General features: G+C 41.5%; 2 protein-coding genes across 2 annotated transcripts; both read right to left on the bottom strand.

Annotated features, from left to right (window-relative positions):
* Positions 1 to 50,838: 50,838 nt before the first annotated feature.
* LOC115732175 (probable purple acid phosphatase 20) lies at positions 50,839 to 52,525 on the bottom strand. The gene is given in 4 exon segments (XM_030662841.2): positions 50,839 to 51,067; positions 51,307 to 51,395; positions 51,484 to 52,058; positions 52,237 to 52,525. Coding segments are annotated over 4 exon segments (1,110 nt in total). The 5' UTR covers positions 52,499 to 52,525; the 3' UTR covers positions 50,839 to 50,883.
* Positions 52,526 to 58,680: 6,155 nt separating this feature from the next.
* On the bottom strand, positions 58,681 to 65,015 carry LOC115728268 (ABC transporter C family member 3-like). The gene is made up of 10 exons (XM_030658614.2): positions 62,622 to 65,015; positions 62,436 to 62,522; positions 61,718 to 62,347; positions 61,374 to 61,538; positions 60,805 to 61,099; positions 60,501 to 60,715; positions 60,091 to 60,396; positions 59,911 to 59,974; positions 58,901 to 59,140; positions 58,681 to 58,802 (listed from the first exon to the last, which is right to left on the bottom strand). Exons 1-10 carry the CDS (start codon positions 65,013 to 65,015, stop codon positions 58,681 to 58,683), a joined length of 4,518 nt encoding a protein of 1,505 aa, XP_030514474.2.
* Positions 65,016 to 72,089: the final 7,074 nt, after the last annotated feature.

Genomic DNA, 72,089 nt, shown 5'->3' with positions numbered 1-72,089 from the left:
GAATGAGAGGATTTTAAAAAAAATTGAAAATTAAAAGGTATATTATGGAAATTTTTATTTATCTTTGTTCAGATTTTTAATTACTTTTGAATGTTTTCTTTTATTGCTGAAAATACCAAAAAAATCATCCTCTGGGCGCATAATATATGGTTTCCATATCACATTTTTCCAATTAATCAAAATCGTTCAATTTACATCGATCAATCATAAAAGGCTTTTTCATGAAATTGGTACCGAAAGGGCGTTAACTTTTCAATTAGCGTAACCAAGTCTCCGGACTCATTTTCTCTGGTTTGTAGAGATAAAATAGTTCTCTCGCTATTTTATATAGGTTTCTAATCAACATACCGTAAATGATTAGTGGCGGTTTCGATTAAATATTTTCTCATTAATAAACATAAGTTGTGATTCGGTAGGACTTGAGAGGGTCCAAATTAGGTTGTTGATTTAACTAACTTGATAATCCGTTAGCCGAATTTTTAGATCGCGAGAGCCTGGCGACTACATTGGGGACTTAATTTTAATTTTTGGAAAATTAAAAGGGGTCAACCTAAATTTTAATTAATTTTCGAAAATTAAAATTGAATTTTAGAAATTAAAATTAATTTTTAGATTTTAAGGTTGATTTTCGGAATTTCCACTCAATTCCCCTTTATTTTCAAAAAAATCAAAATTTTTGTGAACTTAAGCCGTTGATTTTCATGATCCGTGCCTTGATTGCTTGATTATAGTTGTTGATTGTTCGATTTTTTGTCTTCGACTGTTTGGAGCTTGATTGATTTTGATGGCATTTTATTTGAATGATCATGCTCCTATATGCTTGATTCTTCTAATCATTTTCATGCGGTTTTACTTAATTTTTGGCATTTAATTTAATTGCTCTATTTTATCACAAAATGCCATGATTGAGTGAATTAACATGTCTTGCATGATTCATCACATTGCATTGGACCCTAAAATGCTAGTTGAACCTAAGATGGTGTCCGGGTAAGGATCTCGCTGGACTCGGGATGGAGGAATGGATGACCTTGCCCTCGACCCCGATCATGTTGAGAATTCCCCGCTCCGGCTCGAATCCACGGGCATGAGAGGATTTCTTGATATCCCTCAAGCTCAAGAGGCGCTGGATACAACTTAGGTCGTTGAGTCCGATTCACCTTCAAGAGCTCTTAAAAAAAAAAAAACTTGGCTAATAAAGCATGCATATATTATTCCGCTTGTCGTTGAATCCATGAGCGTCATGTTCACATATGTGTTTTTTTTTAGTTGATCCATGGCTATTAGGTGCGTCGTCGTTTTGATCTATTACTTCATGGGGCACGGCAACATTTGCATTGTAGAGATCACTAAGGATGATATGATTGACTGGCTTCCCCAACCGAACGAGGTCATCGATCACTATGTGGAGATCAAACTGCGGAAGCTCATCTTATTGCTGGATATTGAGATCCGTATCGGGATGATTCAGGCTCTTGCTCCCCGCTGGGTTACTCGGATTGCCACATTTCTACTTGGTAAGCACGAGCTCATCCCTACCTTGGAAGAGTATAGCATGCTCATTGGTAAGTCCCTTGACTTTGAGCTCGTCAATCCATATTTGAAGGAGGATGCCTCTAGGGTTTTAGTCGATTTCTCGAAAGTCGAATTGCCGATTGTTTAAAGGGTTCCGAAAGGAAACTACGGGCATTGTTCTTTTACTTTTCTCATCGACTATTTTAACAAAGCCCGATCCTTACAAAAGGGCAAAATCCTTTTATTGGCATTTTTTGGATTGATCATTTTTCCTCATCACAAGAATTCTGTCAATCCTCACATGGCTCATTTTGTTCAACAAGTTTGTTAGGGAAGAAATTTTGTAAATGCTATTTTGGCTGAAACTATTATTTCCTTGAACAAGTATCGACGGGGCAAGGATAAGGTCTTACGAGCCTGCTGAGCTTTTGCAAGTATGGTTTTTGTCTCATATCAAAGAATGTCAAAACCTTGTGTCTACTGACACACTAATAAATTTTACCCTGTCATTGGTCATCTTCAAAGAAAAACAAAGTAAATGCCTAGCTTATCACTTTTCTGAATGGCTAAAACACATGAGGAATCCCTTCGCCAAGTCCCTCTAATGGCATGCTAGCTGGTTCCAATGTAAGGAGGCTCGTCTCACCTTTGGTCGATCTGGACCGGTCTCTCTCTTGGGTTTTACAGGAGCGCTTGATTATCATCCGTCCCGAGTCATCCGATAGTTCGGCTGCGTTGAGAAGATGCCTCCACCTCTACCATCCGACTAGATCCAGTTGAACTTTAAGAATCTCATCCAGGATCACGAAGAAACGGTCGTTCTTGCTCACTACCTATGAGCCGCTTCTCAACCGACCAAACTCTCTTTCCTAAGGAAACCATTGGAGCCTGCTAAGGAGGCTTATTAATCCACCAAGGAGTATCGATCGAAGCATTCCATCCCCGAGGAATGGCGTTCGAAGCTCCCAAATATTACTCCATCCCGATTTGTCAACAACAAGCTTGGGCGGATGCTGGCTGAAGCTGATGAGGAGATTGCCACAAATAAGAAGATCATCAAACAATTGAAGACCCAACCCGACCCCCAATCTAAGAGATCGAAGAATGGAGCTGGGCCCTCGAAGTGATAGGCTAAAGTCCTTTTGAGTCGTGTCATTATTTACTTTTGCTTTCTTAAGGCTCTTGTTAGGGAATTTTCGTCAAATATTAGGCTTGTTATCTTTGATTGCACTTGCAGTTAGTGATCCAATTCTGTTCCCATTCTGACCTTGTTGGTTTTCTCAAATTTTTACACCTCATTCAAGTCGGATTCTATTTCAGCACTTCAAATCAAAAACGTCCACGAGATCCTCATCTAGCATGTCAAAAATTCTTGTAGCAATCCGATACATTTTATATTTAATATGGAATTAATGGCTGGAGTCGGGCAAGCCGGAATTTGACACGTTTTCAAACTCCAAAACCATTTTGCAAATTAATGCTAGTTAACATGCCTTCTTGCAGAATTGTCAAACACAAAAGCTATAGATCTGTGTTTCAAATAATAGCCTGAAACATTTCAGAATTAAATTCACAATTTAAGAGGGCCCTTCCTTCTTTCAACAATAGGCGGACATAACAGTTTTCTGATCATGGTTTTTTCGAAAAACACATGAAACTGATTTTATCCGCTCATTTCTAGTCTGATCACCCAACGTAAAAGTTGTTCATCAGCCTCTTGGATACAAGCTTGTAAAGTTTCACATTATTCTGGCAATTGGGTGATTTTTTACAATTTTTTCTCTAAAATCTGACAAAAAATGAAATCCCTCGCATCAAGGTCATGAGTCTAGTCATGTGACGTTCATGAGTCTAGTCATGCCATGGATCGACTCAACGTCTCTCGGGTGTTACACTCACCATGTCATCTCCTTATGCAGGTAATTTATCATGGATCCTTCATATATTACTCGATCAGTCACTAGAAAAATGGCGGAGAGAACTAAAATTAGTGCTGCTATCCGAGAGGCTCTGAAAGAGCAACTCGATGCTCTGACCGAGCAATTTGAAGGAATGATGTCCCAAAGGATGGAAGAGATGATGGCTAACTTCGTAGCCAAGCTTCAGCCATCCAGCTCAAGCTCTCTTCCAGCTATGCCCTCTCTAGTTCCCTTGACAGGCAATTCTAGCAAGGCCTTGGAAGGTGTTCCCTTGCAATCTATGCCGTGGGAGGACGTGATCATTACGGGAATAGGCTCGAGCACACCACCCCCTGTTGCGACTCCTCAAGTAAGCCCTCTGGCTATAGGACTAAATGATGAGGCAACCAAGATGTTGGCCCGGATGGAACAGAGGATACGTGAGGTGGAAGGGACGTACAACATACATCAAGTTGATTTCTCCGCCTTCCGGAAGGTTAGTGTGCCAGAGAAATTCAAGATGCCCGATATAGAGAAGTATGATGGCACGTCCAATCTAGTACAACATATCTAAATGTACCAAGCTAGAATGAACAAGTATGTGGCTAATGGCCCTCCGATGATTCAAACTTTTCAGGCCGATCTAAAAGACACGGCCATGAGATGGTGCACAGATTATAAGATCTACAGTATGGATGATTGGGAGAAAGCAACCAAGGAGTTTGTCCGGCATTTTAGTTTTATTTGTACATCGTTACCACCGAAGAAGACCTGGAGCAAGTAAAAATGAAAAAGGGTGAAACAATCAAGCAATACGCCACCAAGTGGAGGAATATTGTATCTAAGCTTAAACCAGTTCCACCCGAGCATGAACTCATGAGGTTGTTTGTCTCCACCCCCCCCGGACAATGCGATCACGAATCCTCAAGACAGCTGCAACATCATTCAATCACCTCATTGCAATGGCTCAAGAGGTGGAAAGCGGCTTGAAGAAAGGGTGGTATGGAGATAGTAGTACTAGTGCCAAACGGTTTACAACAAGGAAAGATAAAGAATCTGCTCTACAAGTGAATGTCACTTACACTTAAAAGCCTCGGGTCCAAACACCCAAGGCTCAAGTCCCAAATCGCTAGTAGGAAAATTTCAGTACTCAAGAACAGAGAGGATACTGTTGACACCTAAATTTTGATATTTCTAAAAATCATTCATTTCGAGCATAAAATGAGAACTAGTCATAGTTCTCACCAAAAATAAATTTCTCATGCATTGCATATTTACTTTTTGTCGGGCGTACGTATCATTGTATTCAAGCCAGAGAAAGTAATTGAGCTTAAATTGACAAGCAGACGGATTAGGCATTACATGGAAAATTCAGCTAAGCATGGGGAGATTACCGAAAAATTCTAGGAGGGCTGGAACTTATTTTCATATTTAATTCAGCCCATTTATGCTCATTTAAATGTTAAAGGCTCTTAATTAATTATTCATTTAATTAATTAAAACCCAATTTGAGCCCGAGAGTGTGGATCAAGCCCACAAGAGGATGAAATTTGAATAGCACATAATAGTCCAGTTTGTGAGGAATTTTAATGGGATCGGACTCTTGAAGATCAAAAATTTAATCCTACGGTCATTAACAAGTCACATTAGTGTATAAATACATCGTTATGGCTTAGGGTTGAGGGGGCCAATTCAATATTCACGCACGGCATTATTCGGGAGGCTACTTTATCGAATACACGGCCATATTGTGGAGAGCAATTGATGTGAGAGAGGGAGAGTCTTCTTCTTCTTCTCCCCGCAGATCGAGGGGGCCATTCAATTGTTATACACGGCCACAAGAAGTTTGAAGGGAGGCTCGTTGATGTATGCAAAGAGTGAACATACGATCTCTTCTTGGAAAAGATCTTGATGACACATGTGAAGAGGGAGAGCAACTGAGGAGTCAAGATTAATTGAAGGAGTCCATGGGCAGAGACTTCCTTCTCATGAAGTTCATGCCTTCACACGTTCAACATCATGATCACACGAAACACTTCAGATTCATACTTCCATTTTGAGTGTTTCAATTGTTTTCTCTAGATTATTCACTAACATAAAAAAAAAAAAAAAAACAATTTGCAGTGGCCACATTGGAGATACGACAAAGAAAGGAGGAGGCTTTGGGGAGCGGTGATTTTTGTCTTTGGTGGTCCATGCCAAAAGGAAAAGAGAGAATTTAGGGGTTTCTTTGCGCATGTTTTGAAGGTCCGCAAAAGGAGGACACAAAAAGGGTCGCGCATGACCAAGGATTGTTCTGGTTGTTGTTCCAAGAATTTTTGCTACAAGTTGAGGGATCGGTTCGCTGCTGTTGGGAGTCCAATTTACTGCTGTTCGTGACAAAAAACAACACTGTTTTTGGACAATTTCACTAACTATTCAGTGCAGATTTTGCCCGATGTCCATGATCAATATTACTACTATTTACGAATGGTTTCTTGACTGTTTTGTGCAGATTTTTAGGTGGATTCGTGGTCAAAATTATTGCTTCAAGTCGAGATGCACCTTCACCGAAACCTTTGATTCGTGCACAAATCTCCTTAGCCAATCGGTTCAGTTTTCAAGCTTGAATCACGAGATTGGTTCGGAATTCGAATTCGGAAAGTTATCCACGAATTAGGTAACGATCCTAATCTAAATATATTTTAGATATATTATTGCCTATTTCGAGTTTTTCTTATATAATCATATCTTGAGCACGTTGTTATTTCTAATATATCTTGCAGAGATTGTTACGCGTATTTGGAAAGTGCAGTTTTATAGAAAAGACAATATTGTGTTAGAGATGGCGCAATATTTCCTTATAGATAAATTGCCACAATATCGAATAACTCTCGGAAAAAGTATACTAGAAGTGCCATAACTTTTGTACGGCGTTCACTTAAGTGCCATAACTTTCAAAACGTTCACTTAAGTGCCATAACTTTTAAAAATCGTTCACTTGGGTGCCATGTTGACGTGGCAGCCGGAAAAGCCGACGTGGCAACCGGAAAAGTTACTGCGGACGTCGGAAAAGTTACTGTAGCATGCCGGAAAAGTTACTGTAGATGCCGGAAAGGCGACGTGGCACGCCGGAAAGTTGACGTGGCACACCGGATAAGTTACTGTAGCACTCAAGTGAACGATTTTACTACGATGTAGCACTCAAGTGAACGATTTTTGAAAGTTATGGCACTTAAGTGAACGTTTTGAAAGTTATGGCACTCAAGTGAACGCCGTACACAAGTTATGGCACTTCTAGTGTACTTTTCCCAATAACTCCCTATCTGGTTGATTTCTTTTACTTTTTATCTCATGTTTATTTTATGGTCATCTTTATGATTGTTATTTAAGGTTTGAACATTATTAAATAATCTTGCCCATAATATATGCTCCCCTATGTACCTAGACCCGTCGGAAAATTAAATCACACACCGTGCCCATGATCTTATGGGATGAGATGGTGATTTAAATATAGAAATTCGTATTCTACCCTTTGGCGAAAAGGGACGTTGTATTTTTATATATTTATCCGCGTACTTGCTCGAATCCTTAAGGATGTAGCGAATAAAATCTCGCTCTAGCCCGCATCTTTGGGAATGAGAGGATTTTCGGAAAAATCAAAAATTAAAGGTATATTATGGGTATTTTTGTTTAATTTTATTCAGATTTTTTATTGCTTTTGAATGTTTTCTTTTATTAATGAAAATACCAAAAATCATCCTTTGGGCGCATAATATATGGTCTCATATTGCATTTTTTTCATAAAAATCAAAATTATTCGAATCACATCGATCAATCAAAAAAGGATTTTTTCATGAAATTGGTACTCAAAGAGCATTAATTTTTCCAATTAATGTAACCAAGTCCCCGAACCCATTTTTCTTTGGTGCGTAGAAATAAAATAGTTCTCCCTCTATTTTATTAAGGTTTCTAATCAATCTTCCATAAATGATTAGTGGTGGCTCCAATTGAATATTTTTTTTTCTTGAATAAACCTAAGTTGCGATTCGGTAGGACTTGGGAAGGTCCGAATTAGGTTAGTTGATTTAATTGACCCGATAATCCGTTAGCCTAAATTTAGGTCGCGATAGCTTAACGACTACGCTGGGGACTAAATTTTTAATTTCTCGAAAAAACAAAAAGTTGAACTGAATTTTCATGAATTTTTCGGAAATTAACATTAATTTTCGAAAAATTTTTAAGTCACCTATAATTTTCGAAAAATTAAAAAATTGGTGGACTTAAGCCGTTAATTTTCATGATTTATGCCTTGATTGTTTGGTTGTGATTTGTTTTGATTGATTGTGAATGTGACTACTTTTTGGACCGGCTGTTTGGAGTTGGATTGCTTTTCATCCAATTATATCTCGATCATGCTCCATTATTCTTGATTTTTCTAATCATTTTCATGTTGGTTTGCTTAATTTTTGGCATTTAATTTAATTATTTCATTTTATTATAAAATGCCATGATTGAGTGAATTATACATGTCGTGCATGATTCATGACACTGCATTGGACCCTAAAATGCTAGTTGAACCTAGGATGACGTCTGGGTAAGGATCTTCCCGGCATCGGGATGGAGGAATGGATGACCTTGCCCTCGACCCCGATCACGTTGAGAATTCCCAGCTCTGGCCTGAATCTGCGGGCATGAGAGGATTTCTTGACATCCCCCAAGTTCAAGAGGTGCTGGATACGACTTAGATCGTTAAGTCAGATTCGCCCTCGAAAGCTCTAAAACACTCGGCTAATAAAGCATGCATATGTCATTCCGCTTGTCTCTGAACTCTTGATCGTCATTTTAGCACATGTATTTTCTCCCTTCATTTCCTAAGTCGATACATGGCAAATTAGGTTTGTCTTTATAGTCTTGTCGAGTCCCGTCGAGTCCCGTCTTTTTACTTGTATCTTTACATTCCTAGGTCTCTTGTTTAGAATTTTTTTTTTCGGATTTTATGGTGGTCATACTTTGATTACACTTTCAATTAATAAACCAGTTCTGTTTTCATTCTGACCCTGCAGCATTGTCTGAATTTTTACGTCCCTTTTGAGCTGGAATCAATTTCCATACTTGAAATGAAAAACATCCGCGAGATCTTTAACTATCATGTGAAAAATTTATGCTAAAATCTGATGCGTTTTATATTTAATGTGGAATTGATGGTCGGAATGGAGCGGGCTGGAATTTCGTGTATTTTCAGACTCCAGAACCATTTTGCGGATTATCCTTAGTAAATGACTTCCTGTGATAAATCACAGAACATGAAAGTTGTAGGTTTATGTTTCAACTGATAGCCTACAAAATTTCAGATTTTAATTCACATTTTAAGGGGTCCTTCGTTCATTTAACAAAAGGCGGACGAGACAGTTTTCTGGACGTGATTTTTCGAGAAAATGCACTAAACTGAGCCAATCCGTTCATTTTCAGATAAACCACAAAACATGAAAGTTGTTCCTCATCCTCTCAACTACGAGCTCATAAATTTTCACACCATTTTGACCCTTCAGTGATTTTTCACGAATTGTTTTCCAAAATCTAACAAAGTAGGAATTTCCTACTCAGTGTCACGGATCAAGTTTGAGTGGTATTCATGAGTCTAGTCTTAGCCATGGATCGACTCAACGTTTCTCACATGCTATACTTACCATATGATCATCTCTTGCAGGTAGTTTATCACGGATTCCCCACGAGTTACCCGCTCTCTAGCTAAGAAAATGGCCGACAGAACCAAAATCAATGCCGCTGTCCGTGAGGCTTTGAAAGAACAGCTTGATGATATAAGCAAGCGATTCGAAGGGATGATGTCGCAAAAAAATGGAGCAGATGATGGCCAGCATCACGGCCAAGCAATGACCGTCTAGCTCGAACCCTCTGCCGATCATTCCTACTCCATTTCCTCCGCAAACAAGTCGCGACCCTCCGGAAATTTCTTTCCGGGGTGGAATAGGGCTAACGAGCCGATCCCCCCTTTTATAGACATATTTATGGGGGATCGCGAGTCTCTCCCAAGACCCATTACTCGAATCGCGATGTCGGGTAAAATTTATCAAATATCGAAATTGACCTTGTGTGGTCGGGTGGCATGTACGAGGTGTACATGCAATTCGGAGTCGCCACCGATCGATTTATTGGAAGGTACGATCGGAAAACCTTACCGAGCGGTCGGGAGAAACCGTTCGGTTCCGCGAAAACCGAGATTTTGGGTCCGGGGACTTGGTTACGCCATGTTTCAAATTTGACGCCCTTTCGGTTACCGATGTTGATTGTTTTTCTAACCTAAGATTTCATGCGAGATACGATATCGGATGAGGTAGGTCCTAAAAAAAAAAATGAGTATTCATGCGGATGGGAATTTTCTATCCTAATCAATCACAATCGAGAAAAATAATGCGCAATCAAAATCATTACAAGCAATCAAATCAATCAATCAAGGTTTAATATGTCTAAAATGGCCCTATCGGCCCACACAAAAATCAATTTTGGGTATCGGGGTGATTTGGTAAAAATTCGGGCGAAGGCCCGAAGGGTAGAATGGTCATTTTTGGGGTTCGGGACCCGAAAATCACAAAATTGGGGTCGGGCCAGTTGAATGTGGCCATTTCCCATTTTTTGTGATTTTATGGAATTTTTCTAATTTTTTCTATTTTTTTGGAATTTTCATTTATTTTTTAAAAATATTGGAAATTTTCCGGATCGAAATTAATCGACCCTCGAAGTCTCAAAAATTTTCGATCCAGACTTTATGAGTCCCGAATCGATCTACAAATTTTTAGAAATTTTTTATGAAAATCGTGGAATTTTTATGAATTTTCTAAGTATTTTTACAAATTTTTTTTTGGATTTTTGGAAATTTCTTTTTATTTTTTATTATTTTTTATTACTAAACCGGACCGGGTCAACCCGGTCAACGACCGGTCAACCCGGTCCGACCGCCTCGGACTCGCCCGCAATACCTAAAACGACACCGTACGTATATACCTATTTATTTGATTTTTTCATGAATTTCTAAACCTAATTTCTAATATTCTGAATATAAAAGAAAATAACGGACGGTTGAGATCAACTTCGAAGATTAATCTCGACCGTCCGTGAGTCTCAAAGCAAAACGACGCCGTATTTCAATTTCAAATGAACGGCCAAGATTAAGTCTTTGGATTCCATCTCGCCCATCAACTCGCTTAGGCTAAAACGACAGCCGTATTGAACATTTAACGTACGGCCACGATCGATCCCCGAACTAATCCTTGCCGTCGCCTCGTCTAGCTATAAAACGACGACACTTTATTTAAAAACCTTGAACGGTCACGATTGGCTCTAGATCTCGATCTCGAGCCGTTCGTCCGCCTACGACTCAAAAACGACGTCGCATCCTTTAATATCGCGAACGGTCACGATTAAACTTGGACTCGATCCCCACCGTTCATCACGTCCCGTAACCAAAACGACGCCGCCTGGACTCTAATCAAACGGCACCGTTTCATTTATTTTCTATTTTCTTCCTAATATACCAATATCTAGAAAATATAAAAATTAGATCTAACGGTCCGAAATTAAACCTACCTAATTTTCACCACCGTTAGATCAAAGCCGATCGGGATTGTTCGCGCCAACGACCAAGCCACCTCAGCATGAACCGGACCTATCACCGAATGACACCTAGGACGCCGACTCGTTGACCATGACATGTCGCCTTCTTCTTCAACCTAGCGACGACACGTAATGGACGGCCGAGAACGCTCCGGCGAGATCTAACGGCGAGATCTCGCCGGAATGACGCGAGACCAACACCGGACGACTCGCTCGCGACTTCCGCATCAACATATCCAAAGATTAAGTGATTGTATCCACGGAATCAACATATATCAAGCTCACACAAGATCGAGATCGCATGGTTCAATCAAGCAAAAAAGAGCATTACAGTTCAATTCCTTCACACGAAGCTCGAAGATGAGTTGAGGAAACTTACCTCGAGTCCCGATCGGACTCGCGAAGGCCGGAGAGGTCCGGCCGCGTTCGGCCGCACCGCGATGATTGGAGGTTTCGACTCGGGATGTTCGAGCAAGATTGATGCAAAAACTAGATACGAGCATGGTCGGTGAGGCTCGTGCATCAAAAGGCACACAACAATTTCACGAATCATGCTTAGGATGTGAGGATGCCATGATTACACAAAGAGCGAGATAGGAAGATTAACTCACCGATTCTCGGAGCTCGCAACTTGACCGAGCTGTCGCGATCGAATCCTCGGAGCCTAAACGAAGCTTCCGGACGTGATTTCAAGTCTTGATTCGCTCCGGATTGGCCTCACCAAGAGCTCACGGTCGAGCTCGAGTTCTCAACCGAGCGAGCGGGAGAACGAGCTCTCTCTCGTTTTCTCTCTCTTCTTCTAGCTCTATCAACAACTTGCGAACGTAATGAGCCCCCCGCTCGCTTCGCGAATGTTCTTGGCCTTTTATACTGGATTTTCGAAATTTGGCGCGTCTCGGGTGTGAGCCGGGCAGGGACGTATTCACGTGCGAATCGCACGAATTTTGGTCACCTCGAGGTCGGACGGCGACGGGCACAAGAATGCACTCCGTTTGGCTCTCCGTTAGTCGCGAATCGAGCTCCAATTTGGCGCGGATTGTGAAATGTTGACTTTTTGGCCTCCGAGCCTTTGACCGGCTGCTCCGCCGTGCTCCGGCGACGATTGGTCACGGCGTTGGTGGCGATGGACACGTCTCACCCCGAGGAGCAAAACCCCCACGAATTGGACCAATTAGGATCGAATTGCCCTTCAATTTGTTGATCAAAATCCACCTTCAAATCTGCGGAATGGGACAATCGCGCGAGGAAGAAGAAGTATCGTTCTAGACCGGTTCGACCGGTCCGACCGGTGGTCGACCGGGTCCGAACCTGCGGTTCGGACAGGTTGCACTTTCAAAATTTTCAAAATTAAACGAAATTGGTTGGGAATTTTTGCAATTAAACCTCAAAATTGGACTTAGGACCCTGAATATCATCTAAAAAAGTGGTTTTGCCCAAAATTTCCCATCAATTTATACAAAACCCCCAAATTTTTCAAAATTCCCAATTTGGGGAAAAACTAAATTGAACGTCTAATTGATAAAATTGGACTATGAGACCCATGCCAATCGATTCAGAATGTGTCTAAACACTAGGGATGGTCCAATTGTGCAATGATAGTCCCTCAATTAAAAGTAATTTCAAAAATTGACCAATTGAGGGACTAAATTGAAAATATTTTGGGGATTTTGCCTAATTCGTGCAATTCGCGCAATTGTGGGTGCAATTGATCAAATTGAAGTTCAAAGGGACTGCGATTGAATGTCTAGACACAAAATGTGCAAAAATTGCAAATAAAAAGATTCAATTGGTATTTTTTATGAAAATTCAACTCTAGGTGTTGTGAAGTAACTCCTAAAATTGAACTCAATTTTTGATTTTTCTTGAGGTCAATATGAAAAGGGAATTAAAAAAAAAAATATTGGACATTTTTCTGTATTTTTGCGACCTCGAAAAGTATTTTTTATGAATTTTTCAAATATTTTCCTATTTTCCGAAAATAATAAAAAATGCGAAAGATATGAAAAAATATTTTTTGTTCCAAATTGGTTCCTTAAGCTTGGCCAAGGCTTCCAATGTTGATTTTATAATTTTTTAATTTTTTGTGAATTTTTAATGAATTTTGGAAAATAAAACTAAAGGAAAACCGACTAAAAATTCAGGTGTCAACAACTGCCCCTCTTTGAAAGTAATCTCGGTCGAGGTTGCTTTCAAAGACAAGGTGACACCTGGATCCTTAATCGACTCTCTGGGAAAAATCTAAAGAAAACTAGTCTTGACATTCGATTGCTTTACCTTTGCCGTTAAAGCTCTAACTCTGTGGGGAATTATTTCCAATTTATGCTCATTTCATGTGAAATAGAGATGAGAAGAGAGAGAGACTTACCCGTAGCTCACCTGTCTATGGTTTGAGATTTGTCGATCCGAGGTTGAAAAATTCAGTGTATGAAATTACCTGTGGACGGTTTGGCGCGATTTTGCAATGGTCGTCCCGTATGATGTCGAGTGGTGGTTTGAAGATTTGTGGGGAAGGTTCACCCTTGTAACAAAGGGGTTTCACCTATTTAAAATGGGTTCGATTATCCACTAGGGATTCATCATTTAAAAAAGGGGCAGATCGGCTTTCGTCTATGCAGCTTACTCACCGTCTCGAAAGGGGAGGTTCACCCTTGTAACAAAGGGGTTTCACCTATTTAAAAGAGATTGGCTATCCTCCATGCGGGGACTCACCATCTAAAAAGCGAGATCGGCTTTCGTCTCTCCAACTACTCACCGTCTCGAGGGGGGAGGTTCACCCTTGTAACAAAGGGGTTTCACCTATTTAAAAGAGATTGGCTATCCTCCATGCGGGGACTCACCATCTAAAAAGCGGATCGGTTTTCGTCTCTCCAACTACTAACCGTCCGGAGGGGGAGGTTCACCCTTGTAACAAAGGGGTTTCACCTATTTAAAAGAGATTGGCTATCCTCCATGCGGAGACTCACCATCTAAAAAAAGCGGATCGGTTTTCGTCTCTCCAACTACTAACCGTTCGAGGGGGGAGGTTCACCCTTGTAACAAAGGGGTTTCACCTATTTAAAAGAGATTGGCTATCCTCCATGCGGGGACTCACCATCTAAAAAGGCAGATCGGTTTTCGTCTCTCCAACTACTAACCGTCCGAGAGGGTGCCATCCGAGGACCTAGGTTGACTAGTGTACCTACAGAGCTCAAACCCTATTTCAAATTTTCAAAAAGGCAGATCGGTTTTCGTCTCTCCAACTACTAACCGTCTGAGAGGGGAGGTTCACCCTTGTAACAAAGGGGTTTCACCTATTTAAAAGAGATTGGCTATCCTCCATGCAGGGACTCACCATCTAAAAAAAAGCGGATCGGTTTTCGTCTCTCCAGCTACTAACCGTCCGAGGGGGAGGTTCACCCTTGTAACAAAGGGGTTTCATCTATTTAAAAGAGATTGGCTATCCTCCATGCGGGGACTCACCATCTAAAAAGGCAGATCGGTTTTCGTCTCTCCAACTACTAACCGTCCGAGAGGGTGCCATCCGAGGACCTAGGTTGACTAGTGTACCTACAGAGCTCAAACCCTATTTCAAATTTTCAAAAAGGCAGATCGGTTTTCGTCTCTCCAGCTACTAACCGTCCGAGAGGGTGCCATCCGAGGACCTAGGTTGACTAGTGTACCTACAGAGCTCAAACCCTATTTCAAATTTTCTAAAAGTGGGGGATCCGAGGACCTGGGGACTCCAGAAGACCCGCAGAAAATCCAAGTTAATCAAATCTTTAAAATGCAACTTTTCCGAGGATTTGGGGTCACCAGGGAACCCGCAGAAAGTTCAATCAAACATCATTAGTATGACAACTTTAAGTTCTTGGGAGAAATTTAAGAATTCTAGACAAATTTTCAAAGTGTATTTGTGAGGGAAATGTGTCCAATCACAATTTCAAATCTCCATCGAGGATGGATTTTGAATGACACATCCCGAGTGTTCTTCAAAAAGGTTGTTTTAAAAAATTTTCAAAAGGATTTTCCTTCATCCAAGAGGGCTTCTCACCGTTTTGGAAAGGCTTTTTCTTAAAATTCAAATCCGCTCATAGAAACCTAACCTTGAGGTTTCGGGATCATTCGAGATGCATACAATCCGACTAATCGAGAAGGCATTTTAAAAGGGACCGTAATTCAGGCCAGTCAAAGGCTTATCAATGGATATTCAATTTAAGGTTTAGAAATGAATCTTGATCAAAAATAGCTTCTTCGGGTCTACAAGTCAAGAACCCCGAAGACATGATAAGACAGGATTGTACTTACCTCTTTAAGCGGTAGCTTCCTGTGTGATCTCTTGCATCAACCCGAAACACCTCTTAGATCGAAAAGTTTTGGTGACAGGTTGTATTTTGGCTTAAGGTGGGCCCTTTAAGGACGGCTATATTTTCAAAGAGGGGTGAACTTTGGTGATCACCTTGACATTTTTCCAGCTTTCATTTGCTTTTGCAGTAGATTCATGATCATTTTTTGCTCAATTGACTTTGAGGATTTTCCTCTTTTCATCTTAATGATTTTTCTTTAAGATTTATCTCTTTCCAGGGTGCTCTTTTCATGGGCTTTGGCCTTGCTTTTACCAGGCACTTTGCTTTTTCTAACCCTTTCATCAATCTTTGCATTGACTGGCTCTTTGGAGACCGGTATCAAAATTCAAAGTTCTTCCGATCATGCTTTTTGATTCATTGCTGGTTATTCCTTTATTTGCCCCAAAGTGTAGGGAGGTGATCACCAACAAGGGTTTAGAAATGAGAATTCAATGGCTCAAATTGGCTCTTCAAAGGATAAGTGTTTAGGGATATAGAAGTGAAATGCTTTTCTTCACTTTGAGATGTTCCAAATCTCTCGCCAGGAATCACCCGAAGCTATCACAAAAAGATTGATGCAAGTCAGTACAATAAAGTCTTACTCGACCTTTTCTCCAAGAAATCATCCAATGAACCTCCAAATATGCCCCAAAGGTGGGGTGGTTCTTGGACAGGGTTATATTCACAAAATTCTCCCTTTTGGCTCGATTGGTTATTAAGGGATATAAATGTGTATGGATAATTTTGAAATGGAAATGCCTTTTCATCATTTCAATCCATGTAATCAACGCGAATGACCCCTACGTCCCAAGGTTAAGCTCTTTCACTCTATCACTCTCACTCATCGTTCAAGTGAATCGGGACGTGTTTAAGGATAAAGTTTGCCTCTTTTCATCTGAAGGATCAGTCTTTTGAAAAGCTTTCAAAACATGCCCTTTTATAGAAACTCGGGGCATTTCATCAAAAATTCATCATTCGCAAAAATCTTCATTGAGAGGGTATTCGAAAGACGTTTCGAAATTTGAAAGGAATGTTTCTTTGAAAGAGCTCGTTGCTTTGCAAATCCAAATTTTCTTAATTTCAAGCACGACGGTGTATGAAAATACTTTGTAAAGGAGGAAAACCTCAAACTCCGTCTTCTTCAAATATTGACTTGTTCCCCGTAAAAACAAAAGGAAACAATCGGTTCAAAACATTTAAAATTTTAAGTTCCGAAGCGGTTTTTTCTTGTCTCCTTCGGACGTTGACTCCCGTTTCCTCCTTCGAATGTTGACTCCCGTTTCCTCCTTCGGATGTTGACTCCCGTTTCCCGTAAAAACAAAAGGAATCAATTAGTCAAAGATATACAAAATTTCAAATCCCGAAGCGACTTCCTCCTGTCTTCTTTGGATGTGTTGACTCCCGTTTCCCGTAAAAACAAAAGGAATCAATCAGTTCAAAGATATTCAAAGTTTTAAGTTCCGAGGCGATTTCTTCTCATTTCCTCCGGATGTTGACTCTCGTTTCCTCGTAAAAACAAAAGGGATCAATTAATTCAAAGATGTTCAAAATTTCCGATCACATTCCAAATTTCAAATCCCGAGCGACTTCCTCCCTGTCTCCTTCGGATGTTGATTCTTGTTCCTCTCGCAAGGTTCTTCGTGATTCCCGTTTACCGCAAAATACAAACGTATGCAAATGCATGTATGCAGATGTCATGCGAATGCAAAATTCTATGTGACTCGAGATCTGCTCATTAATCGCTCTGAAGCTCAATTTATTTCAAGGAAAATATCTCTTCATGGCATCCGAATTCACCGGACTTGCCAACTCTTCTCCATCCATGTTTACAAGTATAAGAGCTCCCCCGGATAAGACTTTCTCGAATCACGTAGGGGCCTTCATAATTTGGCGTAAATTTGCCTCCCCGGGTGTTGTGCATTTGGGAGCATTTTCTTCACAACTAGCATCCCCGTTTCAAAATTTCCGGGCTTGACCTTCTTGTTAAAAGCTCTGGCTACTTTCTTCTGATAATTTTGACCATGACGGATAGCCCTTAATCGCCTTTCATCAATCAAATTCAATTGTTCGTGTCTCCGCCGGTCCCACTTATCCTCCGTGAGTTCTATTTGAGACAGGATCCTTAAAGAGGGGATTTCCACCTCTACCGGTAGGACTGCTTCCATACCGTATACCAAAGAATAGGGAGTTGCCCCGGTCGAAGTACGAATGGAAGTTCGGTAGGCCATAAGAGCATATGGCAATCTTTCGTGCCAATCTCCATACTTCTCAGCAGCCTTGGCCAATATCTTCTTGATGTTCTTGTTAGCCGCTTCCGCAGCTCCATTCATTTGTGGGCGGTAAGGTGAAGAATTTAGGTGTCGTACCTTAAATTGTTCCAACAATTGATCGACTACCTTGTTGTTCAAATTTGAGCCATTGTCTGTAATGATGGCTCTTGGCACTCCATATCTTGAGATGATATCTCGCTTGATGAACTTGGCCACACTATTCGCAGTGACATTGGCATATGAGCTAGCTTCAATCCATTTGGTGAAATAATCAATAGCAACTAGAATGAAACGATGTCCGTTGGAGGCCTTTGGGTTGATAGGGCCGATCATATCAATTCCCCACATGCGAACGGCCAGGGGCTCGACATTTGATGTAGCTCGCTTGGTGGCGCATTTATCCTGTCGCCGTATACCCGACATTGATGACAGGATCTAACATGCTGGTTGCAATCCGACTCGATAGTCATCCAAGAATATCCGAGTCTCATAATCTTCTTGGCGAGGAGGTGACCATTCATATGCGGCCCGCACTCTCCTTCATGAATCTCTTTCATAATGAGATTTGCTTCTTTGGAATTCACGCACCTCGCCAGGATCGAGTCAAAGGATCTCTTGTATAGGATCCGTCCGCTGAGGAAAAATTTAGATGCCATCTTGCTTATGTACTTTTTATCTTCCGGTTGGACGTTCAAGGGAATTCGCCCTTCGTAGGTAATTCTTGATGTCATGATACCACGGTTCCTCATCGGGTTCTTCTTCAATGACCATGCAAGATGCGGGTTGCTCAAGGATGTCAATCCTTAACGGTTCTATCTCAAGACCATTTTGCACTTGTAACATGGCTGATAATGTGGCCAAAGCATCAGCAAAATGGTTCTGAGTTCTCGGCAGATATTCAAAAGTGATCTCCTCAAAATGTTGGATCGCCTCCTCGAGGTACTTATGATAAGGAATAAGCTTGGGATCCTTTGTCTTCCACTCCCTTGAGTTTGTAAAATGATTAGCATGGAATCTCCATATACCAAGAGCTTCTTCACCTTTAATGAGATGGCCAATTGTAATCCTAGTATGCAAGCTTCATATTTAGAAATGTTGTTGGTGCAGGGGAATACCAACTTGGCTGAAACTGGATAATGTTGATCTTCGGGGGATATCAAAACGCGCCCGATGCACTCGATCCAAGTGAGGTTCACCTGCGCCGTCGAAGTACATTGTCCATTTGTCTTCAGATATATTCAGGATTTGACCTCCCTTGTTTTGCTCAAACGTCCTTAGGAGGGTTCTCGCCTAGCATATCAGCAATCGCTCTTCCCTTGACAGATTTTTGGGGAGAGGTTTTGATATCGAACTACGAAAGCAAAGATTTGCCATTTAGCCATCTTTCCCAACAACGTTGGTTTCTCCAAAAGGTATTTGATGGGGTCATTCTCGGTGACCAATTCTATATGATAATGCAGCGTATATTGCCTCAATCGTGGAGGACCCAGCACCAATGCTACGCAAGTCCTTTCCACTCGCTGGATACTTGACTTCGATGTTGTAAACTTTTTGCTCAAATAATATATGGCCCGCTCTTTACGATCCTTGGGGTTAGTTTGGGCAAGTAAAGCTCCCAGGGATTCATCATTAACCGTCGATATAGAGTTAGAGGAATGTTAGGGATAGGAGGTACCAATACTTGGAGGTTGTACCGGATATTCCTTGATCTTCTCAAATGCTTGTTGGCATTCCGCATCCCATTTCACCTTTGCACCTTTCTTTAGCAACTTGAAGAAGGGTTTCGCCGTTTCCGATAGTTGGGATATGAATCGATATATAATTCAATCTTCCTAGTAAACCCCTTACTTCTTTAACAAGAACGGGAGTTCCTATTTCCCATATGGCTTTAATCTTGGAAGGGTCAATTTCAATACCACGGCTGCTCACCACAAATCCTAGCAAACTTTCCGGATCTTGCGCCAAATACGCATTTCGCAGGATTCAACTTGAGCTTATATTTTCTCAATCGATCAAATAACTTCTTCAGCACTTTAACATGGTCTTCTCCAGGCTTGGACTTGGCAATCATATCATCCACATAGACCTCGATCTCCTTATGTATCATATCATGAAAAAGGGTCACCATAGCCCTCGATATGTTGCACCTGCATTTTTCAACCCAAATGGCATCACCTTGTAACAAAAAGTTCCCCATTGTGTAGTGAATGAGGTCTTGATCTTATCTTCTTCCTTCAAAGATGATCCGATTATATCCTCGAGAATCCATCCATAAAGGAGAACAATTCAAAACCCGCAAGATCGTCGACGAGCACATCAATGTGCGGTAGGGGAAAATCATCCTTGGGACTAGCTTTGTTCAAGTCCCGATAATCCACGCATATTCTAATTCTCCCATCCTTCTTCTTAACTCGGGTACGATATTGGCGACCCAATCAAGATATGGGACAGCCTCGATAAATCCAACTTTAAGGAGCTTCATCACCTCTTCCTTGATTTTATCCGCCAGCTTCAGGGGATTCATTCTTCCGGGTGATTGATTTACTGGTGTGCAAGAAGGATCTCGTGGGCAAAGCATGCTCCACAATCTCACGATCTAGACCCGGCATGTCAGCATACGACCGGGCGAAGATATCTTGATATTCCTTGAGTAACACCGTCATTCTTAAAATATCTCGCTGCAGACGGTGTCCTCCTATTTTCACTTCCTTGACGCAATCGAGAATCTCCCAAATTAATAGTGATAGGTTCTTCGTAAATAGGAGGCTTAGATTCTTCGAAACAATCCCATTCTTTCTTGATATCGCTCACATCAACCTTGTCTATATCAACTTCGCATGCATAGTCATCGAGCTGATCCGAGTCACATATTAACCTCGTTATGTATGGGTGGGATGACATGCCCGAAATGCACCATGAAAGGTTAGTATTTAAAGATGATAAAATTGAAGGATGCATGATTTTTATCATGAAAACATTTTTCAAATTCCAATTTTTTAGACAAAGAAAGGAGAACTAGTCCACGATCTTCCGACATCCTGGTTCTCAAAAGCTATTTAAAATCCAAGATCATATGGCGGATCGGGCCTCAAGTTTCATGGCGAATCAATTGTCATCATCGGACCAATCCGTTACTCCACATGTCCGTAATCAAGTTTGTGATGATTTTCATTAATAGATGCAACTAAGAACAATACAAGATCGCACTTCCCCGGATCACAAGATGTGACCCAAAGGGTGCTAAAACATTCAAAAAGTTTTAAAGCAAGTGCAGTAATCAAAATGCATTAAAAGATAAAGTTCGAAAGAGCCTTTTACTCGGGGTGGGGAAATCATCGTTCAGCCACTCAATTATCACGTTCACCCGATTATCCAGGAACGGGTTGAATAAGTCCGGCTCTGCATTCTCGAAATGTCCTCATCTTCCAGCCATTTGCCTCCCTTAGAGAATACCTCAAATAAAGGGTTTAGGAGCATTTTTCCTCTAGCTTTCCATACATCGGTGCCTATGAAACGGCCACCTTGGCGTCCACGGCGTCCACGGTCTCCATAACAATTGTTTTGACCTCGGCCTCGACCGGTGTTATTTTTCGCTATTCCATTATAACCCGGACCAACCTTGTGGTCATTTGAGTCCAAATTCAAAGGGTTACGGATTCCCCGACCATGTTTCCCTAATCCAAGACCCGGAATAAATCCATTCGAGAGTAGCACTTTTCCCGCCATAGTCGCAGGTTTCGAAAGCTCTGGTATAGCCACCTTTGCATCCGGTGACACATGCATGACAGATACAATGTCAAAGGTGTGATAACTCAGCTCCTCCTCTTTTGAGGGTTCAATGTATGGGACCATCCCTTTTAAAGCGGCTCGATGCCCCTGTCTCGCCATGGACGGTGATCAATTGACCCTTGACCACAAATTTTAACTTTTGATGCGAGAGAGGAAGGTACCGCTCCGCACACATGAATCCACGGTCTTCCCAGGAGCAAGGTGAAGGCGCTTGGAATATCCAATACTTGGAACGGTATAGAAAATGTTACCGGTCCAATGACAATGTCCAATTCGATCTCTCCTACAACATTCTTGGAGACTCCATCAAATGATCGGATGGTGGCCTTGGATGTCTTCACAAAATCTTCATTGATCCCCAAGCTTCTCAAAGTGCTTAGTGGACACAAAGGGTTGAAAGCGGAACCATTATCAATCAAGACGTGAGGCACCTCTTTTCCGTGACACCTCACAACTATGTAAAGGGCTTTGTTGTGGACCCGCCCTTCTTTCGGGAAGTCTTCGTCCGAGAAGGATATCCGGTCCTTCAGAAGGATAGCACCCACAAAGTCTCCCAATTGCACTTCGTTAATTGTCTCTCGAACATGCACCTCATCCAAAGCACCTTCAAAAGGGCGTCTTTGTGCTTTTCAGAATTTTTGAAGAGATCCAAGAAGGAAATCCGTGCGGGCATCTTCCGCAGTTGGTCAACGACATCATATTCACCGGTCCTCACGACCGATTGCAACTTCTCAACCTCTTCCGCAGCTTGGGATTCTCTTTTCAGAATCCACTTCTCTCGGGGGATAACATCTTCCCGATCTCATTATGGCATCAATCTCGCCGGGTTCCATAATCCCAATGAACCGCCCTTGAGTTGTACTCTTCCACAAAGGTAATTTAATCCTCACCGGTATGATCTTTTCTCGGTAGTGATTCGATGTTGATGGTTTTTCCGAACTAGAAGCTTCCTACTCCCAACTATCAACTTTGTTCAAATCAATCACAAAACGAATTGGGGCATCTACCATCCCAATCATTTCATCCTCATGAACGTCATCGTGGTTATGTTCGGACCTGGCCTTACCAATGTGGCATTTTCTTCATCGAAATCCCTCGCGCCTTTCTCTTCCGACTCTCAGGGATAATCCCTTCAATCCTCATGCCAATCTCCACCGGATGTTGGAACGATGAGTACGTGTATGCATACATGCGATCAAAGTATTCCGCCGGAAGTGACTTTAGTACAAACTCCAGCATTTCTCTCTCCGACAGCGGCGGTTGCACCATCACAGCGTGTTTCTTCCACCTTCTTGCAAAGAGCTCAAAACTCTCATCTTCACCTTTCCGGATGTTCAACAAATTAGCCTTAGTGAAATAACCCCTAATCCCAATTCAAAGTGACGTAAGAAGTGCTCCGATAAATCCTCCCATTTCGGGACCCGGTCCTAGGTCAATTAACTCGAAACCATGCTAATGCGGGGCCCGTTAAACTATGTCCGAAATTCCGGATCAATGTTTCATCATCTTCATGGTGGCCAATCATTTGGCGGAGATAATATGAGATATGCGCCAGAGGACACCTGGGCGCCATTATACTTCGTGCGGAAGGTCACTCTCGGGTTCGCACCTTGAGGCGGGACGTTTCTTGCTTGAGTAAGTGGCGTAATCAGCTCCTTCAACTCATCCATTTTCCTCGACACGTCATCTCCTTGCTCTTGCAGTAGAACGATCTTTCGATTCTGTGTCTCCATGGTCCGCCGTATCTCCAGAATCTGCACGCTTTCTTCTATCGCCATAGTATTCCTTTTGGTCGTCAATTGCGATAAATCTGCTACCATAGTTGTTAAATGACGCATGTGCGTCTCCGTATTAGAAAGTCGCATATCGACCTCTCGATTCTCCTGTTCATTCCGAGGAGCCGCTTGGTCCTTAACTTCATCGATCATTCCCACAAATTCATCGCTTGCGGGGTCATCCATTCCACCCCACCCATCGGGGACTACATCTCCAGAGTCAACAAAGAAACTCGGGGGCGCCGAATATAGCACTTTAAAGTTGTACCCACCACTATCTTCCCCCGGTTATCAACTATTTCGCCCCTCTCTAGGGCTTTCGCAAAAATCTTCTATCGCCTCGGCGGGCCTTATCCAGACGGACTTCATATTCGTCTATCTCTTCAATTTCTTGACCATCTTTGATGCTCATCAAATATCCCGAGGGTATTTTCAAAAGAGCTCCCCTCGTAGGTTTCATTGCGAACTCCTCGGACAAAGATGTCTACCGCCACGTAGGTCCCCTTGAAAGCGACATTTTCCATTCTTCCTATGACGCCCAAGCTAATTAATTTTTCCAAGCAAGCCTCTTTTTGCTCTCGGAAATACTCTCTCCTTCCGGGTATTGCGAGGCCAATGTCAAGATATCCCGCATTTTACTCATGTCCACTATGAATTCCAGAACCTCATCCTCTTCACCTCCAAAATCGCGTTTACCTCTCGATGCTCGGGTAGCGGGTTCTGCTGCACATTTGGTTCAGCTTTATCAAACTCTAGAACTTTTCCGTCGATCAATGCTTGCACCTTGAACTTCAAAGCGAGACAGTTGTCCGCGTTATGCCCCCTTTCTCCCATATGGTATACGCACGTCCGGGTCTCATCATACCCGGAAATCTTGGCGGGTGAGCTCTAGGTGGCTCTTTTGCAACTAAGCGATTTTCCAATAGCATGGGTAACAATTTGGATAAGGGTCGGGGTAGTGGGGTAAAAACAACTGGGTTCTTTTTCCGAATTCCGGTGGTTTGGAAGTAGTCCAGGAGGACGTTCCTTGGGTAGGAATTGAAGGCGAGAAATTTCCGGGCTTTGGCGGGTTAGGGACAAAGGCTACTTCTCCGCTTTGCTCCCTAATATCCCTTCTCAAAGGGTATTGGCGTTTGAAAGGCGCCCCGGGTATCTTCTTCTCTCTTAATGCCCACTCGTGGCGTTCGCCACCTTGATTAGGTGCGCAAATGTCCGACACCCGTAGGTGTTCGGTTTGTCGAAAAATTCAAATGGAAGGGCCTTGAGAAACAGATCTATTAGTTCTTCTTCCGGGACGGGTGGCTTTACCGCACAACCGGTGCTCTCCATCTCTCGGGCGTAGGCGCGAACGGCCTCGCTCTTTCCTTTTACGGTCCTTAAAAGGTCCTCTCTAGTTAGGGCGGTCAAAGTGTTAAATTTGTATTGCCGAAGGAACTCGTCTCGCGCTTTATCCCAATCGGCGAGCCTCTCCCGCTCCAATTCAATGAACCACGCCAGGGCTGCCCCGAATAGGCTTTCCCGGAAAGTGTTAACCAAGAGTGGAATGTTGTCGGAGAACTCGCGACATTCGGCGTAAGTAATACTTCAAGTGCGCCTTGGGACACCCGGTCCCATTATATCTTCTTACAAAGTCCGGTTCCTTGTAATCGGCCAGGAACCTCTATCTTTTCGAACGGTGCAACCTTGTCGAATCTCGAGAGCTCATAACCTTGACTCGCTAAACACTCTTCGATCTTAGCGAGCCTCTTAATTTCCTCTTCCATTTTGAGGACTTGCTTCTCCTTTTTCTCCAGGTCAATCACAATGGGAGGATCCTTAGGCGGTCTTTCCGGATTCGTAGTTGGATTGGCGGCGGGCGCCGGATTAGCGTTTGCTCCATCGGATGGCCCCCGCAGGAGCTTGAGAATTAGGGTCAACGGGGTATCTCCCCCGGCTTGCAATCATCATTGCCTTCATCTCCGCCATCATTGTGGCGATCACATTCATTTGATTCTCCGGATTACCCACACGAGGTGCGAGCTCTTCTTGTTCCATCCTTAACTTGCGCGTTTTGCTACGAGTCCTCGTATTTATCGCTCACCTGTTTTCGTGGATATCAAATCAAGATGGGAAATATTAAAGGATTGGAGACATTGATCCGTGGTAATTGACTTTTCTATATGTATGCATGAAATGCTCATAAAAGAAATAGTATGTATTTATTACAAACCAAATTGTTCAAAAGTATCTAAAAGATAACAAATATGTAAAATCTAAATGGGGGAATGGATCTATCCAAGTCGGGGACGCTTCCACTCTTCTTGCTCTTCGATCCATCGGAATCCCACAAGTATGGGTCTTCTCCTTCTTCCGACATCCACCTGCTCCGGATCCTCGGGAATGTATGGTTCTACTCCCGGTACATATGGTACTATGTACTCCGGCTCATATGACTCCACTTCTTCAATCCGAGGAGATACGCACTCGGGTACATATGGCTCTACCATTGATTGGCGATACTCCTTAAACTTCTTGATATACTCCTTGGAAGCTCTATGAATGTTCATCTCATTATCCAAATAATCCGGCCACTCAACTTGTTGCAGCGGGGAGTTCTTCAAAGCATGAAGGATAAGCTTGATCCGAGCCCGATACAACTCCTTTGTTTCCTTAGTGAGCTTTCCTCGTGTCATATCAAATGAGAAAATTCCGGGACAAACATCCGGTGGTATCTCTTGTAGAACTCCAAATTGCCTCACCACTCGAATGGGGTAATACGCCACAGCGCCGGTACATCCCAATAAGGGAATAGGGTTATCTTCAATACCCGAAACGCGAGCTTCTACGATCTTGGGCCAAGTCAAACGCCATCTAATATGCTCGGGTTTCAAATTGTCCAATAGCTCAACCCACTTTTTGAATGAGTATTTGGGTAGAAGGGATTGACACTTAAGGAAGGATCTAAGGGGGTGAACGTGCTCATTGATCTCATAACACCCCACCCGGAGTTGGAAAGTCTTTATATGAGAGGTGAACCACAAGTGGAGTAATCCGCTAGACGCTTGGAAAACGGCCTTTTTGAAGACTTGGAACGATTCAGGGAGAGAAAAGTCTCAGCTAAGATCATGTACGAATAATCCCAGCGACAACACGCTTGTCCGGCTATATGGGTTATGGAGGGGTCAAAAGTAGTTCTAGAAGTCGGGAATAGAACGAATGCAAAGAAAGCCAAGATAAACACCTTTCCCGATTTATGACCGGTTTCGGTGGGTAGAGAGGAATAGTTATCGAAAAGGAACGAGAATGTGAATTTGTTGGAATTGGACTTGTAAACTTTTTCAATTTCAGAAGTTTTAAGGCGAAGGAAACTCGATAACGAACGAGTGGAGTCCATGTCCAAAGGGGGTTGAGCTATACGTTCTTCAAATTTGGCCCCGATAATAGCGGTATACTCCTCAAGCGTAGGGGTCAATTCCAATCCTCGAAAGTTGAATGTCATTGTTCGCGCGTCCCATGCCTTGGCTAGTGCTTGAATGAGCGCCGGTTGGTATTCCACTTTGATCAAATCTACAAGTCGTCCCAAACGTCCTTCCACATAGGCTTTGTTGACGATGTCGAGGCGATCCCACCATATAGCGAGTTCCTTGCGCGGTATTGGGATGATTTTGATGTCTCCATTCCCCATGATCTAAAAATGCAAAAAATGATGATCCTAAAGTCAATTACCACAGTTTAATATGCATATGTATGTAATGTGATGCAAATGCGCTAACCAAATTCCATGTCATCTTTTGGTAACATGAGGGTCAACTACTCCCACTTGACCCAAATAAGCCAAATAGGGTAATTATGGACCAAATCTCACCCAAAGATGGCATGTAATTTGATTAGGATCGTTTAAGCGTAATCGGGGTAAAAAGTCGTTCACAAATTGACAACTCATGAAATTTACAAGTCTAATACAATAAAGTCAAAAAAGATAGAACATGATAATATCTAGAGATGTTCGGACAATAAATGTCGATGAAAGTACATAATAGACTCAAAATATAATGAAACCTAGAAAATGCCCCAAAGTCGTACTAATCTAGACAAGGGGAATGGTATCCTCATCCGATGAAATCTCTACTATCTCGGGAAGTTTGATATCTTCTTCATCATCGGAGGATATGGTGATGATTTCCTTCTTCTTAATCGGGGAGTGTTTTGGGGCCGTCTTGGTTGCACGTGGTTTTCTTGCCAACTTCATGTATAACTCCCAGATTCTTTCTTTCTCGCGCTCGAGTTCCAAATATCGTCCACATCGGGTATAATCGCAACTCTCGCTACGGATGCGGTTTCGTCCGTTGAGCTCTCGTCCGTGAACAAATCCGAAAATTCGGAATGAAGCGGGTACTCGGTCCTCGCGTCGAATGGTCCTCCGCTCCCATGTGAATACATCGGGTATAACAACACGACTTTGGGGCGCCATCTATCCTAAAAAGGAAAATTTGACTTTCAACCCCGATCACTTAAACGATCTTACAAATTGTGATGATATGTAATGAAAATGCATGATATGCAAAATTTAAATTTACAAGTTCAAAATAAAAAGGGTAGAAAGCCTTACCAACCGATGTTACTCTCTTTTTTGGTTTTTGGTTTTAGGTATACCAACCATCCATTTCACATGCGCATGAGACATGTGAGGTTTAACTCTAAAGAAATCAAAAAGGCTCGGGTATGGACCTAAAAAGGCTCCCGCTATACAAATCGAGGGGCCGCCCACAAGCGCAATCAAACAACAAGTGGGTAGGACCATCAATCTTACATAGCGAGCGGAATCAAATATGGTCAACCCAAGTGCAATCACACACAAGAGCTTCGCATACCGATCCCTATCTATGGCGACCTAAGAGGTGATTTCGCGGCTCGGGTTTAGGCGCTTGTGTGTGCAGTGTCGTGATCCTCCAAATATACAAGACATGCACCACAATTTATATTCAAAACACCGCTTCAAAATTTGCATAAATAAACAAACAATCCAAAACTCCATATCTGCATCAAAAATGGTTAGCACGGACGCCACCCCTTATAACTCCCATCTGCATCAACATTTAACACTTTTTGTTAGTGGACGTACCTCATCTTCAAGAGCATCTGCAGGAATCAAGGTTAGAAAACAATCAACATTTTTATCGGCTTAAATCCTCTTGAAGTAATTCCCAATCGGAGTCGCCAATCTGTCGCGACCCTCCGGAAATTTCTTTCCGGGGTGGAATAGGGCTAACGAGCCGATCCCCCCTTTTATAGACATATTTATGGGGGATCGCGAGTCTCTCCCAAGACCCATTACTCGAATCGCGATGTCGGGTAAAATTTATCAAATATCGAAATTGACCTTGTGTGGTCAGGTGGCATGTGCGAGGTGTACATGCAATTCGGAGTCGCCACCGATCGATTTATTGGAAGGTACGATCGGAAAACCTTACCGAGCGGTCGGGAGAAACCGTTCGGTTCCGCGAAAACCAGAGATTTTGGGTCCGGGGACTTGGTTACGCCATGTTTCAAATTTGACGCCCTTTCGGTTACCGATGTTGATTGTTTTTCTAACCTAAGATTTCATGCAGATACGATATCGGATGAGGTAGGTCCTAAAAAAAAAAATGAGTATTCATGCAGATGGGAATTTTCTATCCTAATCAATCACAATCGGAGAAAAAATAATGCGCAATCAAAATCATTACAAGCAATCAAATCAATCAATCAAGGTTTAATATGTCTAAAATGGCCCTATCGGCCCACACAAAAAATCAATTTTGGGTATCGGGGTGATTTGGTAAAAATTCGGGCCAGAAGGCCCGGAAGGGTAGAATGGTCATTTTTGGGGGGTTCGGGACCCGAAAATCACAAAATTGGGGTCGGGCCAGTTGAATGTGGCCATTTCCCATTTTTTGTGATTTTATGGAATTTTTCTAATTTTTTCTATTTTTTTTGGAATTTTCATTTATTTTTTAAAAATATTGGAAATTTTCCGGATCGAAATTAATCGACCCTCGAAGTCTCAAAAATTTTCGATCCAGACTTTATGAGTCCCGAATCGATCTACAAATTTTTAGAAATTTTTTATGAAAATCAGGGAATTTTTATGAATTTTCTAAGTATTTTTACAAATTTTTTTTTGGATTTTTGGAAATTTCTTTTTATTTTTTATTATTTTTTATTACTAAACCGGACCGGGTCAACCCGGTCAACGACCGGTCAACCCGGTCCGACCGCCTCGGACTCGCCCGCAATACCTAAAACGACACCGTACGTATATACCTATTTATTTGATTTTTTCATGAATTTCTAAACCTAATTTCTAATATTCTGAATATAAAAGAAAATAACGGACGGTTGAGATCAACTTCGAAGATTAATCTCGACCGTCCGTGAGTCTCAAAGCAAAACGACGCCGTATTTCAATTTCAAATGAACGGCCAAGATTAAGTCTTTGGATTCCATCTCGCCCATCAACTCGCTTAGGCTAAAACGACAGCGTATTGAACATTTAACAGACGGCCACGATCGATCCCCGAACTAATCCTTGCCGTCGCCTCGTCTAGCTATAAAACGACGACACTTTATTTAAAAACCTTGAACGGTCACGATTGGCTCTAGATCCGATCCGAGCCGTTCGTCCGCCTACGACTCAAAAACGACGTCGCATCCTTTAATATCGCGAACGGTCACGATTAAACTTGGACTCGATCCCCACCGTTCATCACGTCCGCGGAACCAAAACGACGCCGCCTGAGACTCTAATCAAACGGCACCGTTTCATTTATTTTCTATTTTCTTCCTAATATACCAATATCTAGAAAATATAAAAATTAGATCTAACGGTCCGAAATTAAACCTACCTAATTTTCACCACCGTTAGATCAAAGCCGATCGGGATTGTTCGCGCCAACGACCAAGCCACCTCGGCATGAACCGGACCTATCACCGAATGACACCTAGGACGCTGACTCGTTGACCATGACATGTCGGCTTCTTCTTCAACCTAGCGACGACACGTAATGGACGGCCGAGAACGCTCCGGCGAGATCTAACGGCGAGATCTCGCCGGAATGACGCGAGACCAACACCGGACGACTCGCTCGGACTTCCGCATCAACATATCCAAAGATTAAGTGATTGTATCCACAGAATCAACATATATCAAGCTCACACAGATCGAGATCGCATGGTTCAATCAAGCAAAAAAGAGCATTACGGTTCAATTCCTTCACACGAAGCTCGAAGATGAGTTGAGGAAACTTACCTCGAGTCCCGATCGGACTCGCGAAGGCCGGAGAGGTCCGCCGCCGTTCGGCCGCACCGCGATGATTGGAGGTTTCGACTCGGGATGTTCGAGCAAGATTGATGCAAAAAACTAGATACGAGCATGGTCGAGTGAGGCTCGTGCATCAAAAGGCACACAACAATTTCACGAATCATGCTTAGGATGTGAGGATGCCATGATTACACAAAGAGCGAGATAGGAAGATTAACTCACCGATTCCGGAGCTCGCAACTTGACCGAGCTGTCGCGATCGAATCCTCGGAGCCTAAACGAAGCTTCGGACGTGATTTCAAGTCTTGATTCGCTCCGGATTGGCCTCACCAAGAGCTCACGGTCGAGCTCGAGTTCTCAACCGAGCGAGCGGGAGAACGAGCTCTCTCTCGTTTTCTCTCTCTCTCTAGCTCTATCAACAACTTGCGAACAGAATGAGCCCCCGCTCGCTTCGCGAATGTTCTTGGCCTTTTATACTGGATTTTCGAAATTTGGCGCGTCTCGGGTGTGAGCTGGCAGGGACGTATTCACGTGCGAATCGCACGAATTTTGGTCACCCGAGGTCGGACGGCGACGGGCACAAGAATGCACTCCGTTTGGCTCTCCGTTAGTCGCGAATCGAGCTCCAATTTGGCGCGGATTGTGAAATGTTGACTTTTTGGCCTCCGAGCCTTTGACCGGCTGCTCCGCCGTGCTCCGGCGACGATTGGTCACGGCGTTGGTGGCGATGGACACGTCTCAGCTCGAGGAGCAAAACCCCCACGATAATTGGACCAATTAGGATCGAATTGCCCTTCAATTTGTTGATCAAAATCCACCTTCAAATCTGCAGAATGGGACAATCGCGCGAGGAAGAAGAAGTATCGTTCTAGACCGGTTCGACCGGTCCGACCGGTGGTCGACCGGTCCGAACCTGGTTCGCATAGTTGCACTTTCAAAATTTTCAAAATTAAACGAAATTGGTTGGGAATTTTTGCAATTAAACCTCAAAATTGGACTTAGGACCCTGAATATCATCTAAAAAAGTGGTTTTGCCCAAAATTTCCCATCAATTTATACAAAACCCCCAAATTTTTCAAAATTCCCAATTTGGGGAAAAACTAAATTGAACGTCTAATTGATAAAATTGGACTATGAGACCCATGCCAATCGATTCAGAATGTGTCTAAACACTAGGGATGGTCCAATTGTGCAATGATAGTCCCTCAATTAAAAGTAATTTCAAAAATTGACCAATTGAGGGACTAAATTGAAAATATTTTGGGGATTTTGCCTAATTCGTGCAATTGTGGGTGCAATTGATCAAATTGAAGTTCAAAGGGACTGCGATTGAATGTCTAGACACAAAATGTGCAAAAATTGCAAATAAAAAGATTCAATTGGTATTTTTTATGAAAATTCAACTCTAGGTGTTGTGAAGTAACTCCTAAAATTGAACTCAATTTTTGATTTTTCTTGAGGTCAATATGAAAAGGGAATTAAAAAAAAAATATTGGACATTTTTCTGTATTTTTGCGACCTCGAAAAGTATTTTTTATGAATTTTTCAAATATTTTCCTATTTTCCGAAAATAATAAAAAAATGCGAAAGATATGAAAAAATATTTTTTGTTCCAAATTGGTTCCTTAAGCTTGGCCAAGGCTTCCAATGTTGATTTTATAATTTTTTAATTTTTTGTGAATTTTTAATGAATTTTGGAAAATAAAACTAAAGGAAAACTGACTAAAAATTCAGGGGTCAACACAAACAACTCCGGCAAAGCCCCAAAGGGTGTTCCCTTCTAAACTATGCCACTGAAGGACGTGATCATTACAAGCACGAGCTCGAACACACCACTCTTGATTCCGGTTCCCCAAGCCGGCCATGTAGCTACGGGATTAAATGATGACACAGCCTAAGTCGTTGGCTCGATGGAACAGAGGATACAAGAGGTGGAAGGGACGTACAACATACCCCAGATTGACCTATCCGTCTTCTCGAAGGTCGAAGTGCCGTAGAAATTTAAGATGCCTAACTTTGAGAAGTACGATGGCACTTCCAATCCGATTCAACATATCCAGAAGTATCAAGCTAGGATGAATAAGTATGTAGCTAATGGCCCTCTGATCCAAACTTTTCAAGCTAGTCCGAAAGATGCAGCCATGAGATGGTACACGGATTATGAGGTTTATTGGATGGAAGACTGGAGGGAAAAGCATACTAGAAATGCCATAACTTTTGTACGGCGTTCACTTGAGTGCCATAACTTTCAAAACGTTCACTTAAGTGCCATAACTTTTAAAAATCGTTCACTTGAGTGCCATGTTGACGTGGCAGCCGGAAAAGTTACCGTACACGCCGGAAAAGTTACTGTAGCACGCCGAAAAAGTTACCGTAGATGCCGGAAAGCTAACGTGGCACACCGAAAAGTTGACGTGACACGCGCAGAAAAGTTATTGTAGCACTCAAATGAATAATTTTGCTCCGACGTAGCACTCAAGTGAACGATTTTTAAAAGTTGTGGCACTTAAGTGAACGTTTTGAAAGTTATGGCACTCAAGTAAACACCGTAGACAAGTTATGGCACTTTTAGTGTACTTTTCCCAAAGACCGGGAGAAGGCGGCCAATGCATTTGTCAAGCATTTCAATGTGAATCTGGACATTCTCACTTCTAGGGAAGACCTGGAACAAGCGAAAATGAAGAAGGGCGAAACAATTAAGCAGTATGCCACCAGATGGAAGAGTATCACATCACGGCTAAAACCAAGGCCGCTTAAGGAGGAACTCATGAGATTGTTCGTCTCTACCCTTCCTCAAGCTATGCGGTCTCGTATCCTTGGAACCACGACCACTTTGTTGAGTCATCTCATTTTGATGGGTGAAGAAGTAGAGATTGGATTGAGGAAAGGATGGTATGACGAACCTAGTTCTTCCGGAAAGCGAATTGCTAGCAAGAGAGATAAGGAGCCATCCGTTGAGATCAATATGGCTTACACACAGCATGCTCCGGTTCAAACCCCCAACATACAGATTGCCGCTCTGCAACTAGCTAGCCATGGTCGCCCGCAGAGTCAACATCGCTCGAACCAGCACACTAAGCGGCATTTTACACGTCTCCCTGGACCTCCATCCCAAGTGTTGGTTATTTTACGGAAGAAATGCCTACTCTCCACTTAGCCGAAGCGGCCCAATCCCGAGTTTCTCCGCAACTACGATCCATCCAAGAAATGCGATTACCACATGGGTGAGATTGGACACTCGACTGAATTAATTTAGGGGCAAGGGGCAGATTCTCGATCGTGACCACGCATCGGCCCGATCAATCCTTAGATAGTCCCGCAGATGGTAATCAAGCAATTGAAGCAGGCTAGAAGTCCTTAGCTGATACCGCATATTATACTTCGCCCTTAATCATCTCCCATACCAATTGATGGAGCGACCGGTCAATCTAAATTTGGTTCGCATTGGTCCAGTCAAGCTAAAGTTTGAGAATCACACCAATCGAGAGCTAACTTTGTCTCCAAACCGGCGTTGGTGCTCATAATAGTCCCGTGATCAATGTTTCACCGTTGGTCGACCAATTTGATAAAAAAACGATCCCTTAGGATCCTTACATCCAATTTCGACACTCACCGTCGGCGATCCCTATATTGATCGATGCTTCCTTTGGCTGTCTTTTGATTAGCCTAATAATGATCCTTGGGGCAATCCTTAGCCAATTGCTTGATCAATTCATTACTGCATCACATTATTCGACGAAATATGGAGTCGGTCGACTACATCCAAGAGTTCATGCACAAATGGCCTAGGCCAATAGAGGACCATTTATAGAGTCTCCATTTCCCTAGAGGATTCAAGACCGGAGTTCACCTAAGCATGAGACAAGGGGCATTCTTGGCCATCGAAGCCTGATCGGGGTATGTCCAACTATATGCATCGGCCAACACGTACGCCAGCCGAAGCAAATCCATGCTTCGCTCTCGACCATTCCTTTGATCATGCTCTGTCAGCCTACAAAAGACAGGACGAACCAAGGTTGCCCGTTCTCCAAGGGAGTATGTCTTACCTTGCTCGATCACTTTTGAAATGATCTTCTATTTCCCTTCTTGCAAGTGTCAAGTTAGGAGACACATCTTTGATGGCTACCACTAAAGTAGATCGATAATTGGAGCTTCTCAAATTCTCACCTCGTCTTTTTTTTAGATCCTATTCATGCACATTTTTTTTATGCAAGATCAAATGTGAGAAAAGTTGTTTGCCAAGGTTTGAAACCGAGTTCCTAACACTGGCCATGTCCGGGGCAATCTCATATTTTGGCAAAGCTATACCCCTCTTGATTGAAAATGGGACAAATCAATAGCGAACCATGACTTAGAAAAGGGATTATATTTCTCCGACTTATACGATTTTCAAGACGACATTTTCCTTCTTGCAGGAGCATATGACCAACCCGATGGTCACCGTTATGGCATAAAGCGGATCATTGAAGTCTTCAATGGGCTCATTCATTCATGCATGTATTTCTTGCTCTGAGGCAACTCAGATTACCTCATTCCTAGGAATTTTCTTACATCCTTCCATAGTTCATTTTTTAACCAAATGCGCGCATTTTTCATGAAACATGACTGATGCTGAAAATTGCTACATCTTGCACATTGCATATTTTATGCCCGATTATCAACTCTGAATAGGGAGTAAAACCGCATGTGTTGCATCGAATGAACAAGAATGGGGCATGACAGGATGATGAAAGGTAAGTCATTTCCATACACATCCAGCATTTTGATCCCCAGTGAGTTGAGCGGTAGCTAGGTTCCGCATTTCACAAGGTAAAAGGTTTTCTCGCAAAAGGTATGATAGCCGAAGTGACAGAGGCATTTAGTTCTCTATCCCAAATACTATAGGTTACCATTGCAAACCCCCTTTGAACGGCAGTTTTATTTCTTTGCCCCTGTCAAGAACTACCCCATATAGGGACTAAACAAGGTAATTCTAGCAGCAACACAAGGTAAATGGTTAGAAATTCTCTTGCTCGGACTAACATCAATCTTCAAGTGTTCCTTTGCATTATACTAAAACTTTAATTCAAGTGCCTTAGGATGATGAAGAGCATTTATTTCTCTATCCTACACACTATGTCCTTTGCATAGCCCACTTGAGCCTGCAAATTCCTTTCTTAAACCTCTGTTGGTGATTAGTTGCTCACTTCAAAACGAAGATAACATTTTCCCAAGGAGCGTAACCGGAGATGATCAAGTCAACGTACAATTCCCCTGTGAACTCATCTTGTATTTTAGATTTTTCATAACTTTTGTTTGTAAAGTTTATTCTTGTTGTAATTCCCAATTCAAAATCATGGGATTATAAAAAGAAAATGTAGCCTCAAAAAAGGGCTCGCTCCAAAGAAAAAAAGAAAAGAAGGAAATCTCTTCGAAGAAGACAAGCACTCCCTCAAAAAAAAAAAAAAGAAGAAGAAGGAGAAAAAAATGGGAGTCCGGAGTAAGAAAAGCGAAGGTTGATCTCACGGAAAATTCCTATCAAAAGCAAGGCCATTGCCCATTGAAGTTCTTCTCAATTTCAATGTACATTGTTGTATTTTAACTTGTAAATTCCATGTATATGTTTGCATGATGTTTTTCTTGTAAATCCCTAATCGAGCCTGGTTGTAAAGAAGACTCCCTAAGAAATCGCTTCACAGAGTATAATTCTCGCCAGAAGTTCATACCATCTCTCAAGCAAAGATGATGTTTTTTGAATGATATTTCCAGAAGGCCAAGTTTGCAGTGATCACCAACATCGAGCCTTTCTCATACATCTTCCGAGCCAAAACGAGCCTTTTTGTTCCTCAGTCCCCAATCCTAGCCTACGTTATAACCCTCCTAAGTCTCTTCCGATTAGGGCACTTTAGTTAACATAGAGTTTAATGATTTTAAGCATCACTCGAAGAAGTTCAAGCAAGATTATTTCTCTCTCATTTTTGTAGGGTTCTTGACTTGTAAACCTGGCCCGGATGACGAAGAAATTTATTTCAAGAGCCTTGACTCAACTAAAGTCTCCTTTGTAAGCCTTTGACTTAGCCCTCATTACGGTCTTAATCAAGACCTCCAAATCGGTTCGATCGTATCAATTGCGAGATTACTCGGATCCTTGTCGAATGCGATGATAGTAAGATCGAGTGATTTCTCTTGAATCCCACAATCGAGATGAAAAGCTTTTCTCAAGAGGGAGAGAAAGCCCTTTTAGACTGAAATCCCCCTTTCAACTTACATTTGAGGCATTCATGATGAGATAACCTCCTTGAATAGAATTGGTGATCCAAAGTTGATAGAATAGTTATGCATGAACTGCATTATGAGTTGTTATTTCATTTGCAAACTCGGTAGGATAGTTTGGCATGAAACTATTGAACATACTTCAACGTGTATGCTTGCACATGTTACCTCCGACGCCGTTTGACGTACAACACACTCCCGATGTTCGAGTTACTTTTCAAGTCTCGAAGTTCATCCAATGATTATTCAATGAAAAAACCCCTACCGGCGAGTACCCACCAGGTAATCCTTCAAATCCTCAAGTAACTATATCCTTAACCTAAATCTTTCAGGAGAATGAGTGCGGACGATTATCAAGGCATTCAAACTCATTGCAGTGACCATATCATTCAGCTATTAACCTTCTTCAGTGAAGCGATGGTTTTGTCCATGCTCATGTTATTTTAAACCTCATCTCGGGTACATGACTGGTATAATGCGCTTAGCCTAGCTATTTTTTATCATTCAAAGAATTCAGGTAAGTTTTCCGAACCGTTTTCAAGTTGATGCCTTTAATCATTTTAGTTGTCATTTTGACCTTTTGTATTTGTATTGACTTAGTTTAGGCAACACATTTCCTTATATTGACACCGATTTAGTTCGGGTAATGCACTTCTTATACCTTTTGGCTCACAATGGATTTGCTCTCATGTTCTCAATCTCTTTTATTCAGTTCATGATCGATTTGCTCTTGTGATCCGAATATTTACCCAACTCATGATCGACTCGCTCTCATGAGTTAATTTATCAAGCCAGGATGGATTTGCTCTCGTGGTTTTGATAAATTTTATCAAGTTCATTGATGGATTTGCTCTCGTGGTCTTGATAAATCTTTATCAAGTTCATTGATGGATTTGCTCTCGTGTTCCCGATCTCTTTTGTTAAAGTCATAATCTCGATTTGCTCTTTTGGCTTTAATAATTTTCGGATCATAATCTCGATTTACTCTTGTGCTCCCAATATTTTTCAGTCCATAATCTTGATTTGCTCTTGTGGTCTGGATTCAACTCACGATTAACTTCATGAGATAATTTTATCGAACCAGGATGGATTTGCTCTCGTGGTCTCGATAAATTTTTGTTAAAGTCATAATCTAGATTTGCTCTTGTGGCTTTAATATTTATCCAGTTCATAATCTTGATTTGTTCTTGTGATCTAAATAGTTTTCCAAGTCATAATCTCGATTTGCTCTTGTGGCTTTAATATTTATTTAGTTCATAATCTCAATTTGCTCTTGTGATCCGAATATTGTTTTGGATTCATAATCTCGATTTGCTCTTGTGATCCCAAAAAGCATATTTTCAACATTACACATATCTTGCCTTGTTTCGAGTTAGGGAAAGGTCTCTGATAATGTATGGGCAGTATCTTGAGATCCTCGCATCAGAAGGTTGGAAATTGAGAGAATCATTAGCTTATGAGGTATCTAGTAAAACATGTATTCTCATATGCAATCCATGTGCAAGTTTCTCTAATATGGAAAAAAGAGAAGCTTTGGCACATGTCATTTACTGTCTTGCATGACCTACATTATTTCCTATCGCATTAGAAAATGGGATTAAGACTCCCACCAAAAATAAATTATCATATCATTTGCAAAATTTAGGTTTCAATTTTAGTCTTTAAGTGAAACCTCTATGAGCCTCCACTCAAAGAGGGGCAACTGTTGACACCTAAATTTTGATATTTCTAAAAATCATTCATTTCGAGCATAAAATGAGAACTAGTCATAGTTCTCATCAAAAATAAATTTCTCATGCATTGTATATGTACTTTCCGTCAGTCGTGCATATCATTGTATTCTGGCCAGAGAAAGTAATTGAGCTTAAATTGACAAGCAAACGGATTAGGCATCACATGGAAAATTCGGCTAAGCATGGGGAGATTACCGAAAAACTATAAGAGTGCTTGAACTTATTTTCATATTTAATTCAGCCCATTTATGCTCATTTAAATGTTAAAGGCTCTTAATTAATTATTCATTTAATTAATTAAAACCCAATTTGAGCTCGAGAGTATGCGATCAAGCCCGCAAGAGGATGATATTCGAATAGCCCATAATAGTTAAGTTTGTGAAGAATTTTAATAGGATCGGACTCTTGAAGATCAGAAATTTAATCATACGGTCATTAACAAGTCATATTAGTTTATAAATACCTCGTTATGGCTTAGGGTTGAGGAGGCCAATTCAATATTCACGTACAGCATTATTCGGGAGGCCACTTTATCGAATACACGGCCATATTGTGGAGAGCAATTGACATGAGAGAGGGAGAGTCTTCTTCTTCTTCTCCCCGCGGATCGAGGGGGCCATTCAATTGTTATACACGACCACAAGAAGTTTGAAGGGAGGCTCGTTGATGTATGCAAAGAGCGAACATACGATCTCTTCTTGGAAAAGATCTTGATGACACACGTGAAGAGGGAGAGCAGCTAAGGAGTCAAGATTAATTGAAGGAGCCCATGGGCAGAGACTTCCTTCTCATGAAGTTCATGCCTTCACACGTTCAACATCATGATCACACGAAACACTTCAGATTCATACTTCCATTTTGAGTTTTTCAATTGTTTTCTCTAGATTATTCACTAACCTAAAAAAAAAAAAAAACAATTTGCGGTAGCCACATTGGAGATACGACAAAGAAAGGAGGAGGCTTTGGGGAGCGGTGATTTTTTGTCTTTGGTGGTCCATGCCAAAAGGAAAAGAGAGAATTCAGTGGTTTCTTTGCGCATGTTCTGAAGGTTCGCACAAGGAGGACACAAAAAGGGTCGCGCATGACCAAGGATTGTTCCGGTTGTTGTTCCAAGAATTTTTGCTACAAGTTGAGGGATCGGTTCGCTGCTGTTGGGAGTCCAATTTGTTGTTGTGCGTGACCAAAAACAACATTGTTTTTGGACAATTTCACTAACTATTTAGTGCAGATTTTGCCCGCTGTCCATGATCAATTTTACTACTATTTACGAATGGTTTCTTGACTATTTTGTGCAAATTTTTAGGTGGATTCGTGGTCAAAATTACTGCTGCAAGTTGAGATGCGCCTTCACCGAAACCTTTGATTCGTGCACAAATCCCCTTAGCCCATCGGTTCAGTTTTCAAGCTTGAATCACGAGGTTGGTTCGGAATTCAAATTCGGAAAGTTATCCGTGAATTAGGTAATAATCGTAATCTGAATATATTTTAGATATATTGTTACCTATTTCGAGTTTTTCTTATATAATCATATCTTGAGCAGGTTGTTATTTCTAATATATCTTGCGTAGATTGTTGCACGTATTTGAAAAGTGCAATTTTATAGAAAAGACAATATTTTGTTAGAGATGGCACAATATTTCCTTATAGATAAATTGCCACAATATCGAATAACTCCCGATCTGGTTGATTTCTTTTACTTTTTTTTTTTTTCATCTTATCCTTTTTTTATCTCATGTTTATTTTATGGTCATCTTTATGATTGTTATTTAAGTGTGCTTTTGTGGCCTAAATGCGAAAGCAAAGGACGACATGGAATATTAGGGGTGTCAAAAAGGCCCGGGCGGACCCGACCCGGCCCGGCCCGACCCGACCCTCAAATTTAGAGTACTTTGGAGCCGAGCCTTGGTACTGTTTTGATAGGGGCCGGTGTCATTTCAAATAAAGAAGGGTGGGGGTCACTGGACCAATAGGTAAAAAGAAACAATTCGATGATGGTGACCAAAAGCAACACAAGCCGCCAATGAGGCCATACTCGGAGGGATCAATGGATATACTGCAAAATGATAACATGACATCTATTCCGCCTCGTGCCCGGATGGTAGCCGCCTCCCCTTCCGGTCGTTTGTACTAGTTATAGAATTGATGGTCGAAGGATGGATAGGAAGAAAATCTATAATTATTCGACAACAAAGCAGAGGTACAAATGATAGATTGCTCGAAGGGTAAGATTTCTTCGAAGCAAATGGGAAAGCAATTGATCGGTGAAGAAGGAGGTAGCAAACTTGTAAGATGCGGACCCAAAATGATGTGACCATTGCTGGGCTGGTGATCCATGAAGGATAAGGAAAGTTCCCTTTTGGCTTCATTGTGAGAAAAAGCATCGAAGCGCGACAAGCAGGAAGCTGCGTGAGTACTCATGTGAACTCTACGGCAAAGTTCGTGTGGATTGGCATTTGGGGGTAGTCATTATTTATAAGGGATTTTGAAGTAACCGACTCGGGATGATGATGGCGGTTACTCAAACGTGGGCAATTACATAGATCGTGGCAAAATGCGATACGAGAAAAAAGGAGGAAAGAAGAAGGAAATTTCATTAATGATTATCAGGATACAAGGTCGTCTTGATCCCTTCAAGCAGCTCACAGAGTAAACGCTCAAACTTCCTATTCTTATCTATGTACATATTCCTAGTGCGACGCCGATCTACCTCTGCTTGCACTATTTGAGCGTAATCGGCTCGTTTCCTTTCCTCTAAGGAGGCTACGGACGTCTTCAGCTGATCTTCTATGGAAGATCGACAAGAGAGTACATCCGATTGTCGCCCTCGAGTTTCCTCTAATTCCCTCTCTATCGCCAGCCTCTGTTGTTCCAGGGCGCCTTCGTTCTCGTCCAAAGCAACAAGCTCGTCAATGGCGAATTGAAGGGACCGTTCTCCTTGAGTCACAAGTTGCCCCGCTTCTTGGGTCTCGGAGCTAGGAGAGAAGAGCTGATCAGGAAAGTTCGATAAGGCGAGCATCTTGTCCCGACACTATCGAAAATGCACAAACGAAGTAGGAAAGTGTTCCAAGAATGCTTTCAGCCTACGAACTAAACTTGCGGGAAGCTTCCCACCGGTTTCCTTTTTAATCGACCATTCCATTACGGATTTGATACCTTGAATATTCGATGGATTGTCGACGAAGGAGGCCACCCCGGAATGAACAAGGTCCAAGGAGTAAGATAGCATAATTCCCAATTTGCTGAAAGTCTCCGAGTCGGAGGAGCCGCTTGGTTGAGGCATACTCGGATGATCCCAAGATCGAGAAGATCCAACGAGATGGGTTTGAATGTCTTTGACGGGCGATAGAAGAAGAGAAGCAGCAGGAAGATCCCAGATAATGTCTGCGGATGAAGGATCTTCAATTGTTGTGGGACCTTCGACCATCGAAGGAGCTTCGACCATCGAAGCCGGGACAATGGCAAGGGCTGGCTAGCGAAGAAGGCTCCCCTTGAGGCTCTATAGACGAGGGAGCCGCAGGTTCAGACGAACTTCCAACAGCGGTAATATTGCTTGGGCCCCCAACAGTTGGATCAAGATCCACCAAAGGATCTTCGGGACGGGCAATTGGAGGTGCTTCGACATGCCGATGAACTTTTGGAGATTCCATCGGAGATTTGCTCTTCTTTGCTCCCATCTTTCGTCGTTTAAGAGAAGTGAGCGTTTCCTCATCGCCTTCATCATCCGAGTTGTCACCTAGTAGCAAAGGTAAAGTACAATCACTACGGGCCAGCAACACCGAGAAGTTAGGAAGAAAGAGACTTACCAGAAACCGTCACTGGCCGTTTGCGACCACCAATTGAGGAGGATCTGGTTGCACCCTTTTTCCCGATTTTCTTCAACGTATGATCGAAGGGCTGTATCCGACTACTCTTGAGGATGGACGAGATGGCATCTTCAAAAGGGCTCTCGAAGGCAAAGGAGGTCCACTAGGTGGTAAACTCTGAAATTACACCGGGACTAGAGCGTAGTGTTGTTGGGATGTCCCCCGAGAACCGCCGATACATCATAGTCATAATCTCGGCGCAAGAGGTGAACGGACCATCAACCTTGATGTTATAGACCTTCTTATCCATCGATGGGAAATCCATGAGATAAGGGATAGGCATAGGCACTGCCTGTCGAAGGCCGAACCGCCTGGCGTAGTAATAAGGAGAATATGGTTCAAAACCGGGATAAAACCTTCCCTTAAGGCATAGTCGGATCGGAAGGTCTCGAGGGAATACGACAAAGGTCCAAAAGTCACGATGATTGAACCGTTTTAAGGTTCGAGAGCTGAAAGAAAAGTCGAATTCGCCCGAGCGGTAAGGAAAGAAATCTACTTGATCAGCCTCATAAGACGGAAGTTGTCGAAGAAAGAACCGGAAAGGTTGAACATCACCAGGAACCTTTGAGGGGGCAGCTTGGAGCAATCGTATACCAAGCTTTAAAGGAACCATGTTAGGATTGAAGGGAGGAACGCTCTCGAACATGAAAGGAAAATAGAATGCGATCCAGGCTTGAAGAATCCAGAGCGGACTCGACAGCACACCTGTCTTCTTCAAAATTTGACATTAGTCGAGCAGCATAAGAAATACTTCTATATAGAGACGCCAAGGCAAGAGGGCCAAGAGCGACAAGATTCCCTTTTGCTAAAAGTAAAGCAAGGTCATAATAGTCCTTGGATACTTTGAGAGTCGGACTAAAGAAACGATACTTCGACAGCCCAAAAAGAAGGAAAGCCGTTCGCTCCTCAAGGGAAACAGCTCCGAATGTTCTACGGTAAGTATCAATGAACTTCCCGTAGGCAAGAGTATCATCGTAGATGGGGTAGTTCTTAGTTTTCCCCAGATTTTTGACAGAAGTCCCATAAGGGGAAAGACCAACTATAGCAAAGGTGTCTAGAAGGGTCACGGACATGGGACCCCATGGGAAGAAAAAGCAATTGGTAGAGGAGGACCAGTAGCTTGTAACGGACCCTAGTAGGCCTCTATTCAAATCGTGGGACAACATGCTAACCTCAATCGCTGTCCTTATCTGCGCCGTTTCCCAAAGACCAAATGTTGGAGTATCCTCTTGAAGCCTTTAGAACCAGGTATAAGCCCTGTCATCAAATAATGGAAAACTCCTAAATCGCCGAGCCGGCGTGGACCAAATATCCTTTAGCGGAGAGGCTTGAATAGGAAGCCGTTCATCCACCCGCATTGGGAAGCAAGATTGAAGAAACGATGGAACGTAGTGGTGATCGTGGAGACCGGGTCCAAGAATGAGACCGGCATATTCTCGTTGAGTGTTCAATAGCTTGAAGAAACAGTGATCAGCATCATTACTATTGATGATCCCATCGAAGCGGGCAATGAACCGGTGAGGAAGGAACTCGGGGGTTTCAGTCGCCATGAAAACTTGGAATGCTCGGAAAAGGGATTTGGGGTTTAGGAAAAACCTTGGATGAAGAAAGACGACAATTGGAAGCTTTTTCAAGATCCTTAAAAGCAAGACGAAAAGGGCTGATGCACGGTACGAAGTCGAAAGGGTTGCATTTTGGGAAAAGGGATCAAGAGAAAAGCGTAATCATCATTTTTACAGCCGGAGACCATTAAATCGGAGGAAATGTTTTAAAAGAGGTAAATCTTCGATTTACATCTTTTAAAGGGGGCATGTGTTGACACCTAAAACAATCCAAGAAAGATCGTGACAAGCACGTGAGGGAGCGATAATCGCCTACACGAAGGAACACCGAAGCAAGATACGTGCCAATCAAAAAGGTGCTACGTGTCGGGGTAAATTCTGGCGCCACTTCCTTCAAGAGCAAGAAAAGCGCGCGGAGGAGGGCCACGATCGAAGCGATTGGCGGTAATCCCCACGAGGTAAAAAGAAAAGGCGCGAAGACCGGGAAACCGTTATCCACGTGGCTTATGGAAAAGGGCAAAACGTGGGGCCAAAGGAAGAAACCGCTCGGCGGTTACCAAAGAGCTCGCCTATAAATACCTCGCAGTGGCAAGATACAACACACACAACAACAAACCCAAAACACTTGCATTTTCAACTAGCTCTTAGCCTTTAGCCTAGCCTAGCTATAGTTTTTTTCAGATTCCCGTCGTCGATTCAATTCCGGCGAGTCTCATATCCAGAGTTAGGTGTCGTCGATTAAATTCCGACGTTTGCTCACTAGGTTCAGTATCGTCGATTAAATTCCGGTGTTGTATCCTTCATCCATCTTGTCTAGTACCGTCGATTCAATTCCGGTATTGTGTTCTATAATCCCCCGTCCAGTGCTGTTGATTAAATTACAGCATTGTGTCCTACATTATTGCCCCGATCATGTCGATTTAATTCTAGAATCGTATCGAAATTTGTTACATACCTCTATTATTGCACGTATTGGGCTGTCGGGTTGTTGAAAGTCCTGTTTGTAACGCGTCTTTTGTGTTAATCTACTACATTTGACACTCTCTGTCCAAAATTGACCCGTAACTCTTTTTCGGAAAACGAACGGATTAAGTTCGATAAAATATTCTCGCGTTAGCAACCCCCTTTGGGCTATAATCATTTTGGACCCAAAACCCATAACCAAGAAAGCCCCGTCGAAGAATTTGACGCGCAACAATAGTAGAACTAGTTATGTACAATTCCGCAACTTTACTTTGGAGTAATGAAGCCAAAAGCTTGAGCTATATGCAATCATCAAGAGACCATCAAATACCCCGATTGCACATTGAAATTCAAACTTATCCGTGTTTTTTACAGTTATCACCATCATCATTGGCCACACTTACATGGTTTTAGTTGGCAGCCTAGAAGCTTCAAATTCTTGTTAGCCAGCTCCATGTCTTGTATTCATTAATGATGTAAATATCGCTGAAGTAGAGGATGGTTTCGTTCTTCAACATTTCGACGGTGGGTCCGCTAGATTTCCCAACTTCAAGACTAAGACCGAACCTTCCGGGTTCGGTGCCATGAAGCTAGAAAATGCAAGCTTCGGTGGAGCAAGATACGAAGACAGCGATGGCTCTTTTGGTGATGAAAAGAGGAAAGTCTACACAAGTCCAAATCCTTTACACAACAGATGATCTCTAGAGGTAGAGTTCCGCCTTCTATGCCGCATCAACCTATGAATTGAAGCCATCTCCTCCTTGAAAAATTTGATTTTTGTTCTTCTCAATATATTTTGTCGGTATCTCTATTAATGAACATCCGTGGTTTGAGTATGTACTATCTATAGTCATTGCCCCGAGCTATATATTCAAGAATTCCATGTACAAGTTTCTGTCTCTAGTTTTAGACAATGATATAATTTATCAAGTATGAACAGAGAAGATGAATCAAGAACTGGTGATGTTGCTGCAATAAATAGAGTTGTAGGGTAATGAGTAAAACTGGGTCGTGTTCATTATGAGTATGGTTTGATGTTTTAATTATAGAGCTTGATTTTTAATTCTTTTTCAGACTGTGAGAATTAAAACAAAAAAGGAACCGACCCGACCCAACCTGACCCGACCCGAAGATCCGGGAAGCATGTAACTCGGGTATCGGGCCGGGTCGGGTCGGGCCAAGGCCGGCTCTGTTAATTTCGGGTCAACCCGGGCCGGGTCAAGACCCGACCCGACCTGGCCCATTGACACACCTATGGAATATAGAAAAAACAGAACATCTGCCCAAATCCAGCACTGTTCAAGACTTGTTCCCCTTTCGGCTTCCCCTAGATGAAAGAAAGGGATAAAGCTCTCCTCTCTCTCTCTGGCTCTGCACAACTACTAAGACTCGGGTCATTTGCGGACGAGGCCAGACACATCTTGTGTACAAAATGTCCTTACCAGGTAGATTCAACATGCAAGAAACCCGTTTTCCTAAAGAGAGATTGACCGACCGAAAGTGTCGTGAACGAAAGTGGGGGGGCAAAAGGGGATTCGAAACCATGCAGTCTCGTTCAGAAGCCCACAGAACTTGTGCAGCAGAAGAAGTTACCTGAGTAAATAAGCAGGAGCCAGCGAATGTCACAAGAGGTGAGCTGTGGGGAACATCAAGAGAAGGGAGGGACAGAGGGTGAGAGGGGTAAAAAAACCAGAGAAGATGCGAGTTATATAGTGGGACAAAGTCGAAGAAAGACGGCAAGATTTTGTCCATCTTGTCTGAAACTGCAATCATGAGATGTGAGCATGGATGGCGGCTCGGGTTTGATGAGTGGTTTCGGAGTTGGTGATTCTCATTATGTTGGGAGGAGATTATTGCTGTCCTTTTCGCGCGGCTTACTACCTCCTCTCCCTTTTCATGTGGTGGTAGCATCGCAGCACGCGAAAGGATAAAATGCGGTTCATACTCCTCATATTCCTTATCGATCGAATGGCCTATAGATACTTAAAGGTGAATCAGGATAAAAATTATAACTCAATTTCTTTTTCTCGCATTTATTTTCTATTTTGATTATGTTTATGCTCTCCATCTTAATAAAAATGCCATGCTAATACTAATTGGATTCCGTATTTTTTTATTTATTTTAAAAAAGGCTATATCGATTTTGATCGATGGGTTATAAGTTATGAATGTGGCCCACATACAGGCTCAATCGAATTAAATGAGCCGGATGCGCAATGTCGTGAACCGTAAATTTGAGGCGAGGTCGGAAGAAACTAGGACGTAGGAAAATGATGTTGGATGGCCAGCGGGTTCCATAGCTTAATGGAATGAGAGTTGAAGATTAGCAGGGAGTGATATTTTTTGCGAAGAGGCGGAAGTTCTTCACGGTTACCTAGTCATATTGGCAAAGCTGGTACGTATGGAGAGAACCCCGTGCCTAGAAAGAACCGTGCATGTTAACTTGACTCGAGATCGACTCTTGTAGTGCTTGTGGCTTGATTTTTTTTTTTTTTTTGGGGGTCAAATTGGTGGCTTGATTCGACGAACAAAATATTTGCCAGACTATTCATTTAGAGCTTTTAGAAATTACGGATCTCTCGATTTTGCTTATTTCTTTCGTATCGAAATAATATTTCGTTCACTTTTTCGATCGAAATACAATAGAGAAATATCTCGAATTCAAAGAGCACAACTTCAACCCCTATATAAATCCCAGACAATTTCCAAACATAGCAAGCTCTAGATAACAAGAGAAATCGTCAGAACAAGTATGTCACACACTTGACAAAACACACCTGTATCTTTTTCACATCAAAATCGGCGGCCGATCACCAAATTCGTTTTTAGTAATGAGCACTTATTGAGAACTCCATCCGACGTTATGGTATTACCTTTTAGCGGTGCACGCTTATGTTTAGCGTCTCCAACACCATCACCGAGCAGAGAGTAACAAAATGTTAAACAAGCATAGATCTTATACCTGCGAGAGTGAAACCTTCATGAAGTTATTCTGATCTTCTTCAAAATTGAACTTGTTTACTAACAAAACCCTGAAAAAGGTGGATTCCCGAAAACATACACACAAAAAATTCAAAATTTAGACTAAATCGGAATATAAATTTTTCCAAAACGGAAGAGAGAAACTTTCGGATCTAGATTGAATCGGAAGCGGAAAGCTCCCAAATGGAAGAAAAAAATAATAATAAAGAAGCAAAACAGCTTAAGAAGGAGAGGGATTAAGCTGAATCTCTTGCTATTTCTGTCTCCCTTTCTCTCGGATAAGATAATGGGCTAAGGCCGTCCCCCAAAAGATACGCAATGATGGGCATGGATCGGTTCGAAGTTCGAACCATCATGAGCTCTCTCCCTCCCCCATCAATGACCAAACCCCCCCTTTTGTTTTTGTCTCCATGTGAGAAATTATGGGTAGTGTATCCGGCTACCCACATCCTTATTTTCGGGTCATCATGTTGTTTGAACGTTGGGAAGTGTTGGCAATCGTCGCTTCTCGCCGCAACGTCTCTTTTTAACTTGTTGTAAATTGGAGGCTTCTTAGGTACACGCTAGGGATGATCGGTTACCGATTTAGTTCTTGAGTTTGAATCGGTCTAATTTAGAGCTACGGAAAATATACTTCTTAAAAGGAAAGGAAAAATTTCAACACACATATGTTGGTCAAATCTAGTCTAGTTCGGTCGGTCCGGACGATTCAGTTCCTCACCTGAAATTGGAAAACGAACCGATTATTTATGGTTCTGAAGATTTGAAACCGAAAGCCACCTAGAATCGGATGCAGGTTCGATCTGATTCTTGAGTCGGTTCAGTTTCCGTGGACACCCCTTGCACAATGCAAGAGCACTTCACTTCACTGGCTCACTTGTATTGAGCCTTGTGTAACTTATCCGCCTTTTAATTCGGCATTTGCGGGAGATAACTTCGATTTAAATACCAATGTGAGCTATGCTTTTTTTTTTTCTTTTTTTTTGGGATTGGATTGCGTTCGCCAATCATGACTTTTGCACGGACGTGCCTAGTGTTGGACTTTGGCAGCCCAAAAGACATCTAGGTGAAGCCTAGATTCAAGTAATGGAAGACCAAAAGGCAAAAAAATTGTAGGATTGATTGGAACTACCCATCTTTGAGACGATTTCGAGAGAAAATCCCGAATTTGGTTCCTCAACTCATAGAAGAGACATTCTAAATGCGAAATTAATCTCGACTTGATAGGGTGGAGTGTCTTTATGGAGAAAGAGAATATAACGTGTGGTATGTGTCTGCATTAATACTGTTTGCTGATGCTAAGCACCATAAGGACTAGGTTGAACAGTTTCTAGTAAAATTAGTGTCCCTAATTGAATCATAATGCAGTTTTCGAACAATTCAAAACATTGGATAAAAGTCCGGAGACTGCCAATGGTGATCTACCTATTGATGCCCTTCGAGTTAACTGAGCAAGCGCATGTATCTGAGGAGGTTGTGTTGAGCTTGAAGTAAGGGACGAGACCAATGTGGGCGCTTGCTAGGTGCCCAATGGTTCCTCTTAACGCGATGTTGGATGTACAAAGCAATTTCAAATTGTTGAACAACTAACTCAGTGTTGAACATTTTCATTTCAATTGCACTATGTAAAGGTGAGCAGTTTCAGGTTTCGTATGGGTTTCATCTGGAATTTGGAACATATCCGTCTATACAGGTTTCTCATTTTTTAGAGCCCGAAATCTACATTGCATACTTTGGAACCTAAAACCTATCATGTCACAGGTTCCAAGGTCGGTTCTAGGTTCCACTCAAGTTCCACATGCATTTTTAGTTGAATGATTGCAGTGAATAATTACATTTAATCACCACCACCTGCTGCTAAAATCCATTATTCACAACTCATATTTAGACACACGAAAAATATGAAACATTGACAAAGTCTCAATGATAAAATCGTTTCGGATTGCGCACTCATCATTGGACACCATAAAATACCGCAAAATGACGCGAAGAAAGAAAAAACTATAAAAACTTACTCCAGGTTTTAGGTTCTGATTTCAAGTTCCACCTACTAGGAATATGAAACCTATCCATCAGAACAGGTTCTCTAATTTTTAGAACTTCGAACCTATCCTCCATATCTTGGAGCCTATAACCGATCGGTTCCCATCGGTCCGGTTCTCCAGGTTCTAGGTTCTACCATGTAACCATGTTCACCCCTAGCACTATGTATTCCAAAGGAATCCCGTTGATCTTGTTGTTAGATCGAATTGTAAATAAATTGTTGCAAAATGAGTGGCTTGTATAAATGTAGGCGTAACCTCATCCGCAATTGTATCCATCCAAGTATTTGCGAAATAAAAGCATCCTTGAGAGTTTCACTCTAAAGTATTGGCTCATGACAAGTGAACACAGCAACGCAGTCATCGCCATGGCTTTCGACTCTGATGCTGTCAAGCCGTCAAGCCCGTCGAGGTTCCTTAAGAGAAGGACAACCGTGGGAGGCAAAGAGGGCAAAGAGGGCTAGTTCCAATAGCTCAAGACCGAGTTAGTCTCGTGCAAGGCTAGCATTGTAAAGGAGTTTAAGAGCAACCCCTCTGCCAAGGATATGGACAAATTTATTTAGAGCATATAGAGCAACACTTTGGCACCATCATAATGCAAGACGAGAACAGCAAGGTAAGAATAGCTTCTATGTTTTCGATCGTTGTTGTTGTTACGATGCTATGGTGGCGTCGTGGGGGCAGCAAGATGAAGCTTCGTGTCGATACCCATCAACACTCAGGATGATTTCGTAACGGAATGCTTTGTTGGCTCACCCGAATGGTAACAGTTTCGGAGTAAGTCAAGGAGTTCACCGAGTTTAGGCCTGAGATCCCCGACCTTGGGGATGGGAAGAGCTCTCATTGCTTTCGTGGATGGTTTGAAGCCTTGGGTATGGGAAGAGCTTCCATTTGCTATTGAGATCCAGATATTTACATAGAGCACAATTCGGTTGTCCTGAAGAACAATATGTTTATTCTATCCCTGAACCAACTTTGCCTATATCCACTCGTGCATTCGGGTGTTCTATACCTCTCCGCATCGAGGTTCTCACAATTTACAGGCAGGGTCGGATGAGAGGCTGGCCAACCAAGTCGAATCTGCTTCCACAGCCTCATCGTTGTCATTCTTGTGCCATGTCCAAAGCGCATGAGTTGCATTCACCACGTCCAGTTGGCCGTGCCCAAAGCTCGCCTCCCGGATAACCGATATCGGCAGTGTCGGATTCATGTACCTGGCAAGGGAAGAAGCGGCTTTTGAAGTTAAATCCGTTTATGGTTAGTCAGCTGCAGCAAAATGCAAATTGAAGTTCGACTTTTTTTCCCGCTCTCGGGGGATTTCGGTTTCATTGGGCAAGCCAGCAACATGTGTTCATTAGGCATACGGGTTAGAAAGGATCACATCATATTTCAGAGCTAAATCCGGGAAGACCTGAGACTTTGAAGACTGACAAAGGAGAACACGAGAAAAAACCTTTTGGCAAGTCCTTCACGGTTGCCGCCGTGGCCAATGGTGATGTGCACTGGACCGCAAGCATCGGCTTTTCCGTTGTAGATGCGGGTCTAAGGAGAGAAATAGAATTAGAGATGAGAAATTAGGAGGAATGCATGGCCTCACCAAAATTGGAGGGGAGAAGGATTGGAAGCTTACGAAGCGCTCGTAGGCATGCACATGCCCGGCGAAAACCATGTCGACTCGTGCTTGATACAGCAAACCTTCCATGGAGGCCTTCATCACAACTGATTCCTTCTCGCTTTGATGAGCAATGTTAGAATTGTACCATGGAGCATGGATCAGCACCACGATCCAAGGGGTCCTCGTCCAGTCCACCTTCCCCAAGTCGGCTTGCAACCACTTGTACTGGGCTGAGCTCGAGTCGAAGTCCATGTACGAGCCCAGCATGACGATGTGGACCCCGGCGACATCGAACGAGTAGTACAGATTGCTGTCCGAGCCACTCTCCTCGAACGGCATCTGCCACCTCACGTTGTAGGACGTGAAGGGATCAGGATGGATGATCGGCATCTTCTCAATTTCGTGGTTGCCTTGGGTCACCATCCAGGGCCTCTAGCTGGCTAGGGGCTCGACCAGGAGGCTGAACGAGTCCCATCTAGGCTGGTAGAAGTCGGCATAAGACAGGTCGCTGGGCAGCAGCAGGACGTCATAGTTCGATTGCGCTATGTGTTGAAGGGTCGATTCGGTCCATCCTGTCTGTCCAAGGTCGCCTGCATCATGCCATGTCAAACTTTGGAATGGACCATATCAAACACTAAAACAAAACCAAAAATTGTCCCAATAGAACTCATTATATGCTGTGATTCATCTTCTGGATTTCTTGACTATTACACAATCGTGTTTCGCCTAAATCACAATCCCAGTTGATGATTATATGCCTGCACGTACCTACTATTGCGAATTTGATCGGTAACTGCACAGGAGGGGTCTTGAAACAGAATTCCCGGGTCGAGTCTGAGCTACATCGATAGTAATATATTGTATTTGGTTCCAGCGGACCAATGACTGCATTGTGGATTTCCCCGGACGTGTATAGCGTGTACTTGTATGAAGTTGTATTTCCTGTTGCTGAATTCTGGTATACGCCCGGTGACTTGCCGTATTCCACGGTCGGAGGAGCCAAGTCCTGGGTGATCCATGAGATCCTCATTTTATCTTGACCCACCAGAGATGTATGCACCTGAGAAAACAAAGCTGTGGGATATTACCAGACCTTCCTAACGTGTCCGTTCCCCCGCTAATCTAACATGGAATTTAGCCTCAACGTCAAGTAAAAAACAAGTTTGTCAATCATTGTAAGAAGTAGCTTTTGAATCAGGACTAATCAAGCCTATCGCATGAAGTTGATGGAAATGTTGGTGATCATGTTTCGCACATGACATACACGATTATGAGATTCGAGATTCAAGTATCGATCTCATTTTACGAATCAACTAAATTCAAGGATTGTTTAAACCCCAAACGGAATGATATATGTGTTGTGGCTGCACAATGTTCGCATAGGTTTCGTCCGATCGTTCCATGACCGAAACGAAAGCTGGTCACATGACTTTGTCCATCGGTCAATCCCGCCAGTTACTCACATAAAAATTAAAACTTATAGAGACCCTCATCTGGAAATTTTAGAGAGAGAGAGAGAGAGGTAGTCAACCTCAAATGAATGCATGCCGAAAATTAATGCATATGAAACTACACTAAAATGATTTAACTATTTTTGGTTAGAGACTAAAGTTAGCCTCTAATTTTTATGCAAATTTTTCCAAATAATTTAGCTAAATTTTAGGTGTCAACAAGAGTTACTTGTGATTTCATGAGTTTCTTTATAAGTACAATTTTTGAACCTCTTGCACTTCTTATTGCTTGAACTAGAGGCGTACATGGCAAGATGCCCGTCTTTCCTTCTTCAGTTTCTCCTCCTCTGCCATAAGTTTTGTTCGCAATTCTACCATTCTTAGGATGTAATTCCCTAACCCCACAACAACCATCACACCTCATGTTGAAAAGTCCTTGTAGACACGATTCCTAGCCACCAAGACTTCTATCATTTGTCTAGTAGTGCGATCAGCTGCCAAACCATTTTTCAAGTGATCTTGAATAGATCACTTCATAGATAATATGCAAATCCAATTAATTTTTACCAAAGCAGCAAGTTATACTTTCTCGGATTTCGTATTAGTGGCAATTAGATCTGCCGGCTTATCCCAATAAGAACAATATGAGCATCTGCGCTCCATCCCTAATAGAAAATCCTCTTTCCATTTCTTAAAGTTTGAACTAGTAAAAATCTCAATTGTAATGGAGTTACCATTTCCAGAGAGGTTGACTACAACCAAACAATGTATACAATTAGCATCATGTGAGTACTATGTAACTTGAAATCATATAAGTACACATCTTGAGAGTTACATACATCATAATATAATCATATTTGGGCGTACTACATGACATGTAGATGTATACTCTCCACATGACAATGTCCAAGAAATATATACCAACCTTCGTGAATTCACTACTTTTGGGTTTATGAACTACTAGGGTCAGTCATTCCTTAATCATGTGATGTACATGTGACCCTCTATGAATCAACACACAATCATTTCTTTTGGGAGTATAACTACGAATTTGAATAGAAGACATCTCACCACAATATGAGATCAATTTTTCTCAAGTCAAATCAAGTGTACCACTTTGGTAGTCACAATAAAATTGAATAGTATGGATGTAAACTTTATATCTCATATTTACCATATAAAAATGATTTTATACTTGAAGAAATTGGCAATTGTCATCAAAATTACATGCTATGCCGCTTACATTGTTGCATTCAGTGATACATGTTAAACATTATACATGCCATTAATGAATCTTGCTCTACACATTCTATATGTGATCATATACACGTGAGCTAACATTTGTATTTCCAAAACCATGGAGAAATACAGGAAAAAAATGAAAAAAATATCCTAAAAATATGTGTATATATGATACCTTTGATGATTGGTCGGCTAAAAAGCGGGAGTCAACAAGAGGCAAAGGCTAGCGAGGGCAAGGTTGGCCTTGTCTAGCAATAGCGAGGCTCTACCTAGCCATTGCCGGGCAAGGTCGAACTTGCCCTCACCTCTTGCCGGTTGCCAATATGGCAATCGACTAGAGGAAGAACGAGAAAAAAAAAGAACAAAAAGAAAAAAAGAAAATAATTAAACAAATAATTAAAAAATAGTCAAATATTATAAAAAAAAAATTATCACATCAGCGCCGGCTGCCTAAGTTGGCTTGATGAACCGAATTGACATAAACACAAAAGGTTTAGGATTTAATGGACAAAAGAAATATTTATGACTGAATTGACACAATTGTATTAGATTTAGAACTTGTTTGATACAAGTATTGCCTATTTACTGTACAAGTTGCACTTCAAAGATTTATGTCATTTATAAATGGATCTTTTTTAATTTAAAGTTTAGTTTATCTTGTTCGGATTCGGTGGGTGAAAAACATTCATCCAAGGGAGAAACTCACTCAATTTATATTCTAACAAATATTTATGCGCTTTCAAAGTTTTGGTGTCACAATTTTGTTGGGAAAAGTACACTAGAAGTGCCATAACTTTTGTACGGCGTTCACTTGAGTGCCATAACTTTTAAACGTTCATTTAAGTGCCATAACTTTTAAAAATCGTGCACTTGAGTGCTATGTTGACATGGCAGCCGGAAAAGTTGACGTGGGAGCCGGAAAAGTTACTGTAGACGCCGGAAAAGTTACTGTAGATGCCGGAAAGATGACGTGGCATGCCGAAAAGCTGATGTGGCACGCCGGAAAAGTTATTGTAGCACTCAAGTGAACGATTTTGCTCCGACGTAGCACTCAAGTGAACGATTTTTGAAAATTATGGCACTTAAGTGAATGTTTCGAAAGTTATGGCACTCAAGTGAATGCCGTACACAAGTTATGACACTTCTAATGTACTTTTCACCAATTTTATGTATTCCATTTACTATAGAAGTCCCCGTGGAAAGGTTGAATCTATTTTTGTCATTTGTGTGGTACTAATCATTATGGAAAATGCTAAAATAGTGTGATGGAATTTTCAATTGTTTTTTTATTACTCATGCTTATTTGAAAGCATTGTTGTTTTTAGACGGAATTATTCGTAATAAGATATTGGCTACAGTTGAAACTCCCAGCTGATGGCCGGTGACCCAAGGAAATGAAGTAGAACAAACGTATCATATGTTTTAGTAGGCAAAAGGATACTTTCAATATCAAAAGTTGTGTACGGATATCACTTTGAGGCCAAAAGTTTCAATCGGATTATTTTAGTGCCAAGTTGGAGACAAAAGAATCACTTTAGTTCCTCAAACGAGAATTTTTGGTGAAAAAAATACATGGCATTTTAATTAATTTTAAATTTTAATTGGTATTTTAAAAAAAATAATGAAGTCCACGTGGGTTTCCACGTGGACTTCAAAATTTAGAAAAAAATTAAAAATAATATTATATTTTTAAAAAAGAAAAATTAATAAAAAAACTTTAAAATAAAAACTTTGTTTAAAATAACAAGCCAAAAAAAATTAACAAAAAAACTTGACAAAAAAATGCAAATTAGGCGATGAGGGTTGCCGTAACCCTCGCCATTGCCGCGCCACCATTGCCGGCAATGGTTGGCGACGATGGGGCTTGGTCGGGGCTCGGCAACCCTTGTTGGCCATGGTGGGGCAAAGACAACGAGGTTACAGCCCTTGTTGCCCGGCTAGCTATACCCCCCCCTCTCCACCTCTTCTTTTTTAAACTTTTAGCTTTTTTATTTTATTTTTCAACTTGTTTTTCAAATAATTTTAAATAAAAAATATAAATTTAAAAAGAAAATGCCATGGTGGACCTCCGACGAGCCACATCAGCGACATATATTAATAAAAAAAGTGCCACATCGGATTTCCGATGAAGAATATCGTAATTGGCATTTAAGTGATCCTTTTTCAAAAAGCACTTATTTGAAGTATATTTATTATGATGCAACAAATCCACTTACTTTTGAACAATTATTAAGATGATTTATAAATTAATTTCTTTTAGATAATTCGGATTGTGTTTTTTTTTTTTTTTTTTTTGGTAAGGTAAGTATGTATTGATCATCCAAAAAGCTAGGAACAAAGGAGCCGGACACAAAGAAACCATGAACTCAAGATGGCACGGAATGTGGCATAGGGAGTTCATGGGTGAAGCGGCTGCAAAAAACAACAACAGACGAAACGGAACAAAGGCAAACAAGCCAAAATAAGAAGGCCAAACAACCGGCCAAAAGCTAAGGGGCAAACAAGCAAAGAAGAAGCACAGGCCAAACAACCAGCCAGAAAGTAAGGCCATACGGATGGCCAAAGACTAGCAGGGGATAGCAAACTAGAGAGAAGACCTAATTGTACATCCATAGTGTGGGGACAGCAAAGACAACATCCATGAACCAGCGTGTAGGCATGTAGTAGTTGCAACAGATCTACACCCGATGTGAAGGCTCATTAAAGATAGAAGCCGAAAGTCCCCGGTTGGTTTGAATGCGTCTGTTACGCGAATGATCTCGAATATGGCCCAAAGATAAAGCTTTATCCTTGATGAGTTTGGTGAGGTGGGACAACATCGCGAGCAGAAAAAGCTGCTTATTGCGGAACAAGATATCATTCCGTGTAGTCCATATAATGTGGCATAGTGCACCAAGGGAAAATCTTGCGATCCTATGAGAGAAGGAAGATGCACCCAAGTGTGTCTTTGCCCATCTAATAAACCCGTCCCATGGTCGATTCTGCCAATGTAAGAGACAGTTGGAAGCCCAAGTGGAGGCTAGTTGACCGGTGATAGAGCATCCAAAGAAGAGATGATCCACAGAGTCCGGTGTACTATGGCAAAAAGCACAAGAGCCATCGTCTATCCTACGATGTTGAAGAAGTAAGGTTTGGGTAGGAAGACGATTGTGGAATGCTAGCCACATAATAAAAGTGTGTCTTGGAGCGAAGGCCTTATCCCATATAAAAGAGTGCCAATGGACCGCTTGGCCTCTCGGCCTAATAATGTCCCAAGCCGAAGAGACAAAGAAGCGACCGGAAGCTTGACCACTCCAATAGAACCTGTCATCCATACTTTCCACTAAAGATGGTGGTGGATCCAACTAAGGCTGCATAGTAGTAAGTAAGGGAGATGGTGGGAAATCGGAGGAGAAGAAATCCCGTACGGAGATTGTGCGAGGGATCCTATCTCTATATATTTCCCCCGGTGTAAAGAACTTGTAAAGCGGGCCTTTAACATGCTAGTGATCAAACCAGAAGGATGTTGAGACTCCATTTCCCAACTTCCACTTGAAATGGTCAGAGAAGTCTTGGCGGAGGTCCAGGATTTTCTTCCAAGACCAAGAACAAATCGTCGGTCTAGTGACAATCCGAAAGTTGGATTTCCGTAGGAAATTGGAATGAATCCACTTACACCAAAGAGATTCCTTATCGTCGAAGAGAGACCAAATATGTTTTAGCATCAAGGCCTTGTTACAATCCCCAAGCCTACGAATCCCCAGGCCACCTTCCTTTTTAGGGCAACATATATTTGCCCAGGAGTAGATAATTGGAATAATGCCTTGTTCAAAACATAACGTCTTTATAGTTCATTTACCCTCATTTTCTGCTTTTAAAAATGCAGTTATTTTAAGTGCATCTTTCGTAATGCAACACACGTAGTTGCTTTGGAGCAATAACTAAAATGACTTAACTGAAAATTTTCAGTTAATTCAGTTTGTTGTAGTATAACTTTTAATTAGTTAATCAAATAGATACAATTACAGATATCGAATCCCCAAGCCTACGAATCCCCAGGCCACCTTCCTACGGATTGTGTATTTTTTTTAGTTGGTAAAATTAATATTTATCTTGAATTTGCAGTATACCTTCAAAAGTAGATAATTGGAATAATGCCTTATTCAAAACATAACGTCTTTATAGTTCATTTACCCTCATTTTCTGTTTTTAAAAATGCAGTTATTTTAAGTGCATCTTTCGTAATGCAACACACGTACTTGCTTTGGAGCAATAACTAAAATGACTTAACTGAAAATTTTCAGTTAATTCAGTTTGTTGTAGTATAACTTTTAATTAGTTAATCAAATAGATACAATTACAGATATCGAGATGCCTATCCAAAGTGCGGACCGAATAATTAGTTATTATTTAATAACAATAGTAAGCTGCATATTGGCTACTGAATCTTTTGAGATACTGAACTCTTCATGATAAACCTCCCGTTGACCTTCCATCCGGTTCATTTGAATTCTCATCTCTGTCCAGTGAAACACAAAATTCACATCGTTTTAGCTGCTGAAACTGGACTCGACCTCGTCATGTACTCTGCTACAAGCTGTGCGAACACCGAGGATTCCTTGTCTAGCAATCTTTTTGGAGAATCATATTCAGCAACAAGGCCTGGACACAGATTCAGAGAGAGAGAGAGAGAGAGAGAGCTGATGAAGCACGAGCCAAACATGCGAGGCCGAGATGAGATGGTGTTATGAAGCACTAACCATGGTCTAGAAGAAGAATGACGGCGCTGTCGAGAACAGAAGTGATCCGATGTGCAATGGTAATAACAGTACAGTCTGAGAAGTGATGCCTCAAAGTTTGCTGAATCAGATTATCGGTAGCTGTATCGACGGAAGCAGTGGCTTCATCAAGTACCAAAATCTTGCTTTTCTTGAGCAGGACACGACCGAGACACACAAGCTGCCTTTGTCCCATGCTCCAGTTCTCTCCGTTCTCTGCAACTGCAGGTCAAGTACATCATGAGCTAGCTAAAAGTAAGTACAATTATGGAGAATCAACATCAACATCAACATCACCTTTATCCCAAACTAGTTGGGGCCGACGATCGATGAACCAAAAAATAAATAAAATAAAAGTAAGACCGATTAAGGGAAAGAAATAATTATATAAAAATAAAAATATATATAAATAAAAATATAAGGGGGAAAAAGACTAAAAAGGATAGTCTGGAATATAAAAATTCTGCCTCTTCACAATGCTAGTAGCTTTCCTCCACTCCGTCCTAAGACAAACCGTACATCAATCTATTTTCAACTTCATTAAATCTTGTTTTACTACTTTCTCCTAGGTAAGTTTCAGCCGACCTCTTTCTTTCTTCATGTCATCCTCTCAATAACAAACTTCTGTTCTTATCGGAGCATTTAGGGATCTTCGAAGAATATGCTTAAACTATCTCAATCTATGTTCTCTCATTTTTTCTGCCACCAGTACTACTCCAATTTTTCGTCGAATATCTTCATTTCTTATTTTATCTATCCTTGTATGATTACACATCTACCTTAACATCCTCATTTCTGCTACTTCCATTTTTTGCTCATGTTGCCTCTGTGCTGGCCAACATTCAGGTCAATTATAGCATTACAGGCCTTATTGCAATTCTATAAAGAGAATGACCGAATTTTTTTTATTTTAAATTCCGAATTGCTACAAAATTTGTGCCAGTAGTAGAAGCACAAACAAGTACAATTGAAGAAAAGCTCCTGAAAAAAACCTGGCGAATCCAGTTTCCCTTCTTTCTTCCTCACTTTGTCCCCGAGTTGGCACTTATCCAATGCCTAAAATTACAGGATAGATTAGCTTTTCTGCTGACTATGGTTTATGTTGCATGAGCCTTAAAAAACTTCTAATCATGGAAATTTTGTAATCGAACTGGGGAAGAATATGAACCGACCTCCCAAATCTGATCTTCAGTGTATTCCTCAAGAGGGTCAAGGTTGCTTCGCACGGTACCCTCAAACATGGTTGGATCTTGAGGAATGATACTTAATCTAGACCTCAGATCATGCAGCCCAATTGAAGAGATGTTGACGCCATCTATTAGGATTTGACCTGCGCAAGGTTCTACTACACGGAAAAGTGTTTGTATGAGAGTTGATTTGCCACTGCCCGTTCTCCCTACAATACCCGTTCTCATCCCGCCAGGGAAAGTGCATGTGATGCCTCGCAGAACGAGTGGCAAGTGTGGAGCATATTGGACCTGATGTTCCACCCGACTTGTCAGAAAAGGGAAATGTGTTGATGACTGTACCAAAATGGCAAAAGTATTGTTTGAGATATAACAGTGAGAAAACAATTTGTCACCTGCAGATCAGAGATGCCAATCTCTCCACTTGATGGCCATGAAGGATGAGGCCGATTATTGTCTATCACAAGAGCAGGCTCGCTTGAGATGCAAGAGTATTGAAGAATTCTTTCAACCGATATGATTTTGTTCTCCATATTGCACAAATTCCAAATCACCCATGCTAGTATCGCATTCAAATTAAGCCCGTATGTCACGGCTAAGCCTGCAATTGCTGAAGAGGGGAATAGAAGCAAGTTAGGAATTGATAGTACATAGACATATTATTCGTACCAAAGAGACAATAAGACAAAAAGTAGTTACCTGGGTCGATGAATCTCTCAGGAAGAGAGATCAAGAAAATCAAAGAGAACCCAAATGTGAAAGACGAAAGCATATCTAAGCGAAAACAAAGCCATTCCATTGCCCCAGCACCATGGAACTTGGGCCTAGAGTATACATCCGACAGTTCCATATTGGTGTCGCGGAATCTTGATTCTTGATCGAATCCGCGTATCGTGGTTGATCCTGATACAGTCTCAGAAAAATGCTGGATCACTGGAGCTTTGCATACCCCAACCAACCTTGCTAGTTCTCGAGCAGAAGGTAGGTAATATTGCTTCACAAATAATTACTAGCTGGTGAGCAGGTCTCAAGCAATAGGCAAAAGTTATTGTCAAGGGAAAGTGTAAATGGTCTGGAGATGCAAGTAGAAAAGTGCTTTTAAAGATGAAATCTGATCTGAAAAATGCGAATTTATCCATTTCTGGAAATAAGGCATAAGGATAATCCCTGCAGTATGGCGAGAGCATTCAGATACACAAATTTATTACACATAAGAGGTTACTTTCTTTTCTCATGGCACTGAATTGTTAATGGGCTGTGATGATTACCTGATACCAGACGCAGGCCGCAACTACTGGGATAAAGATTATGAAAACTTGCCATGCAACCTGAGACATCACAGCGATAACTCCCAGGAGCTGGATCATTGAGAAGGCTGATGCCGCAACTCGGTATTGAATGCTCATATCCACAGTACTTTGGTCAGTTGAGACCTGAAAAGAGATTACACAAAAATAAAATTGGAAAAATGCACGGGGAACCATATTTACGTTTAATTATACCATGACAACAAGCAGTTACAGCTGAGTTGATAAATGCCTACTCCATGATCCTGTAGTTCTCAAATAGAATCTCTTTGGACCATGTAAGCATCCAGCGTCATTTAACTTACCCTATTCAGGATTCGTCCACTAGGGGTAGCGTCAAAGAATGACATGGGAGCTCGGAAGATTGCTAAATGCAACTTATTGAAGAGTATAGTGGCAGTCTTATAGCCAGCAGTAGCCAGCAGTGAAGATCTGGCAAGAACGCAAAAAGCGCCGCCAACAACCAACACCACGTAAACGAGTATTAGCGTCAATCCAGCAACAGCAGGTTTGATGTCCTCTGACACGGGGGTTGCCCAGGCCAACCAATAATTGCTTCCTATTTGAAGAAGCTGAAAGAGAATCTGAGCCAGCAATATGAAAGGCACTAGACCTCCTCCATATGCAGTTGTAATAAATTTCCAGTACACCGGAAACCCAACTCTACCTTTCTCCCTCTCTTCTTCTTGAACAAGCTGACCTCTTGGCCCAACCATGCCATCTTGAAGATTGCTGTTTTCATCAGTCTCTATGGAACTTTCTGTTTCACCATTTTCAATGCTGACAGTAGGTCCTAAGGAATCGGGCCTATTTTGGGTGGAGGCAAGGCCCGACAAAGCCTTCTTGTGTGCACCTACAAGTTCCCTGAAATCGGCTCCAGAGTGAAGAATGTCACCGTACTTTCCAGCTTCCATAATCTTTCCGTCTCTCATGACCTGGCAGATATATGTGGTATCACTGGATACAACAATTCTACTGATAGAATATTAAAAGAAACTGATTCACTAGTCAGTAAGCACTCACCAGGATTAGATCAGCCATCGGTAAGAACTCTACTTGATGAGTAATATAGATCACTGTTTTTGAACTTAAAAGCCCTAGCAAACATTCCTATCACATAAAAGACTGGATTAAATATACTTCAAGAGATGTAGTAGAAAATTGCAGCAACTACCAATCACATACAGTAAGCAACAAAAAGCAAGTTACCTTAAAGATATGAGATCCAGTGTGAGCATCCACAGCACTAAAAGGGTCATCGAGAAGATAAACGTCGGCATCTTGATATATTGCACGAGCAATCTGCACTCTCTGCTTCTGTCCACCACTCATATTTATCCCTCTCTCGCCAATAATAGTTTGATCTCCAAATGGGAGGATTTCCAAATCCTTCTTCAAGCAGCAAGCCTCAATGATCCTTTCATATCTCTCTCTGTCCATCTTCTTGCCAAATAAGATGTTTTCTTCAATTTTACCACTCTGGATCCATGGAGACTGAGCAACATAGGCCTTAGTGCCACATAACCTGATGGTTCCAGAGATCTTTGCCAATTCTCCCAGGATGCAAGAAAGTAAGCTCGATTTTCCTGAACCCACAATACCACATACAGCAACTTTCATGCCATTGCGTACCTTCAAATTTATATCCTTCAATGTTGGATCAGGTGAAGACAAGTCCCACGTGAAATTGCCTGCAGTAATCTCGATTGCCACATCAGTCGTACCCTGAGGAAGCTTTTCAACAACATTGTTCTGCAGATCCTCCAGGCGCAGGAATGATGATAATCTGTCAAGAGAAACCTTAGTCTGAGCTATCATTGACATTACATCAGGTAAAGAGTATATGGGACCTTGGAGGATCCTAACTGTTGCAATCGCAGATAAAACCCTCCCCGATGACAGTGGGATTCCCAATAGCAAGCAGGCACCAAATGTAGCAACCGAAACAAATGTGGGGGCACCATAGAAAACGAAAGAAGTCAATGCTTGTGCATAAACGAACTTTTTTAACCACCCAGCCTCAACATTCCTGAGTTCAATGATCTTGGACAAGAACTTCATCTCCCATGCCTGAAGCTTCAAAATCCTCATGTTCCGCAAGATCTCAGAGGTCGCCTTCATTCTTTTATCTTTTGATTCCATCAACTTATCCTGAAACTTCTCTAGGAACGAACCCAGAGGAACATTTGCTAGCATAACCAGCACAGTTGCTACAAAAGCTGCAATAGCTGCAAGCCCGAGATCCTTATACAGGATTGCTAAAGCCAACCCAACTTGCAGAAGCACTAGCCAGGGCACATGCATGGACCAACTAAACTCACCAATCCGCTCTGCATCTACCGCCATAAAATTAATGATCTCTCCACTGGTATGGTCCTGTTTAGACTGGCATGAAAGGGTCAATCCCTTGTCGTATATAATGGCTACCAGCAGCGACCGAGTCCTAATCCCAACCAGCTGCAGCCTAAACATCAACTGCCTATAGCAAAGGCACTCGACAAGTTTTGCAACTGAAAAGGCCAAAACTAGAAGGTAACCTTTACTGTTGAAGTCGTGTTGCCCGTTAAGGTATTGTACAAAATCATCAATGAGGTATGGGCCAACATATGAAGCTGGAGTGTGTAGGAGAGCCAACACCGCTGTGTAAATAATTTCTTTCCATTCCGACAAAATCAAAGCCTTCGCCAGCCCAAACGAAGTCATTCCATTGCTTGAATTAACAGCTGACTCAAGCCTTTTCTTGAAATCAGGTAGCGTACCAACTAAACTATCTCGAGAATAAAGTTGAGGAATATCCTCCAGGTCCAGTGCTTTCTTATTCCCTAAAGCAATTAGAGGACTCAGCCACGAGAAGGTTATAATGTTAAACAGACCCGCTTTTGAGTATGGGGTCACGGTTCCACCTCCTCGGCGCTTATTGAATTCCGCACCAACCGTAACTGAATCACCATGTAAAAGGGATTCTTCAAGGAGATTGTCATCTATCTCAATTTTACCGAAGAACCCCACATAACAACAGAATAAACCAGCAATAACAGTGACTATATCAGAAATTATATACCGAGTTTGCACCGAAGCATGCTTGGCAGACAGAACGATGTCCATGACGAGGCAATAACATGAGATAGACAAGTAGAAACCCCACCAAACTCTCAATAGAAGAGGGAAATTTGACCCTCCAAAAGTGGAGCTTTGGCCATACAAATAAACACTTAGAGCTCCCCAAGCAAGAGTTTTTAATCCTAAATCCAAGAGGAAGACCAATTTCTCTTCCGACCAATCATTTCTATACCAGTAAAAGTAATTCGTCACACACAAGACCAGGCTAAACACGGACACACCTAAACAGCAAATCAAAGTTGGCTTATAGTACCAAAGTTTGCTTCTCCCGGGACTTCCTTTAGGGCCTTCAACATGTCGTGCCCAACTGTTCTTGCACGCTCGCGAAATCAAGAACCCAAGCAACAAAATCAAGTGCAGAGAACCAGAGAAACTACGTAAAAACGTGGTCTTGAGCAGAAAACTGCCACCTGAATACATCAGAGTGGAGGAGTGAGAGAGGGAGTTTTCAAGAAATTGCTTTGGTGAATCGAAAAGCTCCATTCTCGATAAGTTCCTTGGGATTTCAGTCAAATGGGTGTGAGATACACGCCTTCCATGAACGAGAGAAAGGAGGTTCCTTGAGGTGACCTTTGACTACGCGATTGGTGGGAACGAGAGTTCAGGGTTCCTTGCTGAAATACAGTTTCCCTCCTTTAACGGTCCATTCTATTTGTCTTGCAGTTGATTCATATTTAAAGGGAAGGGTTTTTTCGGGAAAAGAATCGTAAATTTTAGGGGGGACAATAAATGTTTTACCTTAAGAAATCAATGGGTTTTGGTAATAAATGATACGCGGATGTTTTACCTTAAATACATTAACTAGTTTTTTCAGCATGTAATATCTTTTTGAGCTATTTGTGGGCCCTTACGTGAGATTCAAGGGAAGAAATTTTATTATTACAGAGCCCGGATTAGACGTAGCCCTTTATCACTTATGATAGATTGGGCCTCCGTCTCGCCTCGCCCGATGATCATATCTAAATATAAGTGATATTGCCTGCATCTAAATCTTATCTATAATTAATAACTGCTTCCCTTTCTACCCTCACCATTAAAGCTTTCTGGTCCAGGTCATCACGCAATACATATGTGAGTGATGACCTCTTTCTAAATCAATGATAGAGGAAAATATAACTTTTAAAAAAATGGTGGACCGCAAAAAAATGGAAAAATAATTGCCGAAAAAGAGAGAGAGTGATCATTTGTCGAATCAACCATGGACTTATCCAAGGGCTTTTTTCCAAATTACGATAAAAAAAATTACCAAAATAGGTTAAAAAAAACATATTTACCGGTTTGGGGTTCGCTTGGCGATGAAATTGCTAACTGGATCCCGCTTGGCAATCTTATTACCGAGTGAGACCCTCTTGGTAGTTATACAGTCGAGCGGGCCCCCGCTCGGAGCCTGGGATGTCGAGCGCACTCCGCTCGGCGGTTTAGCTACCGAGCCTAGCCCGCTCGGCTACACAAAAGGCGAGCGGGAGCATGGACTTTTCTTGAAAAAAATTTCGTAATTTTTTTTACGTTTTTTATAACATTTATTTTATTTATAATTTTTTTCTTTTGAACCTTATTTTTATAACATAATTATCAATAATTAATTAAGATATATAATTAATAAATAATTATGTATTTATATAATTAATTAAGAATATTCATAAAATAAAAGTACTAAGATATATAAAAAACATGAAATTTTCATAATAGATAACAATCGTTAACCGCAATTACATCTACTAACTATGTCATCACCTACATGACCTCCTGTTCCGCAATCAAGTTCTCTTCTGTGCTTGGTAGGTCTAATATTGTACCGATGAAGACAAGGATCCGGCTAAGTAGAATGTGTAGATGATGAATGCATATCTTGTGAAAATATGTCATGCCCAGACGGTACATATCCTATTGTAGGAAGGCTTGGATAAAAAGGAGAGAAATAAGATCCATATGAAGTAGGGGAAGGAGCTGGAGTCTGCGGCTGTGGATTGTCGGGAAATGCAAAACGTAGATCCCTCAAGAAATGGGGCGGCAAACCGAGCGAATCCCGCATCGAAATTTGCATGGCCTAACTCGGGAGTGAACCCTAGAGCGAAATCTATTGTACATTACTTCAAAGTATAAGGGATGACATCACCAACTAAATGAGCTCGAGGAGTCCTTCGGGTCGGCCGAACAGGCTTAGGTAGGTCCTCATCATGGGGGCTAATGAGTCCTACTGTAGTTGCTGGTTGGGGTGGTGACATCATTGTTAGCCGCCTCTCCTCATTTTGGGCGTATGGCATTGCCCTAGCTATCATATCCACATCTATCCAAGTTTGACGAGATGGACGTGAATTTATTATATGTAAGATTTGTTCGATGCCATCACCCTAGTAATGATATCACAAATAACAAAAGTTATCAGATGCCAATAACTTATGTTACTAAAAAATAATTAATGAATTAAATTAAAAGTGTTTACACGAACCGTTGAACCCATTACGACTCCCATAATATAAATTAACTTTCGTGTATGTCTACGAAATCATTTCATATATCCCGAATGAAAGTGAAGTTGCTCCGTTGCGGGATCACCATGGATTATATATTTGGTACGTATATCCCACATAGTGATCCACCTTCCGTGCTTAGCTGCCCAATCCTTCCTAAGTGGCATGTTGTCAACATCATGCAAGGCTTTATGATCGCTAGGAGGAGTAGGTATTGGTTGCTACCTACCAAACTGTCGAAGTACTCGGTTTGGATAATGTCACTCAACTATCCAAGAACAAATGAGTGCGACACGAGCCCTTCAAATGTCTTGTCCTGTAGGTAGTAATACGGTAGAGTCTTCAGAATATCGTTGACATAGGGCTCCAAAATAATCTATTATCGTAATAAAACATATCAAATTAAACGAATAATTAATTTAAAAGTTAACATTATATTAAACTCATTCGTTGCTATCATTACTTACATCTTCGGATGTCCAATCTATTAAGTTGGTAGCGCGGATGTGACAAAGTATGTGTGGGGACCTCCGTTGTGTTTCGGCCTTAATTCCAACCGCATAAACAAAAAATATTAGATTTTCATATATTATATGCACTAAAAAGAATTAATGACGCATAAACCGAAAAGGCAATATAGCACATACCAACTACCGAAACGTGCGTCTAGTAAAGGAACATCAATCCTCAAGGATGGGGAGACACATCCGAAGCGCTCCCACACCCAAATCAGTAGTACAAATAGGGCACTGCCCATTTGCTTCGCTTCTAAGTCGGTTGCATGACATAGCTCCCAATATAATCACGCAAGTGCTGTTAAACCCCAACTATATTGCGTAGGAACGTTGAGGTTCGCTAGTAGTGGAAGAAATAACAAACTAACCCGGAACCCGATTTGTCCGTGAAAATAGATTCTCCAAGTAAGCGGAGAATGAATGTCCTCGCATGCTGCACTATGGTGATGTCATCGGCATCCGCCGAAAGATTTTCAAAACATTATTTCAACCAGCTTAAACTTATCTCAGTGCCATGCAAATAGGATAGGTGAGTACCAAGATAGATCATCACAGAGAGTGGCCTAATTCACATTAGTAGGGCCAATAATTGCACATCCATCGATGGGAAGCCCCGTAAGCACCGTAATATCATGCAGCGTGATCGTGTATTCACATTCCCGCATATGGAAAGTATGGGTCTCGAGCTTCTATTGCTCGACCAATGCAGTAATCAAATGCCAATCAAGCTTGATAAATCCTATTATATAAACGCCGTAAAATCTTGAAGCTTTTAGATACGGAATTATGCATGGGTCAAGTTCACCTATGTGTAGCATCGCTCACCGACATCTAAGGACTTCAGTCATATGTATCTATGAAATGTTACATGAACAGTTAGTGGCAATTTTGATAATGTTGTTACAAATGACAAATCAACTGCTAAATTTCTCGCTTATCTTAACGTCCCATATGGCCCGTGATCTATGTCGGGCCCGCCCAGCTAGTAGTGAACCATTCTCTAGGCCAAGCTAAATGTGAGTACTATGTGTCATATTTACACAATTATTATATTATAACATTAAAACAAATTCACATATGTATCGATAACATGGAACAGATGAACTAAATAAATATCGCACGCTTATGATATTATAATATTACAAAAAAATTATATATCTAATGTAAAAACCCGAAAAAAAAAAAACTTCATAAATATCAATCCAATAATGATATTATAACACTACAAAAAATTCATTAAACTAATTTACATAATTCACACAACCGTGATCTACTCTCGGGCTGATCTAGTGTGCATAAGTTTTCTCATTGTGCCCCGATTTTCCACAATGTGTATAATTGTTTCGTGAAGTGCTACTACTAGACCTTCTCCAGTCCATCTCATTTGGTATCCATGATGCATCTCGTGTCCGACACAAATGGCAACTCGTCAAGTTTAAACCGATAATCAAGATGCCCCAACGGATGAAACATGTATTGATAGCATTGAAGGGTTTTATCTAACGTATATCATTCATCTACATACGATCCACAATCAATGACATACATTTGACATGTTGCAATTATGTGTAAACATGAGATTTTCAGCCTTTGAAATTTTTCACATGTGCATTTTTGTAAGTCTAGGCGCACTATGTATTTGTGGCCCCCTGAATCCCTAGATCCGTCACATCCAGTTTTCCCTTCAAAAACTCCGCTATTAGAGTCGAAACATGCCACTGCATGCTTATTTGCTTTTTGACTGTTGTGCTCAAGCGTGCCACTCGCAAATTGTATATATTCCCACCCATTGTCTTTCCGCAATATGTACATCGTTCTTCTCATATCAAAATAGGGCACAACCGATAGAATATCTTATCCACCACGTTTGTTATTGGCAGACCACGAAAATCCTTAATCATCCTGTTAACCGATTCAACTAAATTTATCGTCATCGATCCATATCTCTTCCCTTCATCGTAAGCCATTTGTCCATTTTTCTCTTGGAATCCGATTGCATCATGTAGTCGTGGCTGGATCGAACCCCGAATTTGGTTCATGATTTGATCGAACTTTCATCATTGGTTCTCGTAAGTTGTATATTACAATAATAATTAGTACTTCGCACTCAAATTTATGAACACGTATTTTCCTCAAATTTACAAATTCGAAAATTTACTTGTTATCTCAATAAGTTTTTTACCTTCGGCATTTTTGAATTGTTTATTGTAATTGCTGACAACATGCCAAATGCAATATCTATGGTGGCCATGTGGAGAATGCCACTGTGCTATCTCCATTGCTCATTGAATCCCAATATGTTTGTCTAATATTACACAAATATCATCCCTCCTAGTGACATATCTCCACAATAGATTCATAAATCAAGTCCAACTCTCAATATTTTCCCAATGGACCACAACAAATGCTAATGGGAAATTATGATTGTTGCTATCAAGTGAGTCCGTACAAAGGAGCGTTCCTTGGTATTTTCCGTACAAAAAAGTACCATAAACAAATATCACAAAATGAAAACTTGTGAAGCATTCAATTGTTTGCTTGAAAGTCCAAAATATCCGATTGAAAATCGTGCAGCCCTGATCTAGGTTGATGTGTTCATTGATCACGAAATGCGAACTTGGATTCCGGCTCGCCATTTTGATCACCCACATCCTCAACCTACCATATGACTCATTCTATCCTCCAAATAGTCCGGCAATCACCATTTGTTTAGCTTTGCGGGTTTTACGGTAAGTAGGTTTGAAGTGTAGCATATCTTGAATCTCTACCATCAGTAGTTTGATTTTGATATCTGGTTGGGCGGCAACCATTGCTTCTATCCGGGTGCAGAGGTACTTTTGATCAAGATAATGATGATCCCGTGACATTTGCGGATTACTGCATGTATGTGGCCCACTGTACTTACTTATTTTTCAAAACATGCCATCCAATTTAGCAATCGTGCGGAGCCTTCAACCACACGGTCCATTTGGATTGCCACACTTTATCACATATTCTGTTTTTTTTGTCAAATCACTGCGAAAATTATGATTTCTTCTCGGGAAGTACTCTTTCGCAGCTAACTACACCGCGTCCCGTGATGAAAATAACATGCCAACATCAAATTCTTTTGATGGATCAAATAACATACGGCCCGACTAGGGCTCTTATATCGTCTTGTATCATATCAAAGTCGATCTCCGAATAAGGTGGTGGATGTTCCAAAGGCAAAATGGGATTACCGCAATGGGTATTGTAGTAAGCCTCCATATTATCACATTTGACATCTTCTTCATCATTGTCATCAATGTCCATCTAAGGATCATCTTCTTGATCACCATCATCATCATCATCATTATCATCGGACTCCACATACCGATTATGCGGACCATCGTCATCTTCACCAATATTCGAATCGTCCCCAGCTGAATCATCTCTCATTTGGTGTTTAGCTACGCTTATATAAAACTGTAAAAACCTCGTAGCACCAGCATGAAATGCGAATTCCCGGATCATCCTAATTGTAGCATCATTATGCACCTCCGTAATGTCATATGTAACACAATCGTGTATTACAATCGGATATCTATACACTACTGTTTGAATATGTTGGTTTCTTGTTATATTTAACGCTCTCTTAATCGAAGCACGTAACTCATCAAATATCAATATGCTTGCAAACTTGAACATGGTAGATTGTCCGCCTTCGTAATCAATTCCATATTCAGTTCATACTATTCTATCTCCCCACTCCACAATCGCAAAAGATGTAGACGACATTCTGCTAAATAAATAAATTAGAAATTATTTCACACCTACAATTTTGTAAATATTATCCCATATACATTAACAAATTAATATTATAACTATCAATATATCAAATGAAATAAATGTCATAGTATAGCCCTAAGGGCTTAGAGAATGTGTGATCAAGGTCCATGGCCAGTTGATTGTGGCTATTTTCTATTTTTTAAGAATTTTTTTTGGAATTTTTACTTTTTTTTCTTTAGACAATTTGCTAGAAGGGCAAAATCGACATTTTTTAAAGTAGCCGGCAAAATACCCAAAATAATTCGTGGCAAGTTGTTTGTGGCAATTTTCTGTTTTTTTTTTAAAATTTTACTTTTTTTTTGGAGAATATCTGCCAGGAGGGAAAAATCATCATTTTTTAAAGTTGTCGGCTAAAATACCCAAAATAGTCTATGACTAGCTGATTGTGATCATTTCCTATTTTTTTGGAAATTTTTTTGGAATTTTTACTTTTTTTGGGAGAATATCTGTCAAGAGGGCAAAATCATCATTTTTTTAAGTCATTGGGCAAAATACCCAAAATAGTCTATGACCAGTTGATTGTGACAATTTCCTATTTTTTGAATTTTTTTTTGAAATTTTTGCTTTTTTTTGGGAGAATATCTGCTAAGAGGACAAAATCGTCATTTTTTTTTAAGTTGTTGGCCAAAATACTCAAAATAGTCCATGGCCAGTTAATTGTGGCAATTTCACTTTTTTTGGGAATTTTGTTTTGAAATTTTTACTATTTTTATGGGAAACAATTTGCTAGAAGGGCAAAATCGTCATTTTTTAAAGTTGCC

This window comes from Rhodamnia argentea, chromosome 2, assembly GCF_020921035.1.
Source record: "Rhodamnia argentea isolate NSW1041297 chromosome 2, ASM2092103v1, whole genome shotgun sequence".
NCBI classification, from domain to species: Eukaryota; Viridiplantae; Streptophyta; class Magnoliopsida; order Myrtales; family Myrtaceae; genus Rhodamnia; species Rhodamnia argentea.
This window is presented reverse-complemented; position numbering and strand designations above follow the sequence as displayed.

Excerpts from the sequence above, each read along its gene's own strand:
- LOC115728268 (XM_030658614.2), bottom strand. The coding sequence starts at position 65,015 with ATGGAGCTTTTCGATTCACCAAAGCAATTTCTTGAAAACTCCCTCTCT. Across the intron at positions 61,539-61,717 it reads GTGGACGAATCCTGAATAGG|GTCTCAACTGACCAAAGTAC; the intron begins GTAAGTTAAATG and ends ATCTCTTTTCAG. Across the intron at positions 61,100-61,373 it reads CGGCCTGCGTCTGGTATCAG|CAATATTACCTACCTTCTGC; the intron begins GTAATCATCACA and ends TTATTTGTGAAG.